We start from the raw sequence: 72089 nt of genomic DNA on the forward strand, positions 1-72089 counted from the left end.
TTGTGTAGTGACAAGCAGCATGGTTCACTATAACTGGCATAATTTATCTACACTAAAAATGATGCTCTGACTAGTGAGGTTTTTTCTAACAATGTTTTAAAGCTTCAGACACTGCAGCCACATCTCCACTGTCCTCTGTTATTACCTTTGTGTGTTAATGAATAAAATATTCCAGTGATGGTGGTGAATGATGAGGAGACAGAGATGAATGTGTCTGTTTATTAGGAGGAATAACATTAGTGTGCTTGGCTAAACTGTTTGGCGAAATGAAACTGAAACTGGAAGTGGCAGCGCTCTGAAAAACAGCACAAAGCACTGTCACAATATTCTTAACTTACAGTTTATTGTGATTTAGACTTGCTTGACCGTTTTTGTACATCAGTAATGGTAGCTAGCTGCTGGCAAACTACCTTGATTACTTTGATTGTGTTTACATTTCACCTGTGCGCGTATGGTCAGTCATAAGATTTCTAAAATCGCACAGTGTATGCCTGGCTTAACAGACATGGCAGTTGATTGTTGACTTGAATTGAGTAAGTTAAGAATCTTAACTTGAGATTTTGTGAGGTAAAACGGTGTCATGTTAGGCTCCTCACACTCCTCCATGAGCTTTTCTGTTTACTTTCTGGTCAGCCACATGCTTCTTTGTTTTGGTTCACAGTCCTGCCCCCTTGTTTCGCGACTCTGCCCCTGATTATTTCCACCTGTTTCCCACCTGTCCCTCATCAACCCTGTTATATAAGCCATGTGTTTGCCCTGCCCTTTGTTTGATGTATGTATTGTTTGACGTGTTGTTTGGGATGTTTGTATGTACTGTTTGAAGTTTGATGTTTTGCCATTGTTTGGCATCTGTGTTTCTGTTCGTCATGTCTTACTCTCGATCTCTCCGTGTTGGCTATTTGAACCTGGACTGTTCTGACCATGACCCTGGATTTGCCCAAAATAAAACTCTCTTATCTCGGCACGTGTGTCCGCCTCATCACTCCATGTCACAAACGGTACTCAAGTTGTTCTTTCAGAATTTTACATATTAGCACTGGTTGTTTTGGATAGTAAGTAAAATGTAGACATTGTGAATTCTGGTTCCTGTCACTAGTCAGGGTTGGGATAGCTACTGAAAAAAACTGTAGTTAGCTATTTTGTAGCTAGTTTCACAAATTTGGAAATAGTGGAAGCTACAATTTAGCTACTTTTCCAGAAAAGGTAGTGGCTGCTTTTTAGCTACTTTCTGAAAAGTAGTGCATTACTGTTTAGCTACTTTCAAAGCACGATGTTTTTGAATCTCCACCTGACACATCAAACAAGCCCAACTGAGTGAACTGAGTGTGAACAAGACACTGTTGTAACGGTGCAACCTCCAAAAGAAGAGCCACCAGGATTTACGTACGGCACAGTTGGCACTATGGGCGTGGGTGTGGATACGAGGAGGCGAGATTCCAAGTTCAAGTGCACACGTGATTATTTTATTGCACACAAAAACAAAAGAAAAACTGAATCAAACAGAAAGAAACGAAAGATAAACTGGACAGTTACTTGAGGCTTCGCCACAAGGCTAATCCTCATCACTCAAGCTATTCTCTAGCTGTTACAAGCAGCTAACAGCTTCACACAGGGATTACACCACTCCTCCCACAGGTAGCTGAGAAGACCCAGCTGAAAGAACACCGAACGCTCTTATCATCAAAGCCCCGCCCCGACTAAACTAATAACTCGCTCGGAGGGACGATGTCCCAAGGCTCTAATTTACATACACACACATACATATATACACACCCATCTACACAGCTGTGAACTAGTCATGACTAATATATACATAATACCAGTAAGTATTCATTTATTAATTAATTACTTCCTTTGCAGGTTTTCCTCCTTTAGAACAGTGAGGCCCCTCTCCCTCCCTGAAGGTGGATCCGTCCAACAGTGACAAGAAGCCTCGGTCCCCTTTACCTCCCATTTGCCCTCATCCCCTTCTACACAGGACATCAAGGTAGGTACATACAACATTACACAAATATTCCAATTGTTACTATTTCAGTGTATTATTTGTAACTATCTCAGTGATGGGCATACACTGCACCATCACAACTGTATTTAATGATGTGGCAGAAAGAACCACACAATAAGAAGCTGCAAATATGCAAAAAGATCACCAAAATGCAAGTTTGTAAAAGTGTAAGCAACAATTAAACTTACACAACCAAATGTGTGATATCCAACAAAAACGTAGATTAAGTAAAGGCAAAGTCAATCATTCCAGGTGTCACAATTGGCCCTTCCCAGTCCTGTCCATAGTCTAGTTTGGTTCTGTTTTTGGTCCCTTGTGTCCATTTGGTTTTGTTCTATTGTGTTTTGTTTGGCACGCCTTTGGGGGTGAGGTACTGTCATGATTGGCCCCTCCCAGTCCTGTCCATGTGTTTGTGTTTTGGTTTAGCCCATGTGCGTTTGTTTTGGTCCAGCCCCCTCATTTCATGAGTCCACCCCTGATTGTCTCCACCTGTTTCCCACCTGTCCCTCGTTTCCCCTGTGTATTTAAGCCCTGTGTTTGCCCCTTGTGTTTGTTGGTCTTTGTTGTTTGTTGGATGTATTGGCCTTTGTATTGTTCTGCTTGTTTGATTCTGGTTTGTCATGTCTGTCCCCCAATCAATCCGTGTTGGATCTATGACCCTGGACCGTTTAAACGATGACCTTGTATTTGCCCATAATAAACGTCGCTTATCTCCGCATATGCATCCGCCTCCTCGCTCCCCCTTACACCAGGTTTTTCCTAACAAAAATCAACAAAAATAATCAGATACAAACCAAACAATTTTGTGCACCGCATTGTCAAGTGTTGAATTAACACTGCTCCAATTTAAACAATTCAGCAAGATCTGTACAGACATAACATACAGTGTCATCTGTTAAACACTTCAGCCTCAAACTTTTTACAGTGACCCAGTTTCTGTAGAGTCTGATTAGTAATACTCTATTACGATAACGTTTTTTCCACTTTAGCTAAGGCAGGGGTTGGCAAACTCTTGTACTGCCCTATATTGGCTCCACACCAGAAATAGAATTAGCTAAAATGCCAGTCAGCTCTGCTGATCGTTCTGAAACAGTTTTAACAATAAATGGTCTTAAACGCTGGAGTTAACATAGAACTGTTAACAGGCCATAACAAAAAAATTGTGAGGATCATTTTGCAGAAATGTTAAGATGTGAAGTCAGCTTCTCGTTCAAATTCTCCGGTTCCACCTTAAATGGCGCAGCAGTAATGTACATTCTGGCGCCTCATGCGCCATTTAAGGTGAAATGGGATAATTTGAACGAGAAGCTGGTAAATGAGAATCTGACTTTGGCCTCGGAAAAGTTTCCTGACTGATGTGTGCGAGAAGCGACTACAACTGACCTAAAGATTTAAGCAGGCAACGTAAGTCTACGTTTTTTGTTTATATTATGTTTTTTAGTCTATACTAGCACATTAGCACACACTGAAACTTATTTGCAGCCAAGATGTTAAAACAGATATGAAATGCTTCGGTTGCTGACCCCTGAGCTAAGCCTGTAAGCGGTAAACAGCGCATGGTGGCAGCATGTGAACGTTTGCTGTAACTGACCGTGGTGCAGTCAGGTTTGCACAATAGTCACAAGCCCAGTTAATGACAGTGTTCTGTGATTCCCATTTTGCTGGATTGACTGAGGCCTGTAGTGTAATTGTAGAGAAAATGATCGCTATAGCTACACGAAAATTTTTAGCCACTACAGTTATTAGCTACGTTTCTGTAAAACTATTGGGGCTATAGCTACTAGCTATAAAAATGTGTGTCTAACTACAAAAAGTAATGTGCTACTTAGCTACTGACCCATCCCTGTCACTAGTCTCTTCAACTTTTAATTTCACACCAAACCACTCTGAATGATTGTTTACATCTCGACCATGGAATTATACAAAAATAAAAATAACGTGATATGACATTTACTCTTTAACTAACCATAAGCTGTAATTCAATTTCAGACTGGATGTGAAAATGAACAATTATGGTAAAATTGTAAACATATATCTTGATAGAAAACAGGAAATGCACAGGTGTCTTTGACTATCTATTAAATAGAGCAGTTTCAACTAACTAATTTAGTCAAGTATTAGCATTTATGCAAATGAACTTTGGTGGCTATATCGCTTGAAAATAAAACATTTACATAATTATATTCAAGTTGATCTTACTGCCTTAATTAAGCCAAAAAATACCACTTTGGGTGCTAACTAATTCAGAACTCAGGGTTAATGTTCAATTATTAGCTAGTAAGCTTCCTCCACCAGCAGAATTTTGATTATACTAGCTAGTGGTCAAAAAGATATTTTGCATTGTTTGCATTCTGCTTTCCTAAAGTGACCCACTATCTAGCTAATAAACAATACAGCAGACAGGGACTGATTCACATTAGCTAGTTTGCTGCACACCTTTTCTGCTCAGAAGTATTTCCCACATTATAAAATAAATGGAGTGAAATCCGCAGTAACTTACAACTGACAACTGACATTAGCTAGCAGTGTTTGCTAGCTAATGTTTCTCAGCTAGCTTAGCTACCTAGGTATGGTCAGGTTGGTTAGTTATGATACATAACTAGTAAGCTAACAAGAGGTGTTACCTCTAACATTAGTTGTGACTAATGACACGACTTTTGACTACTAACAAATCCCTTAATTAAAAGCTATTCATCAAAAAGTCGTTCAGTAGATGTGCTGAAAATGTTTAACTTTTTTTTTTAACTGGCCATTTACTGTGCAGCAGGTGAAGTCGTATGAGTACTGTATGGCCTACATGACAGTGACACATCATGGTGTAACAAGAGACCCCTAGTCTTATGCAAGAGTCCTACATGATAAAGCCTATGTGGGCCTACATGACAGAGAGGACCCCTAATGTTATATAATAGTCATTACCAACCATGGCTTAGCCTACATTACAGTGGCTTTGTTTACATGCAAAGATTTTTGCCAATTCTATTGAAAACATTCCGTTTACAGATTCAGACTAAGGTGTTTATATGCACACTCTATTAAATAATCTGATGGAAAATCTTCATTTAGCTCACTACGAGTAATCCAATCAAAAATTATGCGCATGCTTGGAGTATCACCTAGATTAAAGGTTACCATGACAGAGAACATCACGTGAGTGAGAGTGAGATGAGTTTTCAGTTGGCGCACTTGTGTTTTTTGTGTTTTTAAAAAATATTTAAAAATTTAAAACTTTAAAAAATATGTCAGACTCAGAAAAATGTACCCCAGATGTACTTATTAAAGAAAGCAGAGAGGAAGATGTTGTGTTCTGAGACACAAGATGGACGCCCGTCCCTCCGCCGTCTTTAAAAGATCAAAGCATAAACTTCATCTCCTCTGCAGACCAGTTTCTGCTCCGCCATATTGAACATTATAAACTCTTGCCAGAGCTGTTCGTGAGTTGTCTGCTTTTGCTATGATGTTAACACACATGCGCAGAACATACTTACATGTTCCGACTGGAAATGTAAACGGATACAGGCATTTACAAGGTTATTATTCTTCTATTTAACGGATTATTTAAAGAATTACCCACCTCGTGCAGTCGGATAGAAATTATATTTCGAATGGCCCTGATCGGACTGGGAAATTCCAATTGGAGTGTATACATAGATGTATTCTATTCCGACTGAGCTATTAGTCGGAATATTAGTAGATTATTATGCAAACATGGCTAATGACACATGACAATGTAATAAAAAGTTCCTTCACGTCATGTGAAAGTCATTACAGTGACTTAGCCTATATGGCAGTGGCACATGAACAGTGATAGATTAAGATTAAGTGACCCTTATTAGTCCCACAACGGGGAAATTTCACCTCCGCATTTAACCCATCTGTGAAGTGAAACATCACATACACACTAGTGAATGCACACACATTAGGGGGCAGCACATTTGCACAGATCGGTGGCCAGCCTTATCTACAGTGCCTGGGGAGCAGTTGGGAGTTAGTTGCCTTGTTCAAGGCACTTCAGTCACTTACTGTAGGCTCAGGGGATCAAACTGGCGACCTTCCAGTCACAGGACTGGTTCCCTAACCTCCAGCCCATGACTGCTGATATAGGAGCCCCCTGGCGTTATGTGACAGTCTTACATGATACTTCTCAATGTGGTTAGAGCCCTCCAGCGTTATGTGATCTTCATTACAATGGCACATGACCGGTCCTACATGACAGATCCTACATGATGGTAGCACCTGGCATTGTGATACAAGCCCCCTAGTGTTGTGTGACTAGTGTTGTACATAGTAGTGGCACTCATACAGAGACATTTTGGTCAGACATGGTTTTTTATCCATTCTCATTTTATTGCCAGCTTCTCCTTTTGCTTTGCTTCAGCAATATTTTATTTGGTATGAAGATATATATATGTATATATATAAATAATCATGAAGTATCATTATTTTCCTATCTTCATACCAAATATACATATATATATATATATATATATATATATATAACAAATCCTTGTATCTCCAAAATAACAACTTTACAGGAGAAGGAAAAAAACATACTTTACTTTTAATGTAAGTCATGGAATCAGAATTTTTTCCACATCACTTTAGGCTGTTTCTTTTGGTTCATTCATCATGAAATTTACGTACAATGTAAAGGGTAACAGGTACTTTAAAATTATTTAGTAGTATTATTTAGTAGTAGCTAAACATTAGTGCACTGCTGTTCAAAATGTAGCTAAAAAGTAGCCACTACTCTTTCTGGAAAAGTAGCTAAATTGTAGCTAGCTACACATTTTGGGAAAGTAGCTAACTATTCTTCAGTTGCTGTCCCAACCCTGATAACAGTAAGACTTCAGCTTCAAAGACTGTAGGGAAACCAACTTACTAAGTGCACTGAAATAAGTAATCCAACAATAATAAGTAATTACTGTTCTGTGTATTTATTTCAGCAACAAATGTTTCAATTTTTCTTACACAACTTAGCGAGACTGATGAAGATATGGAATGTGTCTGCATGCACAGTAATTAAATTAGAAACAGCGCAATGAATCTATGTTACTCAGAAAACAGAGCCAAAGCTAGCATTAGCAAGATAACCAGCGTAAAGCATTATATCTGCTGAAAACACATTTCATACTTTAAAACGTATTTAACTACAACTCATTTTAACAACGTGATGATTCTGAATTTACCGTAAGACCGGAACGTAACTGCTGCACCATTTAAGGTGGAATGGAAAATTTGAATAAGAAGCTGCTGGCAAAAAAAGTCAACTTCAGTGTCACACATTCACCATCATTTTGCTGTCTTTTCTGTAAACTTTGTTCAGATTGTTTTTTGTTGTCAGCTAAATTCAATTCAAATGAGCAGTTGTTTTTAGTTGGCAGAACTAGTTTAGTGCTAAGCCAGTTTTTATTTTAAAGTGCCCATTGTTTCCAAAAAATATAAGTAAAATTAATTTACTTTAAGATCAGTTTTTATTTTTATTCAGGGGTACTTTTCAAATTCTTTTTATGTCTAGTGCTATTCTGTGTGTATACAATATGCCTGCCATGGTTATCAGTGTACTCCTGGATTTTGTTTTTAAGTTGGAAGGATAAAAAAAAAATAAACTAAAAATATAAAGCCACACACTACTAATGTGCTGTAATTAAAAGGCTATAGCACTGTTACCATTATTCAGTGATGTGGCCTTAAAATAGTGAAGAATGCATAGTGACTTGTTCAGGACTTGAAGACTAGGACTTTTTACTTGGGACTTGACTTCAGACTTGCCTTCACAGACTCAGGACTTAAATCTTGACTTGGGACTTGACTCGGGACTTGAATGTCAAGATTAGAGACTTGTTTCCATCACTGGTGTATTTTATAATAATATCCATAAAACAGAGTCAGTTTTGATTATTTTATTTGTCACTTATGCTTGTGTAATGCAACAAAAATTAACAGCATTAAACAACAACGTAATAAAAGAAAAACATAAGAAATGTTTACACTTTTTTTTTCTTTCAGGTCACTTTTAAGCGATGGCACAAACTGTGGTAAACAAATCTGAAACCTGGATAACTAGATATGCAAAATATGACAGGATCATTTATTCAATTTATTGCAGATTATGCAAACAGCCCATTTGAATGCATAGGCCAGCAATGGGTGAACCTTAAAAGTAGCTAAATTCACTCATTAAAAGAGGTGTCTACAAACCTTTGGACATATAGTACCGATAGCATGTTTTTTGTTACATTTTACTTGTTATCTGGCTAGCTGTTCTTTGATACGCCTAGCTTTTAGCATTACACATGAAAGAGTCTCCACAAAGCTCAGATCAGTTTGTTAGCAAAATAGACATTCTGCATAAAGCAAAAAGAAAAGTCATGACTGATTTTTCGGTCAATTTAAAACTTTTTATATGTGACAATTGCCGCATTTTTTTTGTCTATTGTAACCCTTTTCTTGTCCACAGATTCAGTCTGTTTATCCAGTAGATAAACATTTCTGCATATGGGGAGCTATCTCAAGAGCTTGCATATTACTGTTGTTTTTTCTTTGATTTCTTCACCCTATATTATCTAATTTCGATGTCACAATCATCACCACCACCACCAGTATCATCACACGGTGGCTCATTAGAACACAGTCATTGATCTTTCCCTTATGAGTAAGAGATTGAATCTGTATTAGTTTTAGTGATTTTATTGGATGTCCTGCAATTAAGGATGTAAGAAAATCACTCATACCCAAATCTGTACCTAGCCATTACCTTAACAGATTTACATAATTACAGATTATGTCCTCTGACTCAAATGGACTGCTATGAGACAGCAAAGGTATTACATTTGCTTGTGAATATAAACAACACTGTTGCAGTTTGGACAGTGATGCTCCACATCTTTACATGAGTCCACACAGAATGGGATCAGACAACATGGCCAACACCTACACAGAGACAGACCAAAAAAAAAGTCAGGAACTCATAGCATTTTCAGATACCCTATTTATTTTTTTTCTCTTACTTCAACTGCTCCTCCTCTTCTGTTTGTGTACTTTTACATTATCCATTAAATGCTTAATTTCTTACCCAACAATGGCAAGACCTCCACATATGAGCCATGTTAAAAGTCCAGGGCTATGCTCTGTCCTAGTGATGACATCCTGTTGACACTGAAGACATCTACTCTGTCCAGGCACATCACGCAGGTTAGGAAGATTCACTACTGTTACAGCTGGAATAAATACATATGATATATATAGTCACATGATTCCATGTCTCTTACTCTGTGCTCACTCTCATCTAATCAAAACACTGATATAGTATAGACAAGTCACGATGCAAATCACGTATCTACAAGTTTGTTTGCTTTCAATATTACACAGCTGTTAATACACTTATTTGAATATGTCAAGCTCTAGAGAAAGTTATTTTAATATTGCACTTTTTCTTACATTCACAAATTAGCTACTGTTGCATTTGAATAGGAAAGGCACATTTCAGGTGTAGTCTTATAGATTTATGTAAACACTATGACTGCATGAAAGCCATTATGGTTTAAATCCCAAAAAAAACGTTAGTCATTTTTTTGCAAGATGCATTTTTGTAACTCAGAACAGATGCAAAACATACTTTTTTCCATACATAACATACATGACTTGCTTATACAAACTTTACTAGGTTGTTTTGAATTAGCCATTACTAAATCTTTTGAACATCACTTGTTTATAGAATTTTCTCTCATTTGAAGTTTTCAAATTACTGGCCTGTGAAATAACCATGCCCAGGAACTTCAACAGTGTGGTGGTAGACTGAAGTCTAGTTTGGTTGATCTGGTTCCTTGCATTAGTGTTACGTGCCAGTGTTGCACGTTTGTTTTTTTTTTCCCTTCCTCAACCAGATTAGATGCAGCTGTGCACATGACGGATAATTGTGGACCCTGTATGCATGGTTGTGCTTCTTTCTCCTCTCCACCAATCGGAGTGGCGGATTCCTGCTGTGGGCTGGGCCTTGGCGGATAAAAGGATCACCTGTGGGCGGTTATGGAGAGAGCATTCAGCATGTCTGAGACACCTAGCGAAAGTCTACCATAGTCCAGTTGTGAAGAAGTAGTCAGTACCATGTCTCTCTTGTGTTCCGTCTCTTTCTCTGCTTCTTTTTCCCCTTTCCAGCGCGAAGTGTGGGCAGGCAAGTTGGGCGCGCCTATACATTTGCATTCATTATAGTTGCTGGACTGTCTAGACACACTAGGTAAGGGGCGATGCCACCCGCTGTATTTTGGGACAGGAGTAGATTTATGGTTAGGTAGGTTAGATTTGTTCTTTTTTTGTTCATTTCTTTGGCACCGTCCACCTTTGTGGCTGGTTGGACTTTATTAGTTATTGTTTTGCATATTGAATGCTTGTTTTAGTTTACCTGTTCTCATAAGTGATGCTCCTGTTATGTGCAGTTATGAGTGGGAAGCAAAGTAAAAATTTTGATGCAAACATTACTATTGTGTGCTGGTGCCCTTCCCTCCATTCCTGCTTTACATGCCATGACATGTTATTTTGTTACTCCTCCTCTCCCTAGCTACATCTGAGGGGAACGTAACAATTAGGGTCTGTATTCATACACTGAGCAAAAATTTCACTCTATCAAAGGAACATAATGAAGGAAGGTGCTCAACTCGTTGACATTCGTCCTTCTGTACACACTGCCTAAACGCTTCAAGTCTGCTATGGACTTTTGGAAGGAAGTTTTGGAATTACTACCAAGTTGGGAGATAACAATGAACACAATGTAATTCTGGCTGCAATAAAGTGGCAAATGATTATATTGGTTAAAGTTCATCAATTCAGAATTGATTAAAAAATTGATAACAAATAGCAATAGTCTCCTAATCTAATTTCATTTTACTGACTGAACTAAATCATATTACATGGAACTGACCCCAACCCTGGCCTTTTACATGATCACAAAAGGTATGCACTAAATTAAAATGTTCTTCAATATTTATAACTGCCTATACCCAGAAACAATTGTGTCAATAACTAGAAGCTTTGGTTGTTAGTGAAACTTACTTGTAGCTACAGGAATAACTCCAGGGTTTACTCCAGGACTGGGACCTTCAGTGGAAAAAAAAAAGATTACTCAATTTCAAAAAGTCACAATTTTAACTATTTCATAGCAAGTACCTCCAATTATTATAAAATAATTTAGAGCATAACTTCACTGAAAGACATTTAGCCATTTGCCAAAGTAACAGTGCGTAGTTCCTGAGCAGTGATAGGCAACAGTACATCAGAATGAATTATGATTAGGGCTATCACAATTGCTCAATTGTAATAATCGCTTGATTGAAATTACCTGAATACATTATGTTCTCAATGAATCGGCTTAGTGATTAGTTTGCGATTTGAATAATACACAGGCATACCCACAGGTCATTAAAAGGTTATTTTCTCAGTATGAAGATTCTCCACATGATGGAGCTATTAGCACTTAAGTCACTTTGTGTTATTCACTGAAAAAGAGGAATCCCAGCATGACATCATAAATGTACATGTTTGTAGTAATAAATTGCATGTATATAATATTAACTTTAAATGTTTGCTACAAATTGCATTTATGTGAAGTGTATATACATTAACACTTAATTAGGTCTAGGGTGAACAGCTCAGCCTAACAGGCTAACAGCTTACTCCAGTAGCATTCAGCTAAGCGTTTACCAAAGGATGCACACTGCAAAGTAAGTAACATAAAAAGTAACAAAAAAAGTACAAATATCTGTCTGAGCAGAGCTGGTGTAAGTAGTATTAAAAATGGCAGCATTGTTCAATATAATTTGCAGGTACATGTAAATACACTAATTGATATATTGGTATGGAAACAGTTACACTTGGTAGGAGAGGTGGAAAGCATTGTGGATTCATACTTGAGGTACCATGACACCAGCAGAAATTAATGATGCATTTCTTGATGAATTTTCTGATGAATATCACATTTTGTGATATTCCTTTTAGACAATTTTATGTATGTAGATAGATTGTATTTGTTATATTGAATTGCTTACTTTGGTCTATGTTGATGTTAGTTTGATGATCTTGTGAGAGCCATTTAATACAATAATATCTATAGCTGCAGAGTTAAGTTTCACTCCAGTTGATTATAGCTTCACTGTGCTGCCCATTAACTGCTCAGTAACAGTTGAAACATTTCCAAGTAAAAGTTTGAGGTATTTGTTGATTAAGGATCATTTAGACCTATCGAGGTAAATTAATACATTTATTGAAGTAAGGTGATGTTAGAAGAAACAGACTTGAGCTTAAAAATTAATTAGGTATAAGTTTATTATTTAAGAGCTCTGGCAGGTTTGATTACCATTTTATTATTTTATATAAAATATCACATACTGTAGTGAATTTTTCTTTTCTCGTAGCGTTTTCTGGAAACATCAGAATCACAGCTTGCCTTTCAAAATGGTGATGTGGTCTTCTTAATGATGTAATTGAATACTATGAATAAAGACTTTTTTCCTACTGTGGATGAGTTCAGCTGGCCTGAAACCACTGGAGTGAAACTGCAAATGTAAATCAGCGGCTCTGCAGTCAGACCCTTCACATTTAATATGGAATATGAATATTTTAGGCTGCACCTGTGTGCACAAATTTTGAAGCTATGATCTTCAAAGCTTCCATGTAAAACTAAAGGAAATGTCAGTTACATGTCATTCAGAGTTCACCAGTCTTATCCACAAAAGGTGTGGCTGTAGGTTTTTTATTCACAAAGCAAGAGCACACCTGAGTCCACTTATTCAATCAATTGGTCTCAGGTTGAAATGAAAGCCTGCAGCGACACAGGCCCATTGCAAATAATATTGATGACAGCTTTTCTATTTCTTTGGCAATATTAGGTGCAATTTGATTCGGTCACTCTCCATATTTGTGGTAGCTAATGTACGCTACCTCTGAAAACACAGCAGCCCAGCCCAAACCCGTAGATCACTGCAGTGTCCTTCCCAGTGTGGCCCAAGTGGAATTAGCTGAAAATTGTGGGGTTTAGTTACTCTTTAAACAAATAAAAGTGACTTTTGAAGCTTCTTTGTCAATTTTCATTATCAATTTTGAGCAAATGCTATCACTATGGCAACATTATGTGGCTGTCTTCCACCACTGGTTGTGTAACATCACCATGTTAAACCAACTCCACAGTAAGGCACAGAACAATGCCTTTTTCAATGCCGACATGTAAACACAGCATTATCCTGCTCAATTGTTTCAGCTGAGCTGAAAAAACTTCAGTCTTCAATCATTTACCCCAGACATTTACACCTAGTGCTGTACAAGGTTTATTGGTCAATTTCCACTGTGGTATGCTATCAGTTATTTTATAGTTATCTTCCTCTCTATAACAATTTCCCCAGAACATAATACTCCAAAGTTGGCCACTTCAACCTGTAACCAGGACCTCATAAAATTAAATTCTGGCTATCAACTGAGATAAGACCAACTGGAGGAGTATGCGTGGGAGTGGGGCGTGAGGGGTATAAAATAGTATTTATACAAACATGCAGATTTTTCTCAAAACAAAATACAAAATAATACAATAATTTTGTACTATTCGTAGTACTGTAGTTAATATTATTTTTCAAATATTCTAAGACCACCTGAGCTTAATAAGATGTAGGTGTCAGGAATGGATTTGCGTTGTTGTTAGCTTTGGCCTTGTTTTTTGATTTTGTGTTTTCATAACCTCACACAAACACTGTTGTTGGGTGTTTTCTGTGACAATTTTATTTGTTTGCAACTTTATCATACTGTATATAAATGGGGTAAAGTGGTATTAGTCAACTTTCATGTAATTCAAAAATGGTGGGACTCACCTTGATACATTGCAGGCTGGCCTGACTGAGGTGCAGGTCCAGGGTATGCAGGAAAGCCAGCAGTAGGAGGGTATTGAGCTGAAGGGTAGCCAGGATGGATCCCCATGTCTACTCCTCCATAATTAACTGGAGGTCCTGGGTAAGGTGGGGCAGCTTCCTTAGGGAGTTCTCCGTTCTTATCCATATTTAGGAGCCTTAATGAGAACATATACAATTAATACAAAAAATGTCTGGCTATTGCACATGACATTCAGTACACTGTGTATTTTTGTTTCCATAATAAAAGCAGAGGTCACCTAAGAGAAAGTGCCTTTTGTTTTTTTTAGAAGGGGAACTGTGGTTATTTAAAGACAGAAACAGAGAATCCAGTGTCATTTAATTAAAACTGTTCCCTATTTTTATTGTATTACTCTTCCCATGTCACATAAACGAAAAAATATTACGCTTATTATATTCCTAGGCTGGAAAAAGTACACACAAACTGTATTTATGTATGGTAATTTGTCAAAGTGTAAAAGCCAAAAATGCACTTTAAAAGTTAATGTATAAAGAATGTGTAAAGCTAAAAAGTCAATATTTTATCATATAATATTCAAACTTTTCTTTTTTGTTGTTGTTGTCTTGTGGTGACTTATGGGTGGTCCCCACACACAAATTAGCCTAGTGAAGAAAAGTTTAATTTTGGTTACAAGTTTGGTTTCTGTAATTCTGTAAAAAAAGATTTGTAGTAGGCCCTTTGAAGGTTTTAATTGTAATTAAAAATTGTTTAAATTGGAGTAAAAGTATGTTTTTTTTCTTTCAGAATTTGAATGTCTCAGTTTATAAATCTTAAATGATTTAAATTAAACTTTCTGCCAGTAAATGAAATATGAGTCACAATGATATCTAGACCTATGGAACAGTTAGTTAGTTACACACAACATAATCAGGGACAGTACACACCCCCAGCACAGACTCTTCACATGCCTACCTTTAGGCAGACGTTACAGGAGTGTAAAGTCCAGGACTACAAGACTGACAAACAGTTCCTATTCACAGGCCATCAGGCTTGTGAATACCTCACTCACTACCTCTTCCCCCTCCCATTCTGACCAGTTTAACTTTGGCCAACCTTGCACTCAACAACTGCACCTTACATACACTGTACTGCTGCTGTCAGAACATTACTGTTTACATCTATTACTTGCATAGAACACTACTGTTTACTGTTTACATCTGTTACTTGATGCACTTTATGAACAGCTGCTCTACATACTTGCACATACGCGCATGTAACTTTAATTTTCTTTCAACTTTGCACATAAAACTGTACTTTTTTACTATTGTTTTTAGTGTTATTCTTATATTTTCTGAAGTCTGAAGTCCAAAGTACCAGATTATTTTATATATATATAAAAAACCTCCAAAATAGTAACATTACAGGAGATGGAAAAAAACATACTTTACTTTTAATGTAAGTCAAAGGAACCAGTCGGTCCGGTTGAACCAGCGGATTAAGTAGCTGATGATGCTGTGCCTTGTTTCTACCAGGCTACTTATGGTCATCTCTCCCGCAGTAGGCGGCAGAGCTTCGAGAGAAAAGGAGACCCCGGCAAGGCGCGAGAAGGAGCAAAACGGAACGAGTCCCTACGTTAATGTGACAGGTTGAAAAGCCATTTGAGTTGTGTTTATAAGAATAAATCTGCTCTCTATCCACCCGTTCAAAACAAAGTTTTGTCCCGACAGCAGCGGTATATATGTATATGTATAAGAACAGAATTTACACACACAAGCTGTGCCCTGATTGGTGTTCTTGCTTCACGCTTCTTTTATTTTGATATGTTGCATTTTTATACACACACAAACCAAAAGGAACAACAGAGCTCTCATAATGTAGTGGCGTAAAAAGTAAGATATTTGACTTTGAAATGTAGTGGAGTGAAAGGAAAAAGTTGCCCAAAATAGAAAAACTACATGAATTCAATTTACTTAAAGTTACAGTCCAAACAACTAATCTCACTTTTCTTTTACAAATTTATAACTGCTATAAATATTTACGTTTGCTAATAGATGTAGAATGTAAATAAATTCTACAGCTTTTTCAAAAATCCTGATGTAAGTTGCTCTGGTGGCTGAAGAGTGAGACTGAAAGGGGACATAATAGAGTCTTCCTTATGTGTCTCGGTGTAGTCCTGTCTCTAATACAAAAACATCATTTAAAAAAATACCACCGTTTAGATCCTCACAGGTATTGCTTGGTATTATGTTATTATTTCTTACCTTAGAGGAAAAGCAGTAGATGAGATTTTGATCTGGTATTCCTCAGAGAACAGGATGCAAAGTGAGTTTGAGTCATGAGCAGTAAACACAGCAAACATGGGTGGAGAGAGGAAGTCAAATGAGGAAGTAGCATTTAAGAAGTAAAAAAGAAGGTGCTTACAGTGTCAGTACTTACAATCATGACATTTCCTTTTGAAAATCAGTCCAGATATATATATATATATACACACACAACTTTAGAAACATTGATATGAGGATTTTAGTCTCAGAGTGGATATTGGTATCAGGATTTTAATCTTAAGCACAAGGCCTTATTCATTGTCTGAAACCAAGTTATTATATGGTACACAGAACTAGCTATTAAGCAAATGTAGTAAATAGCTTGATTATAGGTCAGAATGGTGTACTGGCACAAATTTCTAGTACTTATTTTTATTGACTTGATACATTTCTATCAAATAAGGGTATTTATGTCAAAACAAAGCACCATTGTGTTTACATTTACAGTGTATATTTCTCAACTGTTTATTTAAAATCGCAAAGCCAAAATATAAGAGTTTAAACAAACAAAAAAAGACATTGGCACAGAGAAGCTAACAAACAAAGATTTCAGCAGCATCTCTGAGCATACAAGGTTTATTCATGTAGAGAGAGGAGAGAGAGAGAGAACAAATTAGCAATCACTTAGCTGGAAATTGAGGATGTGACAAAAGAGCAAACTATGTCACATTAACTATGAACCTTATTGTAATAGAAGTCATGTGAAGAGTTACTTCACTGAAGTGTGCGTAGATGTGTGTGTTTCTGCACATTCTGAACTCATGACTAATGCACGATTGTGACTGGAATTCTGACTTGATGCAACAGTATATTTGTGTTCCATTTCACTTGATTTGGAAGTAATAAACATACAATTAATACTTGGCAAATAAGAATTCAAATTCAGATGAGAAAATATGAGAAAACACTGGCATAGAACTCTATAGCAGCTTGTTGTATGCTCTCTATGATCTGAATCAGGACTGTTATGACTAGTTCATTCTAAACCCAACTCAGTTTGCCATTGTTATGACCCCACGTTTTGTCTAGGGTATGTGGGACTAGTAACATGTGGCATTAAAATACTGAACTGGTGAGAATTGATTAGAATCGTGAGGGACAGACCAATGTAGAGCTTTTGAAGCCATTTTTATTAAAACATCAAGATAACCGGATTGCTGTGATATCTAGTACCACACTGGAAGAGTCAAACTGGATGACACCAAAGAAAAGAACGAATCAAAACCAAACCACGCTTACCTACCCTGAAACAATATTAAGAAAATATTTGAAAAAAAAAGAAAAAAAAAAAAAAAAGCCAACTACTCTACACTTCCCTAGCCAGTAACCAAAAGTACATGTGGCAGTGCCCGCCCCCTGACCTAGGGAGCCAGAGTAGATATCTATGTGGTGCGAATGTATAGGCATGCCCCTCTTACCTGTTTGAAACCCTAGGTGGCACAAACAATCTCTTGTAAAACAAAGTTAAAAGTGTGGAGGTAAATAACCAAAACTAAAGTACTTCCTTTAAACATACAAGACTATCTTACAAAGTTAAAAGAAGCACTGGTAAAATATCTAAATCAAAGCACACTCCCAACACAAGAGATTAAAAAGTCTAACTAAAACAGCACATAATCAGTCCTCTGCCTCTTCAGCCATCTTGAAGGCCTCTTTTAAAACAGGCTCCTCACATGGTTCTCACATGACTGGTTCCAGAGGAGGTACCTCTGAGAAGGAAGAGACCAAGAGAGAGAGAGACAAACACAAAAAACCATAATATGTGCTTACAAGAAAGAGCCATTTCAAAGTAAACAGTTAATTAAAGTATTAGGGTTTATTTTATTTCAGTAACACTGCCCATATATCAAGCTTGAAAACAGGCTGTGTGTCTTCTTCTTTTGGCTGCTCCCTTTAGGGGTCGCCACAGCGGATCATCTGCCTCCATCTTGCCCTATCCATTGCCTCTTCTACTTTCACACCAACCATTTCCACGTCCACCTTCACTACGTTGGCCTCGACCGATCCGGTATAGCAATCATATTTGTGATCCGCATGATAGTTTTGGCACAAGTTTTACACCGGATGCCCTTCCTGACGCAACCCTTACCATTTATCCGGGCTTGGTACTGGCACCAGAAGTACACAAAGTACACCCCTAATGGCTGGTTTGAAAACAGGCTGTATTTCTACAAATAATTTTTACATGGTTTTACAATTCAAAGTTAAGAATTGAGCTCTTGCAACAACAAAAAAAAACAGCACATATTACATTTTTTGTAAAAATCATAAAAAGCATGGGTTGGCATTGTTTGATGCAATTTTTTTAAATGAAGGGGGTTACTAAAATGTAAATAAAGCATATTTTGGCTCTTTAATGTAAAGGTTTGTACAAAAAAAGAAAAAAGAATTAGGATATTTTAAGATGGATACTCTTATACAAAAAAAATGATGGGATGCTGTCCAAAATGTAAAGCAGATTGCTCTCCATGGCATCTCCAGACTCTGTCACGTCTGTCACGTGCTCAGTGTGAACCTGCTTTCATCTGTGAAGAGCACAGGGTGCCAGTGGCGAATTTGCCAATCCTGGTGTTCTCTGGCAAATGCCAAGCGTCCTGCACGGTGTTGGGCTGTGAGCACAACCCCCATCTGTGGACGTCGGGCCCTCATACCATCCTCATGAAGTCGGTTTATAACCGTTTGTGCAGACACATGCACATTTGTGGCCTACTGGAGGTCATTTTGCAGGGCTCTGGCAGTGCTCCTCCTGTTTCTTCTTGCACAAAGGTGGAGGTAGCGGTCCTGATGCTGGGTTGTTGCCCTCCTACGGCCTCCTCCATGTCTCCTGGTGTACTGGCCTGTCTCCTGGTAGCGCCTCCAGTCTCTGGACACTATGCTGACAGACACAGCAAACCTTCTTGCCACAGCTCGCATTGATGTGCCATCCTGAATGAGCTGCATTACCTGAGCCACTTGTGTGGATTGTAGAGTCCGTCTCATGCTACCACGAGTGTGAAAGCACCACCAACATTCAAAAGTGACCAAAACATCAGCCAGAAAGCAAAGGTACTGAGAAGTGGTCTGTGGTCCCCCCCTGCAGAACCACTCCTTTATTGAGTGTGTCTTGCTAATTGCCAATAATTTCCACCTATTGTCTATCCCATTTGCACAACAGCATGTGAAATTGATTGTCAGTGTTGCTTCCTAAGTGGACAGTTTGATTTCACAGAAGTTTGATTTACTTGGAGTTATATTGTGTTGTTTAAGTGTTCCCTTTATTTTTTTGAGCAGTGTATATCATTCAGTATTAATGGTGCCTTTACAGATGTTCATGTCACCCATACTATGTGCACTAATGCACCCCCATATCATCATAAATACTCACTTTTGAAATGTGCACTGATGATAAGCTGAGTGGTCTTTAGCCTGGAGGAGTCCGTGATTTCCCAAGAATTGTTGATTTGTTGGACCAAAGGACAATTTTCTACTTCTCCTCAGTCCATTTTAAATGAGCTCAGGCCGAGAGGTGGTGGCAGCATTTCTGGTTCCTGTATATATATATATATTTTTTTTTTGTATATATATATTTCCTGTATATATATATATTTTTAAACTTGCATTTGTGGGGGTAGCAATTAACTGTTTTCACAGGCAGTGGTTTTCAGAAGTGTTCCTGAGCCTGTGCAGTGATTCTACTACAGAATCATGTCTGTTTTCAGTGAAACCTGAAGGCCTAAAGGTCATGGCCAGCAAATACTGGTTTTCAGCCTTGTCCCTTATATACAGAGATTTCTCCAGATTATCTGAATCTTTTAATATTATTATGTACCGTTGATGATGAAAAGCAAAAAAAAAAATGTATAAAAGTGCAACAATTCAAGATTTATTTGATCATGCTGTCTTTCACAGAGTGGTGAACACCTCCTCATCTTTACCTCTGAAAGACTCAGCCTCTCTGGGATGCTTTTTTTTTTTTACAACAATCATGTCACTGACCTGTTGCCAATCAACCACCAGGTGTTTTCTTACAAAACTTTACCTGCCTTTTGTTGCCCTCGTCCCAACTTTTTTGGAACATGTTGTTGGCATCAAATTTAAAAAGGGCATATATTTAAAAAAAAAAAACAATAACATTTCACAGTTTTAACATTTAATATGCTGTCTTTGTACTAATTTTCAATTACATGTTGGGTTTAAATGATTTAAACATCATTGCATTTTGTTTTTATTTAAATTTTGCACAACGTCCCAACTTCTTGGAAATGGGGTTGTAGTCTGAATGAGAGAGAACTGATGAAAACCATCAGCAGTGTGATGTCATGCTTTGTAATTATGTTCAAATTCCAGGGTCTTTGGAATGTTTTATACCAGTAAATGTTTTTTCTCCTAGAACTGTACATCCAACCCAAGAACCATTTAGGAACCTTTACACCTACTTTACGAACTGTAGTCATTGTTTTCATTGTGAAGCTTTGCATTTGCTTTGCCTCATGGTAATTCTCAACCCTGTTTTTTTTAGTCCTCTGTCACTGACCTCTTGTCTCCTCTGTTGCTGATCTGTGTCACACAACCCTAAAGCAACATTCAGTAAAAAAATTCTACCTTAAAATAAAGCATTAAAATCATTTTCCTGGTACAATGACTTAAAATAGTGAGAGTAGCATCTCTTTCACTGCTCTATAGAAAAGCCTACAAAACTCAGTTGCATTGTAAATGAGGGTGGTCTCCCTTAATGTACTCCGACAAGAACTGCGTAACTCTTCATGGCAATACAACACATACCACCAAGTATGAGTCTTCAGCTAGCAGAAGTTGCAAAGTGACTAGGAAAACCTTGTTTAACTTTCTTTCACTTCTGATGTTGTCATTGCCGGTTCTGTATCCTACAACTTGATGAGGGGGACAAAGCAGTATTTTTATTTACAACAGTGGTGTAAAAGTGAATTACAATCTGCAACTGTAGGAGTTCTCTATAGCAAAAAAAAACTAATTCTTGCATAATGATGATTTAATGAACCTACTATTTAACACAGTTTATTAGACACAGCACTTAGTATACCCAGATCAGTGAGGCAGTTAGAACCCATTACCTCACTGCACATGGAGCTAATGGTCCTCAAAAACATTTACTTTCATAAAGATTTCCATTATTTTTTTGCCCATATTTTTTATGCTTTTAATTCATTCTTTCTTCAGCACAAATGCACCTTCATTTCTCAAAAATCAAAAGGACTAAGCTAGTGTATTCTTCAAGATTTTTGTGTAGCGAGATGTTCTGCCACCAAAATTTGTCATGAAATGCAATGTATATTTTAATTTAATGTTTTAAATGAAACATCTAAATGAAATGAAAAAGAAAAAATACCAGATCATTTGAGTGTACGCATGCTGTCAGTAACCTTATAAATATCTCTGACTCAGTAATGGGATTTTGCTTTTGACAAATGAGTAGCTTATTTTATCCAACTAAAGTAAATGCTTTACAACAGGGTAGAAAATAGTGCTGTATATTTGAGGGCTCAAATAGACCTCTTTCATCCTACATCTTTAAACTAAAAATATGAGTCGCTGATTTTTCCACAAGAGGAAACATATTTATACCTTCATATTCCAGTGGCAAACACTTGAGACTGTAGGACCCAAGATCTGCGCTACTGACAGAAAGGCTCCATGTCACATATTACAAATTAGGCACACTGTTCATACTGGACAAAAGAAGAAACATACAAAACTTTCATTTAAACTATTTGGTCTGTAACCATGGCTACACTGTAAATAGCTTAAAGGACTTTATTTAAAAAATAACTTTTTGTCAGGCCTCATTTAATCTTTAACAGACTTTACTTGGGTTGTTTGGACCGCTGGAGCCAAACCCATTGCTCACTAGGCAGAAGGTAGGAAACACCCTAGACAGGCTGCCAGTCCATCACAAGGCAAACACACAGACATATACATTCGCACACACACATTCACACCTAGGGTCAATTTAGTATCTCTACTTTGCCTAACAGCATGTGTTTGGACTGTGGGAGGAAACCAAAGCACCCACAGGAAACCCATGCAGACATGCAAACTCTACACTTAAATAGCTAAGCAATATATTACTAATAACACACCTTGTACGGGTGCCTTGTAAAAGTATATTTAAGACTCAATTTAACTTAGTTACATTACATTAGGTTCTAAAAATAAAAGTTAATTGATTTTGCTGATCAGTTGAGCTGGACCTGTTGCAAGTGAAAATAAAAATTATGTGGGCAATTGCATACTGTATAAACTACCTGCATGACATACTAATAATGTTTCCCGACCTTAAAATAATATGTGACTATTCCCTTGTATTTTATGAAATCACATTCATATTTATCTATGAAATCATAGCCACTTTAAAGATCTTTAGCTGAATATGTACACCTGAAAAGAGGTTTTAAATACAGAGACAAGGTATAATGTCATTTCAATGTGGACACTGTGCATTGTGCATCATCAATGAGCAGATCATCAACAGGCCAAAGATACATGTTACAGCACTTAATTACTTCATGCTGGTCGCCTTGACCTCTGCAGTCATGAAAGTCTTTCAACACCTGGACCTAGCCCAGCTGAAGACTATTACAAATTTTTTCTGGATGCCCTACAAGTTTTTCAATGATGTGGTCAACTTGGACCTGCACCTCATGATACAGCATCTCAACAGTCCAGTGTTAGACATATGCTAGGGTTCTTTTTGTAGAATTCAGCTTGATTTTTAACACCACTGTGCCAAAGCTCCTGCAGATCAAAATGTCCTAACTGTATGCCAAATCTCATCTGCCAGTGAATCACAGATTTCCTGACAAAACAAGAGATATCAGGCATGGCTAGGAAAACATGTCAGACATATGGGTGTTCAGCACTGGAATAAGTCAGTGTCAAAGCCAAAGTTTATTTATATAACGCTTTTTACAACAGGTGTAGTCACAAAGCAGATTTACCGAAATATCTGGGTCCAAGCCCCCATAAGCAACGCAATGGTGACAGTGGCAAGGAAAATCTCCCTAAGAGCAAGAGGAAGAAACCTTGAGAGAAACCAAGACTAAAAAGGGGAACCCATTCTCCTCTGGTCGACACCAGATGGCAAATAGCATTAGTATAATAAAATACGAATGTGGGGAAAAACAGGTGAAGCAGGTGAAGTTATAGTTACATAGTTTGAGTCTGTGCAGCGGCAACAGGAGCAGTAGCAGCAGTATCATCACAAAGGTTAGTTCATGTTGGTGAAGTCTGCATAGCGCTGTACAGCGAGAAGCTCCATGGTGGTCAAACAGATCCAGAAGGCTGGCAAGCAGTGGGCACCCGATCAAGGTAGAAGAAGCAACAGCATATGGTCGCACAGGACGGGCAGCTGTTCAACTCGGCAAAGAAAAAGAAAACACACAGAGTTAGTTCTGTAAATAGTGACTGATTACAGTTTACAATTTACAGTGCAGCAGAGACTCTGGCAGGTCTAGCTATTACAGCCTAACTAAAAGAGAGCAAGAAAAGTAACAGAGACATGAGGGCTCCCTGAGATCCCAGTGCCCCTCCGCTCCACTCTCAGCATGTGACAGCAGCGGGACGAGAGCACCACCCCCAGAGATGTGGGTCTCATTAATCACAGTGGACACAAGTGTTACAAGTGTAACAGCACCCTCTGTTGGACAGATTGTGTTTTTCTGAAAATTGCAATCAAAGACATGAAAAGCAAAATGCAAAGCATGACATTTTAATTGTATGACCATCTTTTTGGCAAAATACATTTATTTATGTTCACTGGAAAATCATACCACATAGGATTTAACAATTTTTTTAATTATGCAGCTCTTTTCAGTAAAGATTGTGTTGGTATTTTGGATTCCTCTAAGTTTGTAACACTGCTCCATAACTATATCTGGGTCTATTAATGAGAATAATGGAAGCTCACAAAAACTCCTTAAACAAAAGAAAAATCCTTGACATCGATTAGTTTCTTCTTATACAACATCTGTAATTACATAAATGATTCTTTTCTGGCAATTTTTACATGCTATACTGAGTATCTGAGAAGGGCTAAAGGTCCTTTTTATTGTCTGAGCCACTGATTCTCTAAAAGTCTGCACAGGGTTACCATAATTTGGACCAAAAATCCAAAACAGACTTTATATCCAGAATTTATATCCATTAAATCCATTAATATCGTCTTAGAAACTTTGTTTGCATATATCTGCAGAAGTCTGCCTGAGAATTAATTTGTTTTTCGTTTTATTTATTTATTTTAGTTATTTAGTTTAATTTAAAATATGCACAAATAGACTAAGATAACAAACAGTGCAGGGAGAGGAAAAAAATCCGATAGGCTTATATAAAGCTTGCAAGAATTTTGTATTTTTCATTATATTGTGTAATGTTTCTGTTATTAAGTTGGAGGCTTTATATAAGCCCATCAGGTTTTTTTGCCTCTCCCTGCACTGTATGTATATTTTAAATTAAACTAAATAACTAAAAATACACACACACACACCCCGCTGTCAGATCAAAACCTCATATCTCCAACAGGATAACTTTACAGGAGAAGGAAAAAACTCTGCTTTTTTTCAATACTCTACTTTTAATAAAGTCTACGTAACCAGAATTTTTCCAAGCAAATTTGGGTAATTTTTGTTGGTCCTTTTATCATGAAATTTATGCACAGTATATAGCACCACAGGCATTTTCAAATTATGTCAAAAACTGAAAAATGGAGCTACGAGGTAATGTAGCGAATGGTAGTTTGTTTTAAATACTTAGGACTCCCTTAACCCATACTACTGCTGTGGGTATGCTCCATCCACTGCTTCCCTTCATGCTATCTATGATGATCAACGAGTAATAGACCTATCTAAAGAAAATTAGCAAGGTAGATAGACCATCTTTTGTTGTGCTTTTATGAGTACTGTGTTCTGCAACATGGGCAACAACGTGCTGCACCTGCACAGGCTACAGATTCAGGAAGAAGTGATTTCCACATATGACAACTCTTGCAGACCCACTTCCAAACGTGAAAGATGTTCACTGGTCATGCAATTAACTACCTTTTGTGATTAATGAGTAAACATTGCGGAGTACACATTACCTCATGTTTGAAATGGCAGGCATGTGTGCATGAGGTAGATATGGGAACTCAAAGGGACATCTATTCCAGTTCTCAGGAAGTTTTGGCAGACTTTACAGAGCCATGTTGTCAGTGACTGTCATCATGCTCCTATAAATCACTTAACAAGTGCCTATGTTGTACAGGCTAATGTGGGCCAATCTAGGACAAAAGATTAATGGCATTATTTTACAGAGGTCCCTCTTGTGTCTCCATTTCTTAAGCTTCTCTCCTTTTGTTCTGTTTAAAGGGGAAATTTCACATTTTTTCTTCAGAATTTCTACATAAACGTGGCATTATGATGTAAGTGGTGTGATGTAAAATCAAACGGTAGAGAAAAACAGGGTTTTTAGAATTGGCTTACGACAACACAAATTTGCTAACACTTTTTGTGTTATCCAAAATGACCAGTGAACCTACATGTGACTACTGAGTGTACAAAATAAAGCGTTTATCATTACAGAAGGAGACACAGGTTTTGCACAAGTCGTTGAGCTTTATTAGCCAGTTGTTGTTGGCTACGCTGCACACAAGCAGAATTTGCCCTTACACTACTCGACTTTTACCCCGATTCTCAGTCTGGTCGAGTCTGTACTATTTGGCTATAGTCTGCAGATTTTTGAGTCAGTAGAAGTCGACAGTTGGAGAGAGCGAGTAGTGTGCGAAGGTCGCAGACTCAGATTTTTGGTATGTGAAACATGTTTGATTCTTTCGACCAGACTAAACGAGTCAACGACTTAATCTGAAGGGACTCCTGCAGCAGCCAATGAAAACCGAGAGCGCGAGAGAAGAAAATACAGCCAGTAAAGAAAATGGGCAAAAAGTCACTCACGCGTGGAGCGAAACATTTTAATAAGTTCAGTTTAGGGCAAGAGCACAATCGTGTACTTTTAAAACCCTCACAATACCACAATAAACACATTTTTAAATCCACGAGCCTCGCTTAAATATGTTTACCTGTTACTTCTTTACTGTGTCCATGCAAACAGCAGACAAACAGCAGAGAAACAGCAGCGAGCAGTTCGCGCGAGGTCCATTCGGCTCAGTTGTGCAGCGTCTGAGCCCCAGTATTTCAGTCGTCCAAAAATCTGCAAAAAACAGTAATATAGTGTGAGATACTCAATCTTTTTATAATCTGTTAAGACTTTAAAAGTCGTATAATATAGCCAAGGCTTTAGGTGTCAGCTCTAGACTGATCTTGTGTACATACTGTAAATTTCTCTATATTGTCTTAAATTATTAGTAAAGTGTTTATTTTTACATAAGTGGCTGCAACTGTAACAACTGTAATTTCCCCCTGGGATCAATAAAGGAATCTGAATCTGAATCTTACTTCTTCCTGATCTACACAGAGACACAGCCACACAACTTGTAGAATTACTACTCTGCAATGTCTTCCGGGTTTCTCAAACGCTAGAGAGCATTTTAGCAAAATCATAGTTTATAAATGCTTAAACATTTTTTATGTAAAATAATAATTTCCTGAACACTGATTAACATAATACATTTCAACACTGCTATTACATTTTAAGAGCTTTTAAACTTGAGCTGTAGGATTTTAAAACGGCACCTCATGTACGTCCATGACGTCTGTTGGCGCGAACAGCCAATGAGCTGCTCGGCTCGCCAACCAATCAGGACTCACTAACAGTAATGCCCGCCTTCTGCTGCCCAAAATGCGTTTGCTGTAGAAAAAAGAAAATATATTAGTAAGGTTTCTTTCTTTTTGAGAAATACATCTTTCTGTTTTCTACAATCTAAAGTAACGTTCTGGCCAAGTGATTAGAAACTGTTTTAACCTTTCATTTTAAGCCGTTGAGCTCCCTTTACCAAAGCCAGTTTATGAAGAGCCTGGCCACTTCCTATTCCTCCCGTTATATCAAAAATAGGACGGCTAATCAGCAGAGGGCGCCCGCGAGTGAGTCCTCAACGAATGGGAGTAAATGGAGCTCGACGGCTAAAAACGAAAAGTTAAAATAGTTTCTAATCACTCGCCCAGAACATTTCTTCAGTTTAGTAGAAGGATGTATGTCACTAAAAAAAAAACAAAAAAAAACAGAAAACTCAAAAACATTTTTCGACAGCAAACGGGTTTTGGGCTGCAGGAGGCGGGCTTTACTGCTAGAGCCATGATGATTGATTGGTGAGCGGAGCAGCTCATTGGCTGTTCGAGCTCACTGACGTCACGGACATACATGTGGTGCTGTTTTAAAGTCCTATAACTCGAGTTTAAAAGGTCTAAAAATATAACAGTGGTGTTAAAATGTTTTATGATATTCACTGTTCAGGAAATTATTGTATTCTTTTACATTAAAAATGTTTAAGCATTTATAAACTATGAGTTCAACCCATTCATTTTGGAATCACTCGGGAGCGCCCTCTATCGTCCAAAAAATCCGGAAGACATTGCAGAGTGCCTTTACATCCATTCATTGATGATTCCCTCGCGGGCGCCCTCTGCTGTTTAGTAGTCCTGTTTTTGATGTAAGGGGGGAAATAGACCACTGCAGTCCTGCGTCATCCTGTAGTCCTCGTTATGCCCATATTAGCCCCATTTCTCTAAGGCCAGAATGAATAGGGTTTTCGAAAAGTCGCCTCTGTCGCACTCTGTGTATACTCTTATGGGTATACTCGTAAAACCTCTAGCTAGAATATTTTGATAGGCTAAAACTGTTTATACAACCCGTGTTAAAACTACGAGGCTGAACATAGCTTCTTTTTTCGCAGCTTCTTGTTTGAATGTTCCCATTCCACTTTATATGGTGCAGCTGCTGTGACTAGCTATCACAAACATTAGCAAACTAGACAAAATACTGACCTGTTGGTTCAGCAAAATAAGTTAATGTCACTCAGCTGTTAAGCAGAAATAGAGAAACATCCTCATGTCATGCCTTTCAACCCTCCAATTCAGCTTCTTTATCGCCAGTTGCTTGTTCAAATTGTCCCGTTCCACCTTAAATGGCGCAGCAGTTCCGAACGTGACTGCTGCACCATTTAAGGTGGAATGGAAAAAGTCAAAGAAAAAGCTGGCAAATGTCCTTGGAGAATGCCCTCAGTAATATGTTACTGGCATTAAAATAATAATAATCAGGATATTCTGAGAGCCTAAATCAGTTTAGCAGGGGGTCAACAGTGATATTAAGATGAGTCTGTACTGGATTAGCCTGAGTACAGGTCCGTTTGTAGATCACCTTCAAATCAAGCGAAAAGGAGAGAACTATCGTGTTTCAGTGAGCATCAGATGAAGAACAGAGAACTGCAGTGAAACCTGGTGATTTTGCTCAGACTTCTTCTCATCTGCCATCAGTCTGAACATGGAAATGTTCACTGCCAAAACCGGCTTAAGGAGGCTGCCTGTCTAATGGTGTGAATTCAGTGCGCAGTAGCTTTAGGTCACATGTAGCAATATTCATATATTCAGAGGATCCAATGATATCTGATAGAAGAATGTTCACAGGACAAATACTTGTATTTAACAAAGGGTGTGATAGAGGTAATTTTTTGGAAAACCCTATTCATTCTGCTCCTAGAGAAATGGGGCTTAGACCCGGAATTCCTAATATGGGCATAACAACATGGCGCCGACTACAAAATGACGACACGACTACATAAACCGGCTCTGACACAGCCAGCGGGTTTACAGTTAGTTTACAGAAATTGATTAAATTTACACATGCAAGGTGAACAGAAACTGAAGCATTCAAATGGCAAGAGACAAACAAAAATACTGTACTAAAACCTGTATTTAAAATTAGTTTTACATTTCAGTTTCATAATATTTATAATATTCATAATATAATATTTCATAATATTTCAGTTTCATTTATAAATGTTTAGATACTAAAGACTATATAGATACTAAATAAGTTTTATCACATATTTTCCTCTATATGTATTGAGATGGCACACGTGTGTGTGTGTGTGTGTGTGTGTATTGAGATGGAACATGCTTTACTCTTTACTCATTTGCTCTTTTGCAAAACAAAGAAAAAGAGGTTGAGAATCCTTTTATCCTTTGTTGGCTGATATGGTTGTGTGCCCTTAACATTGAAAAAGCTATGCTTCAAACAACTGCACCAAGTAGCATAATGTACAAATAAAATAGCAATAGAGTTGTGTGGGACCTTGGTGAATTTAAATAATTCATCATGTGAAATTTGTAAGCCTTAGTCTATAATACATTATAACATAACATTTGATTGCACAAAATTATTTGTCAGTAGGCTATTTGCATAATTTTACCTTGCATAGAAAAATATATTCTAATAAATATCTGTATTTCATTTTATGTATTTATCATTTTACTAAACCTACTGTACAACCTGATTTATCTACATGAAGATATTTTGTTTCTAAAAAGTGTGACTATTTGGTGTTAAGAATGAATCTTTCATTTATAAGGCTACGGATTTTAGAACAATTGGACTTCCTTACATCACTGAAAAGCTCCCCATGGGAACGGAAAGGAATGGATTTTCTTACTTGAGTGAAATGCTATCAGATACACAATGTTTGCCACTACAGTGAAGTGATTCACTTCCTCTTAGAAAAACAGACTCTGATTTACAATACTACCATAAATTAAGAGATCACTTATGAGGCTGGGCTTTTGATTTACTTGCACTGTTCCCACCATATCCAAATGATACTAAACTGTCTGGTTGGGTCCTCATTTAAATGAATGCCGGTGTTCTTGTTAGTGTATTGCAATTGATTTTATTTGAGCATTAAATCTACGACAGAACCACAAAAACTTAGATCCTCCCTTGTTTTGTATTACACTGTATATCAATAAATGATTTTTGTTTTTCTCTATTCTTAAATTAACCATGATATGATTATCACTAACTACCATAAACTTCCGAGAGTATGCAATATGTCAAGGAAGCCATTACATTACAAGGCATTTATGGATGTTATATTTAGCATGCTACTTGTTGTAGATTATTCAGTTTCTGCCTGATCGATAGCCTATGAGTGTGACAGTGCTGTTTCTGCAACAAAGAACATTTGGTTGCTTAAATCAAATTGTGTACAGAGCAAACAGTTGGAAACGTGAGTATTTATCAGTCTGAAATGACAATCTGTCTGCAGTGCCTATGCTGATCATGCATGGTGCACTCACACACATTCTCTCCAAGATCCTTGCCAGTGTTTGAAAGCTTCAACTGCTATACTGTTTAGTATGATCTACTTTTGAGTAAACTCATAGAGTATCTGTGACTTAGAGGCTTAGAGGACATAACACAAAGAAGCCTGTCAGTGCTGTACTGAAAAGGTTGGCTCACATGTAATAATTTATCAGCCTTTCCTGGTCCTGTCTTTATGACATGAAGGCCAAAATGTCCTAAGTCATTGACTAATTTTATTTGACAATTATTCCATTATATGCTGAGCAGCTGGTACAATACATAAAGAAGCCAAACAAAATACAGGCAACAAATATACAGTAGATATAGAGCTACACATTCAAGAAAGAATTAACACATGACAAATCCTCAAAGGTCTACTCATTTAGGAAATCTGTTGATTTATGTTAACGCATACAACATACAACACCTTACTTTAATGCAACCAGTATAAAATGATGCATGCAAACTTTTGTTTCACTTTATTTTGCCACCTGCCACTATGGAAGCATTTTTTCAAAATAGTGGTTGCAGTGTTGCAGCACGGTGGTCATGTGGTTGGCTGTGTAAAATAATTTCATTTAATTTCATTACATTTTCATTCACTTCACAGTATTGATGCCCATCTTGAGCCATCAGCTTAACACATTGGTGTCAAAAGTGGGGATTATTGAAGAGTATTGTAGAGAAGATGGATGTTTTTACTTGTGAAAGTAAATGGGATGCTGTGCAGACAACATATCAAATGTTGAAACTGAGAAATTGTATTGTTTTTTGAAAAATATATGCCCATTTTGAATTTGATGGCAGCAACACATTCCAAAAAAGTTGGGACAGGGGCAATGAAAGGCTGGTAATGTTGTGGAATGCTAAAAAACACCATTCTGTGAAAGACTGTGTGAGCAAGTAGTGCGAAATTCAAGAATAATGTTTCTCAATGTAGAATTGCAAAGAACTTGTGGATTTGATCATCTACCGTACATAATATCATTTAAAAGTCTTAGACAACATGGAGAAATCTCTGTATGCAAGGGATAAGGCTGAAAGCTAGTACTGGTTAGCCCAGATCTTTGGGCTCTCAGGTGGCACTGCATTAAAATTAGACATGACTCTGCAGTGGAAATCACTGCATGGGCTCAGGAACACTTCTGGAAACCACTGTGTGAACACAGTTCATCGCTGCAGCCACAAATGCAAGTTAAAACTCTACCATGCAAAGAAGAAATCATGCATAAACAGGATCCAGAAAAGCTGCCACGTTCTCTGGGCCCAAGCTCATTTAAGACTGTTGACTGTTACTGTTGTCTGACAAATCAAAATTTGAAATTACTTTTGGAAATTATGGACACTGTGTCCTCCAGGCTAAAGACCATCAGCTTATAATCAGCACACAGTTCAAAAGCCAGCATCCATAATGGTATGGAAGGGCATCAGTGCACATGACATAGGTGATTGGCACATTAATGCTGAATTAATGCTGATAAATGCTGGCATCATTAATGCTGAAGAATATATACAGGTTTTGGCAACATATGTTGCCAGTCATATGACATCTTATCAGGAAAGGCCTTGTTTATTTCAGCAAGACAATGTAAAACCATATTCTGCACGTATTACAGCAGCCTTGCTCTGTAGTAGTGGGTGTGGGTGATAACCTGGCCTGCCTGCAGTCCAGACCTGCCACCTACTGAAAATATTTGGATTACGAAATGAAAAATATGACAAAGGAGACCTCGGACTGTTGAGCAGCTGAAAGCTTATATCAAGCAAGAATGAGAAAACATTTCAGTTTCAAAATTATAGCAGCTGGTCCTAAAGTTCTAAATGCTTACAGAGTGTTGTTACAAAACAGGTGATGCAACACAGTGGTAAACATGCCCTTGTCCCAACTTTTTTGGAACATGTTGCTGCCATCAAATTCCAAATGGGCAAACATTTTTCAAAAAACAATACAATTTCTCAGTTTCAACATTTGATATGTTATTTTAGTACTATTTTCAAATAAATATCGAGTTTAAATGATTTGCACATCACTGCAGTTTGTTTTTATTTGCATTTTGAATAGAGTCTCAAATTTTTGGAAATTGGGTTGTATTTTTTGCCAGCATCAGGTTTTGTCAAGGTGCTCTAGGAAAAGTAGTAAGTGCTATGGTGATAAATTTCAGCTAGTGGCTCTGGTGCGGCATTCATCATAATGATTTGCTGCAAACTTGCACTTAAAAAGTATAGCCCAAACCTTTGAGCAAGTGAGTGAAACTGTGCTATGAAATCAGTGGTAATATGTAATCTATTTTGTGTTTGGCTGTCAACATAGATTTGATACCAAGGCAGTTACAAAGCAATGAAAGGGAATACATGTTCAATAGATACTACCCTGATTTGAAGTCCTAGAGGAAATACACCAGGTTATCTCTACACTCTATAAGACATTAATTTCCTCAGAGAGGAATCATATGCTAGCCATAACTGACTTTACTATCCACACAACCAGTTTATCAGGTGTAGTTCAATTGGGATATAATATGTCAATACAACACTTAAATATTCTCTTAACTCATCAAATCTATAATGTATATGAAGTCATTTTATTCATGTTTAATAACAATCAAGTCACCTTCATTACATAATTTTTAGATTTGAGATTAAAAAACACTTTTTAACTAAATGCAACATCAGAATAGATAAAAAGTGAGACACTGCGAGAGAGAGAGAGAGAGAGAGAGATAGAGAGAGAGCGAGAGAGAGAGAGAGAATGTTCTAGATCTGATCATTTGTTTTAGATACCATTATTATTTTCTCTGTAAACTCTGCTGCTGTCATCACTCACGTAACTAGTGAAACATTGAAAAGATGGTTATAAAGGCACAAATGGCAACCACCAGTGATAATTAAAGTGCATAACTATTTAAAATGCTCAGCCCTGCTGTCATCATCTGATTTTCTTTGTTACAAAACCTCCATTCCAATAAGGCCCTCTAAATTAAATAAAATGGAAAAGGGAGGGGGAAGAGGAGGGGTGGAGAGAAAGAGAATGCGTGGTATTAGGAGATGAGAGACCAGGTAATTACTCTGGCTCTTAAACCCAGCTCATTCATCTCACTGACATCTACAGTATTGCAGAGGGACCTCTGTGAGTAACTCATATAGCTAGTTTTAGGGTCCCTTATTAACTGATTCTAATGGCCTCAGGATTATAGATTTATTCATGAGTACCATAAAATATAAGATTTCCACTTTTGTTAGTTTACATCACTATAGTGTACTGCTTTTAAAATTCAATGTGCCATGTTTTTTGGAGCAATGCCATAGAATAATCACTTTTGGTTGGCTAAAGAACTGTTCATTGGATACATTTTTAAAGAATTATTTTTGCAAATGAAAAGGATACATTTGAAGAACCTTTCAGAAAAGAAATCTTTTCAGTTCAAAGAATCTCTAGGTAATGTAAAATTCTATACCAATTATAGGCTTATCCTAGATCTGTATGTCCAAGTTAAGAACCATTTAGGAACCTTTATGTTTATGTTAAAATGAAAACTGACCCAAAACAGCACTTGCAACAAGTTCTTTGAGCATATGGCTGTGACATATATGAGTGCAAACTATACAAAGAACGATTCAGCCCTATTATTTGACTTTCATGCGGAGTGTCTTTCAGGATTAGCTGTAAACAGACTCTCAATTACATCAACCTTATGTTTTAGTTTCTTAAGTATTGTTTGGAAGACAAAAATCACTGATCTCTGTACATGTATGATCAATTCATAATAAGCAATGAGATTTCTGTATTTATGAATCTCATCACACCAAAAAATCAAACCCTCAAATTAAAGCTGAAATTCTGCTGTTTGACCTTCAAATAAATATAACAATCACTTTGTCAATGTGTGCCAAGTATTTATGGACCTGACTGTACTCCACACTATATTGATTTCCTTACCCATTCATACTAAAACTTGTGGCAACCATGGATTTAATTTTTTTTAGATAACCTTTGATAGACTTTTCACAGTAGTCATTGCTTTATTTTTGGTTATCCTGAATATCCCCATCTAATGATTAGGCCAATTTTGCATTTATTAATTCATTGTATTCATCACTATATTTACATTAGTCGTTTTCTTATTAATTATTCTCATAGCTCATGCTCCTTTTGTGTTCTTGCTATGCTATCTGGTGTCAACTAGAGGAGAATGGGTTCTCCTTTTAGGTTATGGCTCCTCTCAAGTTTTCTTCCTCTTGCTCTTAGGGAGATTTTCCTTGCCATTGTCACATTTACATTTACACTTATGGCATTTAGCATATGCTCTTATTTAAGGAGAAAATATTAATGTATTAATTAGTAATTAATAATATTATTATACTTATTTTGTAGTCCACTTAGAGATTGTAGTCTAATTAATCCAAACTACTCTTCAGCAAAGATACTGCCAAAAACAGGATACCCAAAATAGACAGGAATTGCAGAAGTAGGTTCACAGTTGTAGACAGCCTTGAGCCTAACAGAGTCTAAACAAAATTAAATTAAACTCAAAACCTACCTAACCAAACAGAATAAAATTCCAAATCTGAAAATGCAAGCACAGTGATTTCTGTAGTGTATACACTCTCAATTTAACAGCATTTTAGCTTTCAGTCCTGCCCCCACAGCTCAGGTTCACCCAAAACCATACATCTGAAACTGTCTGAAACTGGTTTTTTTTTCTTCTCATTGCAAAAAACACATAATACAAAATATTTACATGAATGAAATTAAACTAAACTTAGTCTCTTGATTTGGGCTGCAAAGAATACAAGTCAGTACTTCTCTGAGGGCCTTGAAACTTAACAAAAACTATGAACATTTCTTTTCAGAATGTTTACCAGCATGTCAAGTTGCACAGAACTGATATAAACTGGGGTTAATTGTATTTTATAGTGGGTAAAAGCTGCTGTCATCTTTACAGATGTGGGAATGCACAATATGTAAAAAATTATTGACAGGTTAAATTACTACACCTTCTCTTGTAAAAGTAATCCCATCTTAATAGTATGCTTATCTTTAACGTTATTAGACTGTATAAACATTTCCCATATCCCATATATATATATATATATATATATATATATATATATATATAAATATATAGATAGATAGATAGATAGATAGATAGATAGATAGATAGATATAGATATATATATATATAGATGGATAGATAGATATATGTTATATTTCCAAAAGTATTCACTCACCCATGTTTCAATCACTTTCATGGCCACATGTGTATAACCAAGCACCTAGGCATGCAGACTGCTTCTAGAAACATTTATGAAAGAATCTCAATAGTTCAGTGAATTCCAGCATGGTAACGTGATTGGATGCCACCTATGCAACAAGTCCAGTCGAGAAATTTCCTCACTGCTAAATATTCCACAGTCAGCTGTCAGTGGTATTATAACAAAGTGCAAGTGATTGGGAACGACAGCAACTCACAACGACTCAGCCACAAAGTGGTCAGCCAAGTAAAATTGAGAGAGTGGGGTCAACGGATAGTGAGGAAAATAGTGCGCAGAAGTCGCCAACTTTCTGCAGAGTCAATCGCTACAGAACTCCAAACTTCATGTGGCCTTCAGATTAGCTTAAGATGGTGTGGGGTCAGATTTCAAGAGCTGGGCTTTGCGCTTTAGTTCCAGTGAAAGGAACTCTTAATGCTTGAACAGACCAAGAGATTTTGGACAATAACATGTTCCCAACTTTGTTCCCTTCCTGTTCCAACATGACTGCACACCAGTGCACAAAGCAAGGTCCATAAAGATATGGATGAGCGAGTTTGTTGTGGAAGAACTTGACTGGCCTGCACAAAGTCCTGACCTCAACCTGATAAAACACCTTTGGGATGAATTAGAGTGGAGGCTACAAGCCAGGCCTTCTCATCCAACATCAGTGTCTGACTTCACAAATGCGCATCTGGAAGAATGGTCAAAAATTCCCATAAACACACTCCTAACCCTTGTGGAAAGCATTCCCAGAAGAGTTGAAGCTGTTATAACTGCACAGGGTGGGCCAACATCATATTAAACCCTATGGATTAAGAATAGGATGTCACCCAATTTCATATGCATGTGAAGCAAATACAAGCAAAAACTTTTGGCAATATAGTGTATAGTGTATGTATATAGACCTGTGCAGGGTGTATCCTGCCTTCCGACCAATGACCGCTGGGATAGGCTCCAGCATCCCCCCACGACCCTGAGGGAGAAGCGGCTTAGAAAATGTGTGTGTGTGTGTGTGTGTGTGTGTGTGTGTACACTTACCGACCACTTTATTAGGTACACCTGTTCAATTACTTTTTAGCACAAATGGCCAATCGCATGGCCACAACTCAACACATTTAAGCATGTAGACGTGGTCGAGACAACTTGCTAAAGTGCAAACCGAGCATCAGAATGGGGAATAGAGGTGATTTAAGTGACTTTGAATGTGGCATGGTTGTTGGTGCCAGACAGGCTGGTCTGAATATTTCAGAAACTGCTGATCTACTGGGATTTTCACGCACAACCATCTCTAGGGTTTACAGAGAATGGTCCAAAAAAGAGAAAATATCCAGTGAGCGGCAGTTGTGTGGACGACAATGCCTTGTTGATGTGAGAGGTCAGAGGAGAATGGGCAGACTGGTTCAAGATGATAGAAAGGCAACAGTAACTCAAATAAGCAACAAAAATTTCTGAGGAATGTTTCCAACACCTTCTTGAAAGTATGCGATGAAGAATTAAGGCAGTTCCGAAGGCAAAAGGGGGTCCAACCTTTTACTAGCAATACTACTAATAAAGTGGCCGGTGTGTGTGTGTGTGTGTGTGTGTGTGTGTATATATATATATATATATATATATATATATATATATATATAATGTTTTCTATGTCTGCAAAATCAGCAACTGTTCTGTCTTAGCTGGAGCCTCTGGTAAAGCATTGGCCAGTGAAGTGTTTTGTCATGGCCTGCACAAAGTCATGACCTTACTAGCTTTTTGCCCTAGCTTTTAACAAATGCAGAGACACTCATTAACCCACTTAACATAACAGAGGGAACCAGATTTTGAGTTGTCATTACCAGGGCTGTGTAAAAGTTATAGTACTCCTCAGCATCACCTACTGGACGCAACTTTAAAAGTTTCCTCAGTTTAAACGCAATTTCTACAAGAGATAAAATAGCAGGCATTACTCACTCAGCATATTGCTTTTAAAATATCCCTGTATTCACACAGATAGTAAAGTCACTCAGTAAGGTAGGAAGCTGATAAATAAAATAAATTCCAATTAGAAAATGACTAACCTATGGTTTCCACATTGTTTTTTTTTCGAAGAGACGTTTCCTTATTAGTTATTAATGCATTCCATACATACTTGTCTCTTTTAATCAAAAGGAACTCCAAAATTTGTCTCACAACACTGAAGCTGTGTCAGAAGTAAAACAGCTTCTCATGCCTCAAATCCCTGTGCTATAAAAAGTGATACCTCCTTGCATACGAAGCGACGCGCCAGGAACTGTGTCATGCCACTTGTCTAGATAAATACCAGCCTCCGACTTTTCCACTGAACCCAACTGTCTGCCTGAACGCAGAGAGCTCTGCAGCGCAGCAGCATAACTCAATGATCTGGACACACGAACGGATTTACCTTTACGAAAATGCGAATACATTCAAACATAACATTAGAACTTGACATCTGATGTCTGTTGTATAATAACAGTGGAGCGATTTGAGTAGGTTTTTTGGTTCTTGCAACGCCGTATTTTTCATGACCCGCAGACCCAACCCTACAACTTAAAGACAGGCAGTGGAGACCAGAGCATTCACCCTTCGTGAGACCTCGTGCGTTGTTTTCTTTCTTTTATATATATATATACCTACACTTTTGTTGTTGCTGTTGTTGTTTTTTGCTGGAACTCTAGTGGTGCGACAACAACTCGCATTCACGGGTATAACCTGCGTATAATCGACAAGTAAGAAGAAGAAACGTTTCATAGTCTGTGAAGTGGAACCAAAAACAAAACCTAGGGTACCATGGACAGCGATTTATGTAAGTATTACAAATAATAAAATTAAGACATTAGGACCTGAATCTAAATTCACGAGGATAAGGCTGGCATGTGTACTTAATGGCATGATGTATACCAATACATCGTTTGTACACAAAATAGCAAACGCTCAGGCACTGACTGTTGCAATTAATTGCTACACTTCTCAACCATCCGCAATTGCTGTGCGAAAAGGTCATGCGAAGTCGCCCTGGGCTCCACTTAAGCGACGGGCTGACGAGTATACAAATGTGCAGTTTACTTGCGGATGGCACAGTATCTAAAATTTCACACGCTCCGAGAATCTGCGCTCAGTGCTTGACTGCACAGGCATGTAATCATTATAGCTTGAAACACTCATGTACACAATTAATTGTCCTTTTAATTTGTTAGTGTGGCAAATATCTAATTATGGGTTGTAATTATCTGAAGATCTGGGAACAATTTTGCACTGTCATTCTTTTTTCATGAATATGCACTGTGCAGCCCATAAATCGTAGTTTATCTCCTGTCTTTCTCGTTTTTGCAAAGTGAAACTTTACTGTGGAGGTGTAAAGTTAAATATTCACTAATACGATGCAAACTTAAGAGGTTTCTATGAACCTGCCTCTATCTGCAAGGTACTGTTTGTACTCACAACAATGGCATCGTTAGCTCTGTGTTTTGATTTGTGGTTCATAGAATTTCAACGTCAACCAATGTATTTTTACAATAGTTTCTGTTGCCCTGTTCCCTTGCATGCTTCATCTCCAGGGAGAATAGGCACTTAAGTCAAGGTCATGTAAACTCCTAATAAATCTGCACTGGGGGATGGTTCTCCAGGCACTCCAGACACAGAGTAACCCTTTTCTTACACACAAAGGTGTTTATATATATATATATATATATATATATATATATATATATATATATATATATATATATATATATATATATATATATATATATATGTATCGCTGCTGTCAGAAGAAAACCTCATATCTCCAAATTGGTAACTTTACAGGAGTAATGTAAGTCAATGGAACCAGACTTTTTCCCAAGTAAATTCAGGCCATTTCTCATTAAATTTACGCACAATGTTAAGAATAACAAGCATTTTCAAATTATGTCAAAAACTGAAAAATGGAGATTTCTTCCAAAAGCGGTGATATATATATATATATATATATATATATATATATATATATATGTATATATAATGAGAGAGAGAGAGAGATAGAAAGAAAGAGAGAGAGACAGAGGCCTATTAATATCTGTGCATAAGTCAGAGGCCAGTCAAATCCATTCCAGCCATTAAGTTCAACATCAGTTAAAAAGCAGAAAAAATATACACAAGGCTCAGTAACATAATGCAAGTGCATTATTTTAACTCTAAATTAGGGATGCATTGATACCAATACAGGTATTGGGTATCAGGCTGAAATCATGCTTATTTAATCATACTCCTAAAACTTACCAACATTCCCACACCAGCTGATGCCATGTGACACATAGAACAGTGAGAACATTAATATGCTATTTATCTTTGTAAAATAGGCTGTAGAGAGACTTTATTGTCCTACTATGTACTGTATATAACCACTTGCTTTAGCTTCAGTGCTCAGTGTTAGCAGTTCCTCTATGCTCCTGTACTCGATGTGCATGAAAAAGCTTTATTTGAAATTGTTCATGGACAGAGCATTTTCATGCTCTATTAGTATATGGATCGTAGGCTTCGTCTAAACATGATGGAGTATTCAAACATATAGTGCGAGTCAACAAATAAAATGATTTCTAAAACTGCACAATGTTGTCTTGACTTTAGAGGGCATTCAGCTACAGCTCAAACAGCCAACCATAATTCTTCAAGCATAAAACTTCCCAAGTGAGCTCCCTAGGTGCATTTGCCTTGGATGTAATTCCTGCTGTCACTAGTCATGTTTACCTGCAGCCTGATTAGTCTGACTATTCCAAATACAATTTCTATCAGATCGAACACGGTGGATAATCCTGTAAAATATCAGTTTAAAAGAACAATAGTAGCCATGTAGATGACTGCAACTGATGCCATTCCCAATTGCAAAGTTTAAGTATGTTTTGTGCCTGTGCATTTGCATCATAGTGAAAGTTCAACATGACAGGAGACAGAAACTAGTCTGCAGAGGAGACAAAGTTTATGCTTTGAACTTTAAAAGATGGAGGTGTGACTGTTGTCCAGCTGATGGGTCAACATAACGTCTTCCTCTGGCTTCTTCTTTAATAAGTACTTGTGAAATATGTTTTCCTGAGTCTGCCATAATTTTAAAGTAAATAAAAACACAAGCACGCCAGCTGAAAACTCAGGCTAAGGTAACACACTGCTACTTGTCTGACTGGACTCACATGATTCTTATTGTCATGATAATGTCTACACTAAGTGGTACTCTACCCATGGATGTAATTTTGGATCGGATTATTTGTAGTGTGCATGGAAACATAGATTTCTCATCAGATTGCTGAGTGTACATATCAACACCTCAGTCTTAATCTATAAACAGAATGTGTTCAATCAGACTGGCAAAAATCTGTTGTTGAAAGAGACAGATTTTCTGACATAGAACAAAAGTTCTTGTCTTCTTTACTGCAGCGCTACTTGATCCAACTAATGTAGCATACCTAGCTAATGCATGTCATTTAAAATGAGCTAGATTTAAATTATTTAACTGTTAAGGTTGGCTACATTGCTCCAATTTACACTAACAACTATTAATTCTGTGTAGGTTACTCAGTATGATATCAGACTTGGTTTCGAGGAGCACCTACTAAAATTTTACTCATAGGCACCACTACTCTAAATACCTCAGAAATATTTCCTTTGGCCAAAGAAAAAAACATTTCAAAGCAATTTGGGTGGTTGGTTGAATATAAGTGTCTCTTTGAAGGGGAACATTATGTCCGCAACAACTTAGGAAACAATTTTTGTTGGAAGGACACAGCTATAATTCAGTTTTAAGATTACAAATGAAACATTAATAGATTTATAGTATATATATATATATATATATATATATATATATATATATATATATATATATATATATATATATATAAGAAATTCTGTTTCCTGCTTTTTTCTAACACTGAAAAATCCATAGCTTTTACTTAAAGCTTTTACTTAGTCAAAGCAAAATAGTGGTGTCTTACTTTTTTACAGTACTGTGTGTGTGTGTGTGTGTGTGTGTGTATATATATATGGACATAAAATGACATAAAAATGTTTTCTGAAAATGCATGTTGAAACCAATAATAAATCAAGTGATATGTTTACATTCATTTTATGTCAATTGCATTTTACAAGCATAATCTATTAAATACTCTCACAAGCTCACATTTTTTTCGTAGCTATGATGTGTGTCAGTCAATAGTATGCTGCATGTACATTTAGTCTATGCCCAAACATCTGTCAGCCAAGAACCAGTCACTGCTGATTGGGTAGTTTTGTCGCTGTTTCCTTATTGAATTTCATTAAACCATCCTGAAGCTATCGAGGGCCTTGGTGTTCTCATGCTAGTTATGGACATGACAGATACTAATAACAAACTAAACTGGTTTAAGGCAATGGCAGATAGTGACAGTTGCTAGACAGTCATTGGAGGTCTGAGAAAAGCTTGGTGGAGATCTTAGTTGTGATTTAGCACTTTAAAAAAACAAATCAAATCTTTAAAAATTCAGCTTAATAAGTGTTTTCCCCCAATTTCACTGGGTAATCCTATGATCAACCTGGGTAGGCCTGCCAATGGTTACATCCCTACCAGCTAGCCTTTACAGTGTATTTCATGCATTACTATTTTGGATATACAGGGTTTTGTCATGACAGTGACACAATATATATATATATATATATATATATATATATATATATATATATATATATATATATATAAAATTATTATTATTATTATTATATTATTATTTGCATAATAAACTCTGCATCTTTTTTCTAGAATTTGATTGCCCAGCCACAAGAGTTCCTATTCTTCAAACCTTCATTGTGTTCCAAAGATGGAGACCCAGGGGAACACATCTGTTTTTCATTATCTGAACCAATCTTCCCTCCATGATCAAGACAAAAATGATTCTCTTCCCACAAGCATTGATAGCGACAGTAATAAGATCCTGGCTGTAATTTATCTCATTGTGTTCATACTGGGCTTGACTGGAAATACGTTAGTTATCTTTGTGGTTCTGCGATATGCTAAGATGAAGACGGTTACCAACATGTATATCTTAAACTTGGCAGTAGCTGATGAGCTGTATGTACTTGGACTTCCTTTCCAAACCACTCACAATTTACTCAACTACTGGCCATTTGGCAGCTTTCTGTGCCGTGTTATGATGTGTGCAGACACCGTCAGTCAGTTCACCAGCACCTTTTGTTTGACAGTGATGAGTATTGACCGTTACATGGCTGTGGTTCATCCCATCCGCAGTGCAAAATGGCGGCGGCCAAGTGTTGCTAAGGTCATAAACTGTATGGTTTGGGCTCTGTCCTGTATTTTGGCACTTCCAGTCATCATTTACGCAAATGTTCAAGCCGGACATAACACCTGCAACATAAACTGGCCAGAACCAAGAACCGCATGGTCAGTGGCCTTCATACTTTACACTGCCATCTTAGGATTCTTCTGCCCTTTGTTGGTCATATGCATAAGCTACCTCCTCATCGTTGTCAAAGTAAAGTCAGCTGGAGCCCGAGCAGGACTCGCCAAACGACGCAAATCAGAAAGGAAGGTGACACGCATGGTGGTAATCATTGTGGTTGTGTTTGTGCTCTGCTGGCTCCCATTCTTCATCCTCAACATTATCAATGTTTTCATCTTCCTCCCAACCGAGATGGATGGTGTCTACTTTCTCAGTGTTATCCTGACATATATGAATAGCTGTGCCAATCCTGTTCTGTATGGCTTCCTGTCTGACAACTTTAAGCAGAGTTTCCAGAAAGTCCTCTGTGTCCACAAGGCCAATGGGGTGGAGGATAGTAACCCTGGACGGGCACGCATTGAGAGTGCCAGCCAACAGGACCCTTTCATCTCCCCGAGAGCCACTGACTCCAATAGCCATGGCGAGAACCATCACGTAAGTTACATGACTTACAATTTGCAAGGCTTTTGAAGACTGGTTCTTAAAGATTTTAGATCCATATTCTCTGTATTGACAAATTAACGTTCTTAAACAGATCATCACTTTTGCAGTTCAGTGTTGTGCACAACAATTTTTGTGGTAAAATTAGGGAAATACCTTGCCAAGGATGTAAAAAAAAGTAAATGCCCTACATTCTCATGCATATGCAACTGCTATAACATTTTCCCTACTATGATGACTTCTGACACGTTGAATATGAAGTATGAAAGACTCCATTCTGTGTCTTCTGAGTGTATGACTGAGTGTCTTTCATTATGGCACTGAGAAAATAAAAAGAAATACAGTGCAAAAATGATATCTTGGGAGTTGAAAATCAATTTATCTATTCCTTATTATAAAATTGTAAGATTATTTTACCTATATGTAAACATTTTTACTTGATTTATGCAGTTTTTATCTATGTGAAATTATCTAATTTCACGGGTAGATAATTGTGCTAAACTTTATCATTACTTGTTGGACAATAATGTTATCTCAGAATATTGAAACAACACTGCTGCCTGTTTGTTTCTAAAAATAGCCACATGAAATATTGTTTGGGGCTTGTCTGTTCCTAGCAAACTACTACTTGTTCCCAGCTTTTATTTTTATTCCTTGAAATCTTTTGTGATTATATTGGATACTAATGAATGGCAGGTTTATCAGGACCATCCCACTTATAGTTTGTACTCGTTCCCCTTCAAATATAGACCTAAAACACAGCAGAAAGCAGAAGTAAATCAGTAATTGTCAGATGTTAGGAACAAACTCGTTGTCATGTTCACAGACTTATTGTCATGTTTACAGACATCAGCTCTCTTACCTTATCTGGATTGTGGTCAAAATAAATTTTAACTGGGAATGTTATTTTAGTCATGAATATGTGAAAAGCTAGAAACTTTGTATTCATTCATATACCAATCACTTTATTCACTTTAATTTTTGCAGGCTTATCAGATGGAGTCTGGAGGTAATGCCAAAGTGGAACTTCTGCCCTCTGTGATCAGTCAGTCAACAATATGATTATTTTCTACCTTAGAAATCATAGAGACGAACTGGAGAAAAAGGATGGTTGATCAATCAATCCAGTATTGAGAGCTGATATCTAATTATTTGAAACTCAAGAACATGAATATCCATTTTACAGCTGCCTGCTCAGTTCTTAATGAGGGGAGTTCTGCAGCAGAAACTGCTTTCAATCTTCAAGCTGTGACAGAAGAAACTGACGGGTAGGGAAAATATTCCCTGTGCTGGAAATTTTTTTTTTCTTTTTTTAAGGATGGAAAACACAATTTGGGTCTGGACCAGTTAATGGGGCTGGGAAACTTGGGAAGCTGTACAACTCTTTGGTGACCTCTGACTTAAGCCTATTGAGACTATTAGGAGAGGAAGTGGTTTGGTCATGCTGCATTGGGAAGGAAACTCAAGATGAGTTCTGGACAGCTCTACGTGGTCAGCTGTCCTAACAATCTCACACACTCTCTAAAAATCATAAGGAGTCTCAATGGAGTATTCACCATCCCCTTGGAAAAATCATAAGGATAAACTGGAACAGCCACCAGAAAGAAACAGAAACTCACATGCCAAATTCGTGTTTGGCAGAAGTTCACAATTAGTTTTTATTCATTAAGAACACACTGTCCTTATTGACAAAGGGATTTATGCTGTTGATATGAAAAGACATTGAGAACTTACAGTTCTCAACACTTACCTTACATTTATGCTTTTTGCAATGTTGGGATTTTGGCTGAACTAACCAGTATTTCAACCTAGAACTGATATTGTGGAATGTGATGATGTGAACAATTGCTCATGCTGTTGTACCATACATAACTTACTGATTACTTGTGGCATTTGTAGTACACTCTAGTAACTCATAGCCAAACGTGGATGTTTTTCATTATTTTAAAATTGTTTTAATTACAGAGTACTGTTTCACTGTCTCATCTTTGCTGTCGTCTGAAACCTTCACTGTGTTTTAATCGTAAAACAGCAATGAAGAAAAGTTGTAACATAACACTAGTTGTAAACATGTTTATGCTTTCTCCTATAAAGTGACCATTTCGGAGATGTGGTTTGTTAGGAGAGCAACAATATAGTCATATTATTGCCAAAGGACCTGCATTATTTCAGACCACTAGCCCTGAAATCCTAATCAAATAAGGATGTTTCACAGAGAACAAAACATGCCATTTTAATTTTCTTTCTTCCTCATTTATTATTCAGGTAAAACACAACAGGCCAGCTTTTAAAATCCAAACAAAAGTAGCCAAATATTTATATTTACTTTTACTTTCCCATTAACTTATTTTTTGGTAAGAAATCCCTCAAGATACAAAGTTTGCAACAAATGTTTTTATGGTTTTAATTTAGGTATTTAATAGTATATGGTACTATGGCACAACACACACAAACATACACAAATAAATTAAGTGAAATCTTATCTTTTTTCCATAAACTCTAAACTGAGGTAATCTGTTTTTGCTGTAAACAAAAGATCAGAAGAGTGTTGTTTCTTTTCAAAAGACCGTGTGTTGCATGTAGGTTTGGCTGGACAAACCAGTTAGCCAAGCTGTTGCAGCAGGGTGAGCATGCAAAAACAGCTTCAGCCTGAGAATGTGACTTGATGTCAATGATCTTCTAAGGGTTTCATTTATTAAAACAAAGACTGAAACACATTTCATGACATTATGGAAAGAAAAATTTTTTTTCACATGACAAATAAATCATTTAGAATATTGATAAAGATGGTAAAAAACATTTAAAGGTGTTTCTGAAGGCACACATACAAAATAGCACATAAACTACTATACATGTATGTTGCATCACTGTATGTTTTATCACTGTTCACTCGCCTCACTTCCCCTGACCTGCCCCCATATCTGAGTTGTTTACTGAAAACCTCTTTTTTTGTATGCAGGGATCTGCAGGTGCCACGGTGGAAACACAGTGCACCCTTTTCCACAAAATTTAGCTCCATGTCCTGCATTCCATGTCTCCAAGACTGCTGCTTATCCTCAAGGTCACACTGAAGGACACCTTTGTCTGAGTTGTATCATGCACTCCACAAACAGGACTACATGCCAGGCATGAAACACTTGTAACACCGCTATGCTAAAATAAAGATCATGTTCAGTGTGTCTCAGTAAGCCATCTATGCTACTTTATTTTTGAGGTACTTTAAACATTCAAAGGATTATGTATTGTGAGTTACAATATGTGCAAATGTTGCCCAGATGCTAGTCTCTTTGGTTTGTGTGGCTGGTGTAGGGTGACCAGGAATACTCATAAAAAAGCTTAATGCATGAATGATGTTGGCATTTAGTCCATCACTAAATGCATTCAAATATATACACACAATTTTTATAAGCAGTTTTGAGAAAAAAAAACATGCACATACAACTTCAGCAGTAGTGTTTCCCACCTAATTGTAATATTCCAAGTAAAATAAGTTAACATTCACACTTCAATCTGTGGAATGGAAAAATCACTTAAAATAGATCCTATTCTAATATTGGAAAGTTTTGCTTTTGGCAACCCAAGAAGAACTTGCAACTTGCAACACATTTGCAACACATTTTTTCCCCACCAAATTCTAACATTCTAACAGCTCTGATGTTATTTTAAGAAATTAAACAAAAAATTCAGGAAAGCAAGATCAGTAATAGCAATGAAATGGTTATAAAGGACTATTCCATGTTGTTATGTGAGGTTACAAATCGTTGCTTTCGGAAGAAAACCTTGTATCTCTATTTTTTTCATTTTTCAGTTTTTGACATAATTTGAAGGTATCTGTTACTCTTTACATGTTTGCAAATTTTGTGATGAGAGGCCTAAAATAAATGACAAATTCTGGTTCCATTGACTTACATTGAAAGTGAAATATGTTTTTTCTTTCTCCTGTAAAGTTACTATTTTGGAGATACCAGGTTTTCTTCTGACAGCAGTGAAATGCATAAAGACAGACTCATATGACAAAGACAAATTTGTGATAGTCTGCATTAAGCAGTAGAGGTTCTGCAATGAGATTTTTTTGGGAAAATCAAATAGGCCTCCAAGTACAGCAGAAAAAGCAAAAATTAGGAGGAAAGCAAAAAGTTTGTTTCATTTTTCAGTGCAACACAGGCTCAGCAGACTGTACATAATGCCATTGTTAATGTTTGTATGGATAGCTCCAGGATTGGGGCAATTACTCAAAAAGTAAATTTTTTTTTGCAGTAGTGTGGAGCCCAGAGCCCTAACAAATTTTAACAATGTTTGTTCAGGGGGCCCCATTCCTGTCTGTTGCCTAGAGCCTAAATTCACTAAATACGCCCCTGAGCAAATGAGACAACATTAGCGAAAACTGATCTTTCCACATTGCAGGGCCAAGCGTGGGAGAATGGAAACGTCATTGTCCTCCACTTACATTTCCATTGTCATTAAATGAGTCTTCTGACCTAAGCAGAGTGATGATGAAAACCCAAGCTTAGCCAGCCTCTCTTCATCATCAGACTCAGCTTCTCTTGAAATGGTTTCCTAAAAAAAGGGAGATTAACAGAAAACGTAATCAGAGAGGATGCTGCCTAAACACTATTGATATAAGGATTTGAAGTGGAAATGTAATTTTGGATATCTTTCAATAAAGCTTTTTACATTCTCTTGAATTCACATGAATAGAGGTAGGAGCTGTGGAATTAAATATTAGGCTACAGTCACTTTTATAATATTAATCAATACTCAAAAAGCAACCAAAGAATAAATATTATATTCGAATTGATGTGACAGTCGGAGTATTACATATTTAGTAACAGACTGCAAATTCTTTTGCTGTTTTGGAGGTTCTACGTAGCGTTTTTGTACAATGAAACAGTTATAAAAACAATCTTTGATTCCTTCACAACAATGGCAGTGAACCACATCTCTAAGTGCCAAATACCAGGAAGACTCCTGAGCAGAGCATTCTTTGGGCAAATGTCAGATTGCGTCTGTAAGGGTGAAACTAAATTACATATGTAATATTATGAAACTGATATATCCTTATCATTGCATTCATTATAGAGGCTTAAAAGTGACATAGTTAAAAAAAAGTTTGCAATCTAAAGGACACGGGATGTTTTGCTAAATCAGAGAAAGTGTGTATTCCTCAAAACTAGAACAATGTAACAAGATTTTGTACAGGTCAAAATGAACAAAATTACAAATGATGACTCAATATGATTTTGTGCACATGTACAACCACATGTTTTCTGCAGCAATTAGTACAAGTACAAACAGCAGTTAGTACAAAAAGTACATGGCAACGGCTATAACAATTTCATTTGAATATTTAATACTTATTTGATGAAGTTTAAAATCGTTGCTGTCCAATGAAAAAGATGTATCTCCATTTTTTGCTATTTTTACTTTTCTGCATTATTTGAGCTCAGAAGCTGTCTTTGAAAATTTCATGAGGATTGGACCAATAGAAAGGCTCCAAAATTGCTTAGAATAAAAACATTTCCCTTAACTTACATTGAAATTCACAAAAGTTTTTGCCCTCTCCTGTAAAGTTATTATTTTGAAGATACTTGCTTTTCATTGGACAGTGACGATATGTTACAGCCCTTAATTTATGATTTATGCTTGTCTGCAACCTTCTATCTCATTATGTATTCTTTATGTAATGGATGACTTAGGCTGAAATCCAAATGGCTCTAGTGGACATATGGGCACTGAATCCATTGAGTGACTTCTTGAAAGTTTCTGAACTGAATGTTCTTTCAAACAAACAAACAAAAAAAAAAAGCACACACTTTTACTATCACATTTTAAACTCACCGGCAGTGTAATTAGGTCAGTCAGCAGGTTTGCTTTGAAAGAAACCTGATCTTCAAAATGAGTAGCTGAGTACACAAGTAGAGCAGACAGCAGTGCCAAGCTGGTGTACTCTTTAAGAAACAAGGAAATGCTACAAAACGCAGAGTACATATAAAGTACCATAAAATCTGTAGCATGTAATCTGTAAAACAGTGCCAAGCCTATGGTGTAATGTTAAGCCAATGATGTACATATGTTTAATAGACATCTGCTTGAAATTCATAAAAGCACAACATTTTTATTTTCAATGTCTGTGGGTACCTCAAGCAGCTAGTTACCCCTAGAAGAGAACCAGCAAAAATGAAGTGACAACTCTCCCTAGCTCAATATTATGGTAATAATAGGGAATTTCAGTCTGCTTTTCATTATTAACAGACTACTCCTCATGCTATTATCATGTGTATAATATTGCAATCATAGGGCCTCCCATCAACATGAACCCTCAATAATATAGGTTATTGTTAAGTTTTATTTGAATATAATTTGACAAGGTGACAAAGTATATTTGGCTTGTTTCATATTATGCAGCACTGCACAAATCCATTGGCACCTCAATACAGAGTGTGCCACTTAGATTTTTTTATGAATTGGTACACAATTATGCAAGCCATCACAGTCTTGCCTGCTCAAGCTCAGAGACAGTTTAATGAGACAGACCATAGGTCTCCTAGACTTGAAGTTTCATCAACAACCATGTACACAAACTATGAATACAGCATGTGGTCTATTAAATGTGAAATGTTAACTCTGATATGGGAAAGCCAGAAATTCTCACAAGGCTAATTTGAGGCTTAGCTAAACCTGAACAAGCCCTGTGAGACTATGGTTACCATGCTCAGGCTGTTGTAGGGGCCCTTGTTGGATGTGGAAAGAACATGCAATGCAACTTGAATATGCAATATCCAAGTTACAGATGTGGCATGGCAATGAGGGAAAATGAAGTGCACATATCATTCTAGAGCTGTGAAAAGATTTAAGAAAAAGACAGAGTATTTGATATTTTAAATAATTAGTATTGAAATATCTTAATCTTCTTCTAAGCCGCTTCTCCTTCTGGGTCGTGGGGGCCGCTGGAGCCTATCCCTGCAGTCATCGGGCAAAAGGCAGGTTACACCCTGGACAGTTCGCCAGTCCATCGCAGGGCAGACAGACAGACAGACAGGCAGACAGACACATTCACTCACACACTCATACACAGGGGCAATTAAATATTCTAATGAGAAACTATTTTTATATGGAGTTTTATATATGTATATGTATATATATATATATATATATATATATATATATATATATATATATATATATATATATATATATATATATATATATATATATAAAGGCTGTAAGATTAAAAAAAAACTACTCAAAAACTGCTCTGCCTAATCAGCATTATTATGCAAAGTCGTTGTGACAGCTGACATTTCATTTCATACTAGTTGGGGACAGTAGTGTACACTTCAATCATATGGATGCAATACTTGACCAAAATGAATACAGAAGTGCAGTTTATAGAACAGATGTCTTCACATCTGAAAAGAGTGTGCTGTATTCTTTCCAATCCCTTACATAACACAAGTTGTGCTAGTGTACACTGATGTGCCTACCGGAAGGCACGAATGGCACTCAGAAAAATATGCAAAGTACACACACATTCCAGAACATATGCGTGTCCCTAATATACTAACATTCCCACACCCACACACTAACGTTCTTATGCACATGCATACACACACACACACAACCACATGTACTTTCCTGTATGAGCATAGCACCCTCACAATGCATGCACAAACACACACACAAACTTTCCTTTATCGCTTCATGCAGGAACCATACAATAATTAAACCCTTAATTCGCAATATACATTAACTACAGGAATGACAGAGAAGGTATTTTGAGGGCAAGACATAATAGATGACAGTTGCCCCATCATAATGCCAAGCAATAGACAGGCAGCTTGTATAAGGTCACAGCACCATGAAGGGCCAAAGGTGATCTAGATGCTGATTCTAGATCTAGATTCTTAAACTCCATTAGTCAGCCTCTGGTAATTCACCAAAAATTCCCTTGAGGAAAAAAGCTTTAAATCATAAAAAGACATGAGAAACTTCTGGTTCACATAAAAATTATAGAAGTTATTCACACATCTTTATTTCCGGTGCAGATACATATAAGCATTTAATTTTAGTAAATCTGGAAAATGGAAAGGTATTTGTGTGTTTGCATGCTGTCGTCCCTGCCCTGACAGGACAATTGACAGGTTGGAAACACCATGACAATGCAATCTGGTTGAATGCATTTTGAAAGGCATTTTGACACAGAATGAGCCATAAGCGAGAGTATGTAGCTGCAAAGAGGAGATGCACTTATTCCCATTTACATTTGAATTTTCCATCTTTCTAGCTTGGTGTTCTCTAAATTTGAATAAATGTTTACAGAGTGAAAATGCATATAAGATAAATTACATCTTATTTTTCATTTTGGCACATTTATTGCATGATCACATTAAGCATAAATATGCAGTTCTGGAAATCCATTTTAATTTTAATAAAGCTATTCATATAGCATTTATATCTTTATGTATACCAATAGGCAAGTTAAAATCACAGTATAGAATTTGAATGTTTATTCTGAACTCAACATTGCATATATGAGCGGGAAATTTAAATCCAAACATATAAGTACACTGCCATTTTACAGCTTACAGTTTCTTTTTTTATTTTGAATGAAATGGTTAGCACACATGCTAAGTAAGAAAACTCTCATTACCAGGGGTATAACAATACATTATTGTGACATCACAGTGCAAACATGTGACAATGTGCACTGTAATAATGTAACAATGCATCATGCAAAATGGACATTCTATTAATCATTCTATTGCAACAGCATTGTTTGAACATCAAAACACCACCCGGCTCCAGTGTCAGTAGTAAGTTGTGCAACAAAATGATTATAGTCATCATGTTTCTTCATTCACATTTTGGTGAATACTGATCTTGAATCCAGTATCTTTACAGCCCTACTCATTACAGTACTTCAACACTTTTTCCCTGTAATTGTACATTCAAAGTAAATTAATTTGAAGAAACTAGGTTTAAAGTGTTGGTGATTCAATGCTACATCGTCCTGTTCTAAAACTGTTAATTGTTCCTGTAAGCTTGATGAGTTCAGGCAATGTGTGGAATTATGTCAGAGTTGTTGGACACAAAAGGAAACAATAGGCCTCATACACCAATCGTTCTTAAAAAGACATTTCTTCTCAAAATCCACTTACGTAGTTTTAGGATTCTGACATTCACCTGTGTTTTCTGATTTGGAATTTGTTCTCAGGGAAGAACAGCGCCTACACACACTCAAGAGCACAACACAAACAATTCTGTGGTTTAAGAATGTGTCACTAATCTGATGTAGACTTTTTCTGAGGCTCATCGTTAATGCACATGAAAAACAGACTTGGCCCATTTTACTTTATTTAATTTCAGATATGCCTTGTGAAACCCATGGAAACCCCATACCTCAGATTGAGGTGGCATGCAGATTAGCAATTAGTTGGCTGGATAAATAATCTTAGACTAATACCATGTGATGCACAAAATTGAAAATCTCAGTTAAAATGACATGTTTAAATTTCTAAGTTGTCCTCTAAGTTGTCCTCTTTTTTTCTTCTATGGGAAAAACTTGAATATAGCATTTTTGGCAGATTTTAGTACACAATTTCTATTTATTTGTTAAACATTATGGAAAAAAAACAACCCAAAAGATAAATAAAAATGTGCCATAACTTTTGCACAGGCCACATTATGATTTTTACCCAATATTCAGCAGATCCAGCAAATGAACAATAATTATGCATTTAATGTGCAGAAGTGTGTGCATTTATTTTCACTAAGAAAATTAATAAAACAGAATTTGACCAGAGATGCTCAAACTAAAGCATAAAACTGCATACACTGTCTTATTTTATTTTTACTTTAGTGTTTTAAAATTACAATCATGACAATCAGCTCTTCCGTATACTTAAAGCTGCTGCTTAGCCTGCATGATCTATTGCAGCTGGAAGCTGATTTACTTAGCTAATGTAGAGCAAAAGGCAAGCTAAGGAGTACAAATTACAATTAATTTATCTGAACAGAACTCTAACTTGGCTCAGGAATTTATTATATACATTATATACATATAAAGAATATCTAAGAGTTTATTAGCATATTTTTCAATAACTTTATTTTGTCTAATTTCTTTAATCAATAGTTTACTCAACTGAATTATAACTGCAGTGGCAGTATTTCTTAACTTAACTAGCAAAATCTCATATTGCAGCAGGTCTCGGTAAAATAATAAGATATTTTTTCATTACATTAATAATGATTTTTCCTCACCTTTACCAAGTGTGTGGTAAATAATACATGTATAAAGTGGCTTTAAACACAGACATTGTTTAATATCAATGCTGTTGTTAAACAGCCCTATTCAGATAGCAAGTAAATTGTCATGCAAGTACAGTCCCACACCTATTAGTGTGATGATTTTTACACTGTAGTTGATCTTTGACAATGATATTTGACAATGACTTAATATATCTTAATATGTCTTCAACAGGTATTACGAAAAAGGACAATTTTTGAACTGGGCACTGTTTGGTACAGTGCTTTCTGTGACTCTTGTCCTGTCCAAAGTGTAGTTTTCTATGTAGACTGTTGCAGACATATTAAGTCATTAACTTGAGACTTATTAACTAGTAGTCAGTCATGGCAATCATGATTTTATTTAAAGAGACATGCCAGAGTGGGTGTTAAATTTCACTGAGTAAAAGAATAGACCAGAAGACTACTGCCTCCATTTGGTGAGAGGTCTTGACTGAATAACTGAATATCATCATCACTATTGTAGTTTCGTCTTATTTGCTTTCTCACAACTGTCAGCAGTTAAACTACAGTTTTGATACCACTAATGCTTAGTTGTTCAATAGTTCATTGCACAGATGCCAAGAAAATGCAGTGCAAATCTGTGCATATTTGGATTTAAATAAATGTTTCTTTGAACTCTTTCGTTAAGGTTGCAGTGATTCTCACTTTTGCTAGGGATTTCCTAGCTAATACCATATTTACAAATTTTGCTAATTATGTATGATGTACGCTAATAATTCTGCTTGATTTTGCAATTTTTTGCTTTGGAGTTTTGATACATTTTTATGAATGGGTGAATCTGAGAACAAGACATATACATGGAGCAGCTCATCAAATAGTACAACCCCAATTCTAATGAAGTTGGGACGTTGTGTAAAACATAAATAAAAACAGAATACGATGATTTGCAAATCCTTTTCAACCTATATTCAATTGAATACACTACAAAGACAAGATATTTAATGTTTAAACAGATTTTGTTGTTTTTTGCAAATATTCACACATTTTGAATTTGATGCCTGCAACATGTTCCAAAGAAGTTGGGACAGGGGCAACAAAAGACTGGAAAAGTTGAGGAATGCTCAAAAAACACCTGTTTGGAACATTCCACAGGTGAACAGGTTAATTGGAAACAGGTGAGTGTCATGATTGGGTATAAAGGGAGCATCCCTGAAAGGGAGCATCCACTTTGTGAACAACTGCGTGAGCAAATAGTCCTACAGTTTAAGAACAACGTTTCTCAACGTGCAATTGCAAGGAATTTAGGGATTTCATCATCTACAGTCCATAATATCATCAAAAGATTCAGAGAATCTGGAGAAATCTCTGCAAGTAAGCGGCAAGGCAGAAAACCAACACTGAATACCCGTGACCTTCGATCCCTCAGGCAGCACTGCATTAAAAACCGACATCATTCTGTAATGGATATTACCACATGGGCTCAGGAACACTTCAGAAAACCATTGTCAGTGAACACAGTTCATCGCTCCATCTACAAGTGCAAGTTAAAACTGTACCATGCAACGCAAAAGCCATATATCAACAACACCCAGAAACGCTGCCGGCTTCTCTGGGCCGGAGCTCATCTGAAATGGACAAGTAGATGCAAAGTAGAAAAGTGTCCTGTGGTCTGACAAGCCCACATTTCAAATTATTTTTGGAAATCATGGATGTCGTGTCCTCCGGGCCAAAGATGAAAAGGACTGTCTGGATCGTTACCAGCATCTCTGATGGTACAGGGGTGTGTTAGTGCCCATGGCATGGGTAACTTGCACATCTGTGAAGGCACCATTAATGCTGAAAGGTACATACAGGTTTTAGAGCAACATATGCTGCCATCCAAGCAATGTCTTTTTCAGGGACGTCCTTGCTTATTTCAGCAAAGGCAATGCCAAGCCACATTCTGCATGTGTCACATCAGCGTGGCTTCATAGTAAAAGAGTATAGGTACTAGACTGGCCGGCCTGCAGTCCAGACCTGTCTCCCATTGAAAATGTGTGCCGCATTATGAAGCGCAAAAATCCACCTACAAAGCTTCAACAATTACTGTCCTCAGTTCCCAAAAGCTTATTGAGTGTTGTTAGAAGGAAAGGTGATGTAACACAGTGGTAAACATGCCCCTGTCCCAACTTCTTTGGAATGTGTTGCAGGCATCAAATTCAAAATGAGTGAATATTTGCAAAAAAACAACAAAATCTGTTTAAACATTAAATATCTTGTCTTTGTAGTGTATTCAATTGAATATAGGTTGAAAAGGATTTGCAAATCATCGTATTCTGTTTTTATTTATATTTTACACAACGTCCCAACTTCACTGGAATTGGGGTTGTAGTTACAAATATTCTTACAAGTATTTTTGTACTTGATGTTTTGCAAGAAATTACATTCACATTAATGCACTGCCATGAGGGATCAAAGGTCACGGGCATTCAATGTTGGTTTTCTGCCTTGCTGCTTACTTGCAGAGAAATGTTGTTTTTAAGCTGTTGGACTATTTGCTCACACAGTTGTTCACAAAGTGGTGAACCTCACCTCATTATTGCTTGTGAACGACTGAGCCTTTCAGGGATGCTCCCTTTATACCCAATCATGGCACTCACCTGTATCCAATTAACCTGTTAACCTGTGGAATGTTCCAAACAGGTGTTTTTTTGAGCATTCCTCAACTTTTCCAGTCTTTTGTTGCACCTGTCCCAACTTCTTTGGAACGTGTTGCAGGCATCAAATTCAAAATGTGTGAATATTTGCAAAAAACAACAAAGTTTATTTTCGTCCAAATATCTTGTCTTTGTAGTGTATTCAACTGAATATAGGTTGAAAAGGATTTGCAAATCATATTCTGTTTTTATTTATTTTTTACACAACGTCCCAACTTCATTGGAATTAGGGTTGTATATAATTGTATAATTCATAGAAAACCTTCCAGAAAACTTTCCAGAACTATCAACCCCAGTCTCTACTCCATCAGACCAAATGGAGCTAGATTTACTAACCGACTATTTAGAAAATATCTTTCGATCCACTTTAGAAAATGTGGCACCACTTAAAATAAAAAGGATAAGACAGAAAAAGCTCACCCCAAGGTACAACGATAAGACCTATACCTTAAAACAAACAGTTCAGAAACTAGAGTGGAAATGGTGACAAACTAAGCTGGAAGTGTTCTCACTAAAGTTCACTCAGCACATCTGGCCTCGCTGATCGAGAATATTAAATATAATCCTAGAGCTCAGTTTAGTGTGATTTCTAGAATCACAAAAAATCAGGCAGGTACTGAACAACAAATTCTGGCAACTCTCACCAGTGAAGATTTTATGGACTTCTTTAATAATAAAATTTAAAATATTGGAGAACAAATTCAACCCACAGTATTAAATCCAACTTTGCTGTCATCTGATGTGGCTGATATAAAACAAAACACAGTTGTAGAAGAAAGGCTGGAAACTTTTTACCCACTCCAACTGCTAGAGCTAGAGAAGAATATCTCCTCTGCAAACTGCACAACCTACACACTCGATGCAATTCCCTCAAAATTATTCAAAGAAGTACTACCAGTTATTATAAACCCTCTTTTAACTATAGTAAACTTGGCCCTTAGCTAGTTAAGATAACTAATGATCTCCTTCTTGCCTCTGATCAAGGCATAGCCCTGTTAGTGCTACTTGACCTCAGTGCAGATTTCGATACAATAGACCACAATATTCTCCTAAAAGGTTAGAATACATGATTGGAATCACAGGGACAGCCCTACCATGGTTCAAATCTTACTTAACAGAACATTATCAGTTCATCAGTGTAAACAATTTATCTTCCAATTATTCACTAAAACTAGAAAATTTGATCATATCAGTCCAGTCCTATGATCACTTCATTGGCTGCCTGTTAAATTGATTATTGATTATAACATTCTTTTATTGACATATAAAGCCCTACACAGGCTCGCTCCTGAGTACCTGCAAGACTTTATTTCCTATTATGAGCCATCATGACTACTCAGATTACAGAGTGCTGGCTTATTAATAGTTCCTAGAATTCATAAGTTTGCAGATGGGGTAAGAGCCTTTTCTTATAAAGCCCCCAAACTCTGGAATGATCTTCCAGAAAATGTTCAGGACTCAATCTTCAAATCTAGGCTGAAAACTCACTTGTTCAGTTTAGCTTTAGGTAGGTAATATTCCCCCTTAGATAATGGCGGCAGATCCAGGGGTGCATGGACATGGCATGGAGATGTTGGTGCTGTCATCCCGCTGCTTGCACATGGTCACTCAGGTTTGTGGACAGAGGAATTCCAAATTGTTTCAGAGTACTCTTGTTTCTGTGTGTCCTTCTGGTTCTCTCCTTTAGTTAAGCTGTTATAGTCAGATCTCCTGGAGTCATTATCCTCACTCTGGGAATGTTCACATTCCCTGTTTTACATATAAACAAACAGAACAAAACAAATTCCATTTCCCTGCCTTTTCCGAGTAAACGACTGCCCACATGTCCAGCCGGGCACTGAAGGAAGCAAGATTTTTTTCAGACTAATAATAAGAAAGGTAAGAGAGAAGCCATTAAAATCGTTTGAAAAGCATTGCAGGATGATCTAAAGCAGCAGGCACTGATCTAAAAGCAACAATTACACAGGTAACTATAAGTATAATAAACTACACTCCAATAATCCTCTTTCCTACACGCCACGCAAAACTCATGCTTGGAGAAAGAATTGCTGCATGTATGATCCTAAAAACATCATACCCACAGTGGTTTGTAATTCTATGAATAGTGGCTGGAAAAATGTAACATGGAAAAGCAATAGCTTTTGACATTTCATTTGTATTGTCTTAATAGTTTGACTCTGACATATTAAAAATGGAATAACAAGTGCCCATTTGCAATTGCATTTCCTTTGTCTGAGCAGACTCTTGTTCATTGCCTGCTTTAGTCACTTATTCATTTGTGCGGCAGCATACAACAGGCAGTCATAAGGTACCGTATGTTGGTATCGGTCTATTTTTATGAATACGAGCAAACGAGCACGGTATCGGGCCAGTATCCACTACAAGTATTATTGTGGATATAGCCCTAATTACAACCTGTCTTCAGTGAATGTGAAAAGACAATAAGAAAAAGAAAAGAAAGACATCTGAAAACAACAAAATCCATAATATTCCACCATGTGTATCTGGTAGGCCATTTACCCCATGAAGTTGTTAGTAATTGTTGGAGCTCAGTATGGTGAACTGGCTTGCAAACCACTCTCCATTGCAGCTTATGCTGCTTACAGTATTAGCTTTTTGCCTTGTCACTGTAATGTTCCATTTATAAATTAGCAACTTATCACATTTTGCAAGCAATACTTCTTTTCTCTTAATATTGAGTTATCAGGCAGCACCCATGGCACTCACCAGGGTGAGAAAAAAAATGTATAGTGTTTTTAGCTGCTGTTTCCATTATCTTAGCACACACAGTAACAGAAGTGTTCCTATTTATTGTCAGTACACAGCACAGCTGACAGAACATCACGTGCCAGTACAATGATGAGGAATGACTGAGCCTGCCTGTGCTGATGCTCATGAACATAGCAAAAACAGATCTACCACTCACATGTCTCAACCACAAGAAGATGCATTTGTGTCATAATCATGAAAATATGATCACGTTACATGCATTAATCATGGAACGCTATAAGACTATAGGTAAAATTAGTGGTTCTATGGTAAAATATAGTGGTTATAAGAATATTAAATAATTTTGAGTACATGCCTTTACTCCTTGATGCCACCACCTATCCCACTACAAACCTGGCACCAAGAACCACGCATGCTAACCAAACATTACCATTATGTACACTCGTAAAATAAAAGTTGTTAAAAAGGTTTGACCACAGAAGAACCACTTTTGGTTACCTAAAAAAAGAATTTAATTTATGGTTCTTTTTTTGTTTTTTGTAAAGGAGAAATTTGGTTTCTAGGAACAACCTTTAAACTGGAATAGAACTTTACATTATCTAAAGAGTCTTCAAACTTTTAAAAGATCTTTCATGCTAACAATTTTTCAAATGTTTTTATCAGGAAATGAAAAGCAGCTATCTAGCTGGCTATAAAGTGAATGACCTTGCTTGCTTTTGCTAACTTGACGTTGCTTGATAGGTGATGATGATTAGATCAGTGGCACAAGGACTGCTGTTGGATAGCCACAACAAATTTTTGGTAAGCAGAATTTAGAATTTCATTGGCATGGAAGAGAGGCATACAGATTACCAAAAATATAAACTATAACTGAGGCATTTGCTTAAAGTCATTCCATCACTGCAATAGGACAAACATTGCAGGAGGATACATTAGCTTGCTAATTGACTGGAACACATAAAACAGTCACAAAAGAAAAAAAATCATTGTAGATGAGCTGGTTGATGCCATGTTGAATATCTGTGTGCTTGGTTGCTTTTGTGTCTTTCTTCACTTCCTAATCGTAAATCCGCTTAAAATCCAGTCTTTGTACTTCTCAGCTGTGCAATTTTGATTTATTTATGTCTTCTTCATTGACTAAAAGGCACATGCTTTATATTGAAGGATGCTGCAGTGTTATTGTCACATCTGTGTCAGGTTTAATAAATCTTGATGTCAATTTTAACGCAAGACCAAGTCCATGGAATTTATGGATTTATATTATTTCTGTAATTTACATAAAATCTGATTGTCTATTATACAAGCAAGGTCCTTGTTCTGTGTGGATGCTATAGACTAACCCTAAACAAGCAGAAAGACAATTTACCACCAATTTAACATTAAATTGAAGCTAGCAAATAGTTTTTAGGCTTCCTTGTTGGGCCATGAGTCCAACAATTGTTAGGAAGATTAGAACAGAAATTAATGAAATAGAACAGAATATCTTTATTGTTATTGCACAGTAAAATTTAATTGCTACATCCTTGCAAGAACTAACATTAGCTACCTAATTAGATTCGTGGCATTTAATAACTACAATTTGTAACAATCACGAGCAACATCATTCAGACGTTCTAGCTTAGGAAACATGGATGCATGTGATTTAAGTGTGATTTAAGGAAATTTTCAAAACAGTATAAATATTTCTCATGAAACTGTATTAGCTGTGAAAAACAACACTCAAAACTGCAGCCTCATGCACCACATTTAGTCAGTCAGTCACTACCAGATGGAGAGCGGTCTTTGTGTAACATTGACATAATAACTGCTAAATTATTGCTGCAAACTTAGACTGATACATAGTGTTCCTGACAGTAACAAATGACTGTCACATAGACTAGCCCAATAAGGATGTGGCTGAAAATTGTACATTGGTTAGGGCAGGTATCAAAGCAATATAAATCTGATAGGCTTCTATAGACACCACTTTATTTTTGAGAAATTTCCAAAAAATGCATTTAACCTTAATTGCAAAAAATACTTTACTTGAGTTGGCTTGCTATAACATCATTGCTCCCAGATACACAGCTGGTCAAGACCAAACATTCATAACCCTTTGAGAGGAGTGATTACATGGGCAGAGATGAGGTGGAGGACATTTTCAATTCTTTCTTTCATTAATTCCTAACTTTATATTGTAGTGCTGTACTCTGTCTTTGTTTTAAAAAGATGGAGCTTTGAATTTAAATGATCCCAATGTGTCAATTAAAATGATATGAAGAAGGAATGACTTCCAGTTGTGCCAGTTCTCTTCCTTCTTCTTTTTCCCCGAAACTGCCCAGTAGTTGGCATCCTTCAAACAAAGCCTCCATCATTTTAGGACATTAAATCACCACTACGATAACAGGAATAAATATCTGATTAAGTAAAACAAAGTACTATAAGATATTCTACATCATGCATGTGCAGGAAAACAAGCAAACCATTTAGAGTGTAATAAAACCACACTCAGAGGATAATTTATCCATTAGGACAAGAACCCCCCCTACTTCTTCCAACTGTGAATGTGTTTTTTCCTAGACAATTCCTAATATTCTAGTCATGTAATGATTAAAATTCAGCTTTAACAACATTTTATTTTTTTACTATTAGACCAGTGAAACTGAATACATTTTTAACCTAACTAGCGAGCTAATGTCTACATGGTTTGATAGGTACCTTACAGTGTTTGATACCTACCTTACATGATATTGTAACTTTCAGCATACAATTCCATGCTAACTGATTAATGATCAGTGAAACTCTTCATCAGATTTAATTCCATGTTTCGGGTGAATCGGGTGAATTAAAAGCCAACACAAAGCTGTGGATACATATATCAATCTTTATACTTATAATATGTAAAGTATCCACAAGCACATTTTTGAGAACAATGGGTCTTTGAAAAAACTAAAAACACTTTGTGTCAAGTTATTCTGCTAGGTGTAGACGCAAATCTATTCTGTAACTGCCAAACTGAATATTATAAGGACTCCTACTGGACAGACACTGTACACTGTTGTCCAGATAGTGAAAAGTCATTTTTGCTTAAGACTAACAGAGATATCTGTAATATCATGTAGCATTTTTAGTTTTGATGAGTGAGTGACATTACTGAAATAATTTGTTGATGGACTGTAGGCTCTCATTAACCACATGTCTATAATGCTATATGGGAATATATAGTAAAGTATTTGGACAGTATTTGGATTTTGCTCCTTTACTCTTACATACTACAACCCTTTTTGTGCTTTTTCCCCAGGACAAATAAAAAATGGTCTCACATGTATGCTGACATCTGTTTCCTTCCCTGTTCATATGTCCAGCATGCTTGTTCTAATTGTGCTTTTAAAATGTTATCCACCTGTTGGAGCTGTTTGGCAGCTTTGTTTGCTTTGTCACTGGCTACTTCATTTGATTTTTTCAGCATTTAGTTGCTTACTTATGAGAATCCTTCCATGAGTTTGGTCTCAAATGGACACTTTTGACATTATTTTATGTCAAGGATGAACTGTTTTTGGACTCCATGCTTTCATTTACTTGTTACTCTCACTTAAATAAATATTAGCATAGTAGTTTTTTTCTGCTACCAAGGCAAAGAGAACATAATTATTTACAAGCTTTTTTGCTTTATTATAACTGTGTTGACCACAGCCATGCTGTACAAACAAGCCAGGCTTCAAGCTAACAGCTAGCTCCAGCATTGCTAGGGCCTAGGCTATTCCCCAGAAGGGGAAAAAGGCCGTGGCACATCTGCACAAATCTGCTCCTAATTCTCTCTGTCCAGTTCTTCTTTGTGTGGAAGCACAGACCTCCAAAAATGCAAGCTTCCAACACCACTATTCAAAAGAAGAGACTCCCAAAATAACAAACCCCTAGAACCCAAACCTCCAGAACTTCTCCAAACATGCTAAATATGTATGTGTTGAATAACTGTGTGCACACTGTGTTGACTGTGCTCTTAGATACTGTGTGTTTGGCTGCTAAAAGATAAAATAAAATCAATTCCACTGAAAATTCACTGTTCAACTCAGCTGTCCAATTTTAGCTGTTATATGCAGTTTTCACACTTACCTAAATGATGTCAACTTTATCTAAAAGATGCCCTCTACAGCTTATTTGACTATACTCAGACATCTTAATATTTTGTTTCTCAAAGGCACATAAAGACTCAAAACATGTTTACACGAGCCGTGTTTTCAGATGTTTTCTATGTGTCTTGATTGACATTACCTACAACAATGGGAGGAAAGAAATGCCAGATTAGCTCCCGGCATGTTGGACTCTGTGTGATTACATTTTATGACTTCTATAACTCATCTGGGTCTAAATTCAATCAGACGGTGGAACTTCCCTTAACATAATGTTACTGTGTGTCCTTCTTAATCCTCTGTTTTAGCTCCTATTAATCTGTTTCTGCTAATCTTTTTTTTAATCTCCAGATACTGCTCTTAGAATATCACACACGCCAATTTCAGGACAATGTATCTATAGCAGATTATAATCTTTCCAAACTCATTGACCATTGACTCCATTGCTTCAAAGGTTTCTTGTTTTCTCAGCGAAAAACACTAAACACTGTCCCTGTTAAGAATACGTTATCTGAATATCTTTTTAAAATTACTAGCATTACATGTGGAGAATGGTCAAAGCCCTCCCCCGACCTCGGTTTGGCAAATCAGATCATCTCTCCATTCTGCTCCTGCCCACCTATAGGCAGAAACTGAAAAGGGCACCGCCCACCATCAGAGAGGGCCACCGCTTGTCGGACCAATCATATTCAGCGCTTCAGAGACGTTCCACGAGGCGTCAAACAATAACATTAACAAATATGCAGACTCTGTCACCGGGCTCATCAGAAAATGTATAGAGGATGTTGTGCCCACAAAAACAGTTCGTGTTTACCCCAATCAGAAGCCATGGCTCATCTGTAAGGTCCGTGCTGCTCTGAAAAAGCGCGTACCGCTGCTTTTAAATCAGGAAATACGGATGAGTATTAAAAACCCTATGCTCTTCGTAAAAGCAGCCAAACGCGGACTTTAAGAGGGAAACTTGTTCTGTGAATAACATCAGCGCTGTGCTTCCAGGCAAATCACACCGCGCACGTGGAAAGAATCCCCACCCCAGCTACCGCCGAGTCAACACCCCCCTCCATCTCTGTGGCTGACGTGTGCAGAGTCTTCAAGCGCGTTAACATCCGCAAGGCAGCCGGGCCTGACGGGATCTCTGGCAGGAGTGTTTACAGACATCTTTAACCTCTCCCTCACTGTCAGTTGTTCCCGCGTGCTTCAAACTGGCCACCATTGTGCCAGTCAGCCAGGGTCAATACTATACCAGTCAATAAATGACTGGAGCCCAATTGCTCTGATCTCCATCATAAACAAGTGCTTTGAGAAGCTGGTCAGGGACTTCATCTGCTCCTCACTACCTGCCACTCGGGACCCACTGCAGTTTGCTTATAGACAGAACAGATCCACTGATGACGCAATAGCCCTGACTCTACACAGTGCCCTCTTCCATCTGGACAAAAAGAACACGTGTGTGAAAATGCTGTTTGTAGACTACAGCTCAGCATTAAACACCATCAGCACGATATATATATATATATATATATATATATATATATATACATATATATATATATATATATATATATATATATATATATATATATAGAATGAACGTTGATATATATAGAATGAACGTATAATTCTGAACATTCTATATATATATATATATATATATATATATATATATATATATATATATATATATATATATATTTTTTTTTTTTTTTTTTTTTTTTTTTTTTTTTCATTTAAATTCTGTAAAGGGGCTATGCACCTAAGATTTCCATTCACTTTCCACCTGTGTAAATGTGATGTGACAATAAACGTGATTTATTTTGATTTGGTCGTTTAGGACCTCATAACAGTAAAATCAAAACATAATATCTGCACACTCATGCTCTCTGCTAGGTACAGCTAGTGCAATTTAGTAGAGCTGAACTGAACTGTAAATGACGCTCTTGGACCTCTTTGACAATATAGTGGTTAAAAAGCAAACAAAATACAATTTATATATATATTTATTTATTTGAAGCATCTACAGAAAAATGAACAATCTGAATGTTAGGGTGTAATATTACGTTCTTAAGACAGCAAGTAATATGTGAGCTCATTAACATAATCTAAAGAGCACAGAACAACAAAAGTCTTATTTCCAGTCTTCTACAAAGAGTCTTAGAATATCATAAAAGTAATTTATCAAGTCATTTATATTAGATACATTTCTAAATCCATTGTCAACTGACCACCCATATTCCAACGGCTGCAATTCGCAATCTTACATGTTAGTAGTTGCTACAATTTAACAGAGCTGAACTTTGGATATAAGTAAACTTCCTAATGTAAAAGTGGTGGGACAGGGTCATTTCATACTTTGATTTGAAAAGGTAAAAAGGTCAAAGTTTGCTTAACCAACTTAAAAATAACACACCTGGAATTGTTTGCTCTGTGGAAAAAGAGAAATGAATGATATGATATGGATGTCACATTCTAAAGACAATAAGTGATGTCTGAGCTCATCATGAGTGTGTATGTTTGAGAGCATCATGGCCTTTAATGGTCTTGGCCCTGCTTATCTTGGTGAGGTCCTTCATCCATACAGCACCACCTGCCCCCTCATTTCCTCTGGTAGTGGACTGCTTTGAAAAGACTTTTCTTTTTAAACAAAATTTCTGTCCTTCCTCTGCTTCTTATTATTTTTGAAAAGCGAAATTGTGGGGGGGGTGATAAATACAAAATTATTTTAAATATCATAACTGCTTTATATTAATACTAAAGTACTCTGGTTACACATGCATGTTAAATGTATGCTAAATCTTTTTTGGAGCTGGTGGAATGGGATAGGACCAGCATACATGATTTTTAAAATGTTGTTATACTTACTTTTTACTTTTTAATTATTGCTTTTTTGATAGAGTAAACAATTTAGAAAATGTAACTGAATATAGACATAAGGTGGATTTTTCATGTTTTTTCTTAAAATATATGAATTATATTAATGTGGTGGATGTTTCTATAGCTACAGCTCATACTTTGACCTATAGAGGGGGATGTGACAGTTGATGCATACAATGATGTCATTGTGTAAGAAAGGAAGAAAAAAGAAAGGAAAGAAAGAAAAACAGACAGATATATAAACATACAGCCAAAGAAAGAAAGCATAGTTTAACAAGTTGCTGGTTTCTGTGAACAGTGTGCTCTGTTTTGGGTTTTAAATATATTTTATTGTGGTTACATAATATGGTCACCAAACCATTTTTATCTTAAAACGTCCTGTAATACAGCAGACCACAAAAAGGAAAGGAGATCAAATATTAATGTGTGGAACAAACACTGTGGTCCAAAGTGCTGCTGGCAATTAATTATATGTTTTTTCAGTTTTTGACCTAATTTAAAAGTACCTATTACCATTTATGTTATTTGTAAATTTCATGATGGACCAAAAGAAATGGCTCAAAATGACTTGGATAAACGTCTTACATTAAAAGTAAAGTAGGTTTTTTCCTTTTCCTGTAAAGTTATCATTTTGTAGATACAAGGTTTTGTTCCAACAACAGCGATATGAATAGTCATTCATTTCAACTGCAGCAGCAGAAAACAATGAAAGATAGGGGAAACAACTTCTTACATACATTTAATTTTTTTCATAAACATACAATGAAAATAAGATTATCAGTAATTGTGGCAAAGTATCTTATGTCCATACTTAATCAGGTGGTGTTGACAGACCAAAAAATTTGGCGCGCCTCACTCCTGTCGGATAAAGAATACAAGTTTAATGGAGTAGGCTGCATCAAAAATGTAGACTAAGACATTTACTGCAGTCATAAAGGTCACCACCACCAACTTATCCCAACACGAGGAATCACAGTTAATAGGGCGTGAGTATGTCTCAAAGGCATATAATGGCCAGATGACCACAGCAGTCATGTACATCACTGCAGCAACGATGTTGTAGATAGTGACAAGCTTGTCAAAAGGAAAGGGAAATGCTGACACCAGTCTACCAATGGTAAGGAGGATGATGAGCAAGGCAAAAATGAAGCACAAGGAGTAGACGGCTACACACCACTGGAGCCCACGTAAGTTATATTTTGTAGGATCCAAGGAGGTGAATATGATGCAGGCCACAAAAGTCTCCAGGATCTTCAAAAGGCCAGAAACAGTGGAGAGGAAACCACTGATCTCGCCAGGTCTTCTGAGGGCCAACCAGACTTCTATAGCATATAGCCCCAAACATATCCAGGAGACCACAGAGGCACAAATCTGCCTGATGCAGGTAGGGCAAGCGTAGATGGTAGGATAGATGATCGAGGTTGATAGTAACAAAAGTGTGGCCAACACGGCGAAGGCAGTAGTGAAGTCATCCCAAGAGATGGGCACTTTATTGTTGAGCCTAGTGAACTCCAGGATGAGGATGAAAAGCGTCATGAAACAACAGAAGCACCAAGTGAACATGCACCAGGCCCAGTATGATGAGTTCCTGTGGCCCTCAGAGGCCACAAGACTGAAGCAGATACAAGTTAGGACAAATTCAAAATTCCGCACTATTCCCACTGGCAGTATCAGTGATCTTAAATCCACAGACACCATTGTAATCCTTGATCGTTCTGTTGTCACGCAGATCTCTTATACTTTTTCCTCGTCAATAGTTTTAAAATGTTAGACCATGTAATACTTTGGTCTTATGTTCTTTTTCAGAAATCAATAGAATCCTTAGAACTCCAGTAATTTACTGAAGTCATCCACATTAAGACATCCATTTGTGCTGCAGAATTTTTTCTTTCTTTCTCTCACTCCTCTCCCCTCCACTTGCATAATATACATAATCCAGAAGCGAAGCAGACTTAATCTAGTCAGATTTGCTCCCTAGAACATATCCTGTGCCCTTTCCAACACAGACTGAGAATAAATGTCTCTTCCGTGTTGCTGGCTGCAAAGGAACCAGGAACAGACCACCTTGATCTTATCGGTTCCATTTTATGATCAGATTCTATTTGTTCATTGGTGGCTGATCCTTTCTTATCAAATGAGCTGGCTCCTCACTTGTTGGACTCTGATCTAAAGTCAAAATGTTGCAGAGATACTAATGTATATCCAACCTTTGAAATGGAACTCAAACCATGCTTGGACTGCTTTAAATTACTCAAAGAATACATTTTCACAACTTGCCTTCTAGTAGTGTTTGAAATACTGCAAGTCTTTGTAATTGTAAAGCACCCTGGGCTGAGAAATGTCTGTATAAAACAAAATGATGATGACAGTGGTGATGATGATGATGATGGCCATTATTACTATTATTATTATTATTATTATTATTATTATTATTATTATTATTATTATTATTATTATTATTATTGCCTGTGACGTAATCAGTGTTTTTCTGCATTTACAAAATATAAACCTTAAAATTAAAAAAAGTTTGTTTTCATCAATTAGTTAAGCGAATTAATTAGGGATAACAGAATTTTCTGATGTAAAATATCCCAATTTGTTACCAGGGTTGGGATAGCTACTGAAAAAAATAGTAGTTAGCTACTTTGTAGCTACTTTTCCAGAAAAAGTAGTGGCAACTTTTTAGCTACTTTTCGAAAAGTAGTGCACTACTTTTTAGCTACTTTCAAAGTGCAATTGTCAGAGTGTGTGTGAATCTCCACCAAACACACCAAACAAGCCCAACTGACAGTATGAACAAGACACGGCATTTAATGATGAGCCAGAAAGAAACACACAATTGAAAAGCTTCAAATATACAAAAAGATCAACAAAAAGTGAGTTTAAGTGTAACCAACATTCAAACTTAAATAACCAAAGGTGTGATAAATGTCTTTTCCATGTTGCTGGCTGCAAAGGAACCAGGAACAGACCACCTTGATCTTATCAGTTCCATTTTATGATCAGATTCTATTTGTTCATTGGTGGCTGATCCTTTCTTATCAAATGAGCTGGCTCCTCACTTGTTGGACTCTGGTCTCTTTAGAGATCTCAACATGTTGCAGAGACACAAATGTACATTCAACCTTTGAAATGGAACTCAAACCATGCTCGGACTGATTTAAATGACTCAAAGAATACATTTTCACAACTTGCCTTGTAGTAGTGTTTGAAATACTGCAAATCTTTGTGATTGTAAAGCACCCTGGGCTGAGAAAGGTGCTGTATAAAACAAAATGATGATGACAGTGGTGATGATGATGATGACCATTATTATTATTATTATTATTATTATTATTATTATTATTATTATTATTATTATTATTGGCTTTGATGTAATATAACCCTTAAAATGAAGAGCCTTGTTTTCATCAATTAGTTAAGTGAATGAATTAGACATAACAGAATTTTCTGATGTAAAATTCCACAAATTGTAACTATCATCATTGTATCATGTATCATGATAAAACCATGTATAGTATTTTTAGAGGTGTTAAAGTTAATACTGTAAATGATTAACGGCACTGTACTTTTCTTTAACACCCATTCACAGATTTTCCAAGTTTGTCCCTTTGAACCAGCCATAGTTCCAGTCTGAAGCCCTGCTGCTCATGCCCTGTTAATATGACTCTGTGACTGGAGAGATGAAAAGATCCAATATTATTCAACTAAAATTCTAACCAGATTATGAAAATGTTTAACCACCCCAGCAAATTACTTCTACTTACCTTTAAGTTATGATTAACTAATGTTACATTTTATACTCTAACTGAGTATGCATGACTAACTCACTGATGTACAATCGTATCCGTATATTGTGGCAAAAGGTTTTCATGATTAATAGTTTTTCCTGATTAAGTGGATTCAGGGGAGCTGCTGCTTGTTTCTAATGAAAACCTGCAGTTACAGCCTTTGTGGATAAGAACTGAAACCACCTGACTTTCTTACTTCCTAGCGGGCAAAGCAGTTTTTCTCCCTGGTTAGCCTCTCTCTATTATGAATGCTTTGAACGCTGATCTGCTCCCTGAAAATGGGGAAACAACTTGTGTACAACATGGACAACTAAATAGCTAGTCTTCCAACTGTTAGCACTTTACAGAAAAGCACCATATCACTCATTAATCTGCCAAATCATTCAAGACAGATACAACCAGATCAACGATTAGATCACGCTACCTTATCATTAACATTTGACAAAACTTAGTCAAGTCAGAGAATTTGTAGCGAGAAGAATTACCACTCTGTAATATCTCTTGGGTTTATAGAACCTTAGAGGGACCTCCCGAGCGAGTCCAAAATGAATGGGTTAAGAAGGATTTTGCATTTGATCAAAATCATTGTTTGTAAATGCTTAAACATTTTTAGTGTAAAAGGATACATTAATTTCCTGAACACTTTGAGTAGAATAAAACATTTTAACATCACTGTTATATTTTTAAGAACTAAAGTTATAGAAGTTTAAAAGGGTGCCTCATGTGATGATGGGAGGTGGGAGATGAGCCTTCTTCACTCTCTGCAGAAAGTAGAGGAGTATGGAGTTGGTGTTGAGGGACCAGGTGAGGTTCTCTGTGATGTGGTCACCAAGGAACTTGGTGCTCCTAACGACTTCCACAGCAGAGCTAGTGATGTTAAGTGGGGGGTGGTCACCTAGTCAAGGGGACATCCCTTGCCCAAATTTTTGATAATTAATATTATTATTGGTTTTGGGTTTAAATGTTTGTGATTAATCTTTCCTAAAAGATTGTTTATGTTGGTCATAAACTTACTAAATATTAAAATGAGCATGTTTGTAAGAAATAAAAGAGTGAGTGGGTTTATTGGGAACAAAAGTGAGTTTAATGTAGGGGCCCATGTAGAGCTTGTGATCTTTTTTCTTATTGTCATGATTGGCCCCTCCCAGTCCTGTCCATGTGTTCCTGTTGTGTTTTGGTTTAGCACACGTGTTCTTTGTTTTGGTTTTGTAGTCCTGCCCCCTTGTTTAGTGACTCCGCCCCTGATTGTTCCCACCTGTGTTTCCACCTGTGTCTTGTGATCCCTTGTTGGCCCTGTTGTATTTAAGCCCTGTGTTTGCCCTTTTGTTTTTGCTGGTCTTTGTACTGTTGTTTGTACTGTTCTGCTTGTTTGATTCTGGTTTCTGTCATGTCTGTCCCCCGTTCAATCCATGTTGGCTCTATGACCCTGGACTGTTTAGACCATGACCCTGGATTTGCCCATAATAAACGTTGCTTATCTCTGCATATGCGTCCGTCTCCTCACTCCCCTTTACACTTATTTTATTTACTTTCTATTAATAAAGCACACAAATCTTTCTATGTTAGAATATATGTTTAAAAATATAATTTAAGTTAGTTGAAAAATATAATGTAACCTAATTTTGTCTGATTTTACTGCTTCCATAGACATACTCTCTATATATTATAGGAAAGAAAGCAATGATTAACTGTTTAGTGACTGCAAGTGTGCTTGCTGCCTTCATACACTTGTATTAACTTATACTGTGAAGATGCATTTAATATTTCAACTTCTTACAAATTAACAGAATAATAATCTGTGTTTTACTGTGATAACTGAATCACTTTCACAATGTAATAATTACTCTGCTTATGTGAGTTTGACATTCTATGCCAAAACTATTGTAATCATCTCAAACTTTATTGATCTTTTTGTTAAATTACTTACCAGATGTAGCTTTACACTGAAGTTAACCATTTTGAAATTTTCTGCAGCTTCTGCATTTCATTTTTCTTTGATGTACGCTGTCTTAATCAGCTGGCTGACCAAATTTGTCATTATTATTTTACAGTATCTCTGTTAAACTGGCACAATATAGGTTA

General features: G+C 36.8%; 3 protein-coding genes and 1 long non-coding RNA gene across 7 annotated transcripts; 1 reads left to right on the forward strand and 3 right to left on the reverse strand.

Annotated features, from left to right (window-relative positions):
* Nucleotides 1-7893: 7893 nt before the first annotated feature.
* LOC108438899 (lipopolysaccharide-induced tumor necrosis factor-alpha factor homolog) lies at nucleotides 7894-16449 on the reverse strand. 2 transcript variants are annotated; one of them, XM_017717014.2, is made up of 5 exons: nucleotides 16114-16258; nucleotides 13855-14048; nucleotides 11054-11098; nucleotides 9081-9225; nucleotides 7894-8938 (listed from the first exon to the last, which is right to left on the reverse strand). In XM_017717014.2, exons 1-5 carry the CDS (start codon nucleotides 16209-16211, stop codon nucleotides 8833-8835), a joined length of 588 nt encoding a protein of 195 aa, XP_017572503.1. In that variant the 5' UTR covers nucleotides 16212-16258; the 3' UTR covers nucleotides 7894-8832. The 2 variants fall into 2 exon arrangements, with proteins under 2 accessions (XP_017572503.1, XP_017572504.1); XM_017717015.2 differs by lacking the exons at nucleotides 7894-8938; nucleotides 9081-9225 and adding an exon at nucleotides 9837-10021 and having other exon boundaries at nucleotides 16114-16449.
* A 6604-nt stretch (nucleotides 16450-23053) lies between these two features.
* LOC108438917 lies at nucleotides 23054-27148 on the reverse strand. Of its 2 annotated transcripts, XR_001858729.2 has the most exons (4): nucleotides 27079-27148; nucleotides 26850-26964; nucleotides 26237-26367; nucleotides 23054-23536 (listed from the first exon to the last, which is right to left on the reverse strand). It is a non-coding gene; the product is annotated as an uncharacterized LOC108438917 (long non-coding RNA). The 2 variants fall into 2 exon arrangements; XR_005131387.1 differs by lacking the exons at nucleotides 26850-26964; nucleotides 27079-27148 and adding an exon at nucleotides 26613-26691.
* Nucleotides 27149-37996: 10848 nt separating this feature from the next.
* Nucleotides 37997-46750, forward strand: LOC108438897 (somatostatin receptor type 5-like). Of its 2 annotated transcripts, none has more exons than XM_017717012.1 (3): nucleotides 37997-38464; nucleotides 42425-43556; nucleotides 44550-46750. In XM_017717012.1, the coding sequence occupies exons 2-3, from the start codon at nucleotides 42483-42485 to the stop codon at nucleotides 44622-44624; spliced, it is 1149 nt and encodes a 382-aa protein (XP_017572501.1). In that variant the 5' UTR covers nucleotides 37997-38464; nucleotides 42425-42482; the 3' UTR covers nucleotides 44625-46750. The 2 variants fall into 2 exon arrangements, with proteins under 2 accessions (XP_017572501.1, XP_017572502.1); XM_017717013.1 differs by having other exon boundaries at nucleotides 37997-38256.
* Nucleotides 46751-65354: 18604 nt separating this feature from the next.
* LOC108438909 (myeloid-associated differentiation marker homolog) lies at nucleotides 65355-68239 on the reverse strand. The gene has a single exon (XM_037544544.1). The coding sequence runs from the start codon at nucleotides 67912-67914 to the stop codon at nucleotides 67069-67071; it is 846 nt and encodes a 281-aa protein (XP_037400441.1). The 5' UTR covers nucleotides 67915-68239; the 3' UTR covers nucleotides 65355-67068.
* Between the last annotated feature and the right edge of the window lie 3850 nt (nucleotides 68240-72089).

The sequence above is a fragment of the Pygocentrus nattereri genome, chromosome 14 (assembly GCF_015220715.1).
Source record: "Pygocentrus nattereri isolate fPygNat1 chromosome 14, fPygNat1.pri, whole genome shotgun sequence".
Lineage (NCBI taxonomy): Eukaryota > Metazoa > Chordata > Actinopteri > Characiformes > Serrasalmidae > Pygocentrus > Pygocentrus nattereri.

What these genes read in the sequence shown, in the direction of transcription:
- LOC108438899 (XM_017717014.2), bottom strand. Translation starts at nt 16,211, where the DNA reads ATGTTTGCTGTGTTTACTGCTCATGACTCAAACTCACTTTGCATCCTG. An exon ending in TCTACTGCTTTTCCTCTAAG is followed by an intron (nt 14,049 to 16,113) that starts GTAAGAAATAAT and finishes GTTCTCATTAAG; the next exon opens with GCTCCTAAATATGGATAAGA. An exon ending in GGAGGTCTTGCCATTGTTGG is followed by an intron (nt 8,939 to 9,080) that starts GTAAGAAATTAA and finishes GTCTCTGTGTAG; the next exon opens with GTGTTGGCCATGTTGTCTGA.
- LOC108438897 (XM_017717012.1), top strand. Translation starts at nt 42,483, where the DNA reads ATGGAGACCCAGGGGAACACATCTGTTTTTCATTATCTGAACCAATCT. An exon ending in GCCATGGCGAGAACCATCAC is followed by an intron (nt 43,557 to 44,549) that starts GTAAGTTACATG and finishes TAATTTTTGCAG; the next exon opens with GCTTATCAGATGGAGTCTGG.
- LOC108438909 (XM_037544544.1), bottom strand. Translation starts at nt 67,914, where the DNA reads ATGGTGTCTGTGGATTTAAGATCACTGATACTGCCAGTGGGAATAGTG.